Raw genomic sequence first — 72,089 nt, 5'->3', positions numbered from 1 at the left:
ACCAGCTGAAGATACATATAGCCCACCTGGACACCGTAAAACTTATGACCAAATTCCTATCTTAAATTCAGATGCATTATTTATCCATCTTTCTTTCCATCTATTCATCCATTCATCTAATTATTCATCAAACATGTATTAAAAGCCTAGTAGGAACACAGAGTTATGAACATGGTAGACAGGGCTCTTGTTCTTTCACACCTAAGTCTTACTGGTAAAGAACAAAATAACTACAAGTAAATAAGTAAAGTAGGTTGATTTCATGATTTCAAGTTGAGGTAGGCCTGATTATATATGGATATTTGTCTGGATATATGACTGGGGTCCATGCTAGAAAGACAGTCAGGGAAGTCTATTTGTGGAGAGAATACCCAGGCTCAGATCCAAATGTTGAAAATGAGCTCTCTTTTTAAAAGCTTTTGGGGAAATATTATAGGCGAAGGAAACAATATGTATAAAGGTGTTGAGGGAAAAATAATAGAAATAGCTAGAAGGCTCATTCACTCAACAAATAGCCAGTATATGCTTAGTATATGCCGGGCACCTGATAGAGTAATGTTGGGGTACTCTACACTTTGCCAATAACATTATAATTGTGTCTTTTCCTAACAAAAGTAGATAAAAAATGTAGGCTCTAAAATCATTCTGCTTGAATTAAAATTCTTATTCTGCCAATTTTTATATGAATGACTTTGCAGAAATCATTAAACCTATCTATGTCTCCATTTTTCATCTATAAAATGGCTTTTTTTCTATTACATAGGATATTTGCAGGGTTAGATGGATTAATTTTTACATAGACACTAGAATAGTACCTGGCATATAGTATACTCAAAATGAGACTCTTGAAATGAGATACATGAAAGCTATTGACATTAGTATTTTAGTGAACCTTACTGATCTAGTTTATTTTTTAAGTGCTCATGAATTTTCTGTGTAATCAATTGGTTTAATTTTCTTCCAGGAATTTTGTTTGGAAATTTGTCTTTTTTTTTTCCTTTGGAAACAATCAGAACATTGGCATACATTTGGTTCATTCACCATTCTCTATATTTCCCTGAACAGCACCAGTGACCTGCCCTATAACCACATTTGGAAAATGATTCACCTGTAGTTGAAAAATCAAACCACTTCATCTTTCCGGATTTCCAGTTAATTTTTGTATTAACTGTTTTCTCTCTAATTCTATAAGAGAATTGACAGGGAGTTGAATATTACTTCAATTTAGTTTTGATTCCTCAGTGAATCATGCCATCTCCACATTACCATTTTTGAGTGGTAAAGAGCTAATGAGATAATAGCATACAATTTTCCGACACTTAGAAAACATGTTAGCTATTGCTATTTTGTGTCAATAGTGCTTCCTTTTCCTTCTTATTCTTATTTTGACCTCAAGCATTTCTATTTAATTTGCAAAAATTGTTTGTTTAGATTTTGTAACAACATTTTGAGTATTTTCCTCAGTGATTTGTTTAAGCCTGTTTTTGTTATATTGCTTTTGCTATTGTTGTCCTTGGGCTCATATATTTAACCATATTCTGGAGAGAAGTAGAGGATACATCTATTTTGAGTGAGTGAATAAATGAATATATGAATGACTGGAAATTTGGTATCTTATTGTTAAAACCGAATTTATTAGTGAGACCTTTATATAACATTAATCTGCTGCTTTTTCCTCTGTAATTATTTCTCCTGCGTCTAGAATAGAGTTGGTGAATAGTGCTTGTTCAATAATATTTATTGCATAAATTAATTAGTATGTTATGGCATTTTCAGAATTTAGTTTTGAATGACTTGGTTCCATTTGTGAACTTATAAGATAAAATAAATAAAATATTTCAACTTCTAAATTTCTATTTATTTACAAAGTGTGAATTTAATGGAGTAACAGAAAATAATGGATCTATTAAAGATATATCTTCTGATATATATATATTTTGATATAGATATCTTCTGATATATATATATTTTGATATAGATATCTTCTGATATATATATATTTTGATATAGATATCTTCTGATATATATATTTTGATATAGATATCTTCTGATATATATATATTTTGATATAGATATCTTCTGATATATATATATTGATGCAGATATCTTCTGATATATATATATATTTTGATGTAGATATCTTCTGATATATATATAGATGTAGATATCTTCTGATTATATATATTGATGTAGATATCTTCTGATATATATATATATTTTGATGTAGATATCTTCTGATATATATATATTTTGATGTAGATATCTTCTGATATATATATATTTTGATGTAGATATCTTCTGATATATATATATTTTGATGTAGATATCTTCTGATTGATATATATATATTTTGATGTAGATATCTTCTGATATATATATATATTTTGATGTAGATATCTTCTGATATATATATATTTTGATGTAGATATCTTCCGATAATATATATTTTGATGTAGATATCTTCCGATATATATATATTTTGATGTAGATATCTTCCTATATATATATATTTTGATGTAGATATCTTCCGATATATATATATATTTTGATGTAGATATCTTCCGATATATATATATATTTTGATGTAGATATCTTCCGATATATATATATTTTTTGATGTAGATATCTTCCGATATATATATATATTTTGATGTAGATATCTTCCGATATATATATATATTTTGATGTAGATATCTTCCGATATATATATATATTTTGATGTAGCTATCTTCCGATATATATATATTTTGATGTAGCTATCTTCCGATATATATATATTTTGATGTAGCTATCTTCCGATATATATATATTTTGATGTAGATATCTTCTGATATATATATTTTGATGTAGATATCTTCTGATATATATATATTTTGATATATAATCTTCTGATATATATATGTTGATATATATATCTTCTCATATATATATGTTGATATATATGTCTTCTGATATATATATCTAACTTAGTGAGTTAATATTTTACTCTCTCAATAACTCTTTACTACTGAAAAACAGTAATGTGGGCATGGTATGATTCCTACATGATGAAGTAGGAATATTCAACTCCCTGTCAGTTCTTTTATAGAATTAGAGAGAAAACAGTTAATATAAAAAGAGAGAGATAAGAGGGGATTTATTATGGGAATTAGGAATTGTTCTACATGATTATGGAGTTAAGAAGTCTCACGATAATGCTTTCTGCAAGCTGGAGGCCCAGGAAAACTGGTGGTGTAATTCAATATGCGCCCAAAGGCCTTAGAACCAGGAGAGCTGATTGTGTAACTCCTAGTCTCAGGCCCAAGACCAGAGGACTGGATGGGCTTCTGGTGCAAGTTCCAGAGTTCAAAGACCCAAGACCCTGGAGCTCTGATGTTGGAAGAAAGGAGAGGATGATTGTCTCTGTTCCAGAAGAGAGGTTAAATTTTCCCTCACCCAACCTATTTGTTTATATAGGCCTTCAACGAATTGGATTAACTCAGCTTACCTTGGTAATGGTGGATTTTCTTTATTTGATCCACTGATCCTAATGCCAATCTCCTCTGAAAACACCCTCAAATAAACAGTCTCAAATTATGTTTTACCAGCTATCTGGGCACCTCTTAACCCAGTCGAATTGACAAATAAAATTGACTATAACCTATGGCTTACGTTCCTCTTACATACAGATGCTTTTTAAAGAAAGCAGAGCAATGTTATATCTTCAATGATTTTACAAAGCAATCCAGTAGGAGAATTAGCCTTTTCATGCTTAATAAACTACCCAATTAAGAAGAGTAAATGTATTAAGTTTTAGTCAACAAAGATTTGTTTAATGGGACTCTTAAAGCAAAATAATCCACCTTTAAATTCTGGTTTTGACCTTCACTGTCTGCATAACCTTAAGTAAGAGTGTTCTATGACTGCTACTATTTCTGTTATTATGGTCTACCAAGCACTGTCCTAGGTGCTGAATCCAGGAGCTACTTGGCAGTTTTGCAGGCAAAATTTTCTGCAAGAGGCAGAAAGAAAGTTGTGCTTTGATGATCAAATGTCCTCTTGAAGCTGAGAAAGAAGAAGCACAATTCTTTTGTGGCTCTGCTTCTTTCTCCTAGGTGGGAAAAATCAAACAAGACAATCTTCCTGAGCCTTATGAGCTATTTTCAATTCCTGCAGTCATATGTTGGCTTTTGTAGATGATGAAAAGAATTGAATGTTCCTATTTATCTGAAATTCAGATCCTTTTTCATTGGAGTGTTAAAATATTTTGAAACCATCTCAAATTTACAGGAAAGGACAAATTACTTTTTATTCCTGTAACATTTCAGAGGGCTAACCTGATGCCCCTTCACCACCTAATACTTTAGTGTGTACTTACTGCATTTTTTTTGTGTAATGAATTACTTTAGAATGTTTCTTATTTTACCTGTGGTTTTGAAATTTATCTTTTATTCTTTTGAAACAACAGAACATTGGTTTACCTGAAAAATATACCCCATTATTTTATATCATCACAGCAAACTGTCAAAATCAGGAAATTAACATAGACATATTACCATCATAAATACACTAATCCTATTCTAGTTACACCAGTTATCCCAGTATTTTTTTATAGCCAGAAATCCAGTTCAGAGTATTTCACTGCATTTACTTGTCATGAACCTTTACTCTCTTACATTTTGGAACAATTTCTCCTCAGATTTTTCTTGACTTTCATGGCCTTGACACTTTTGAAGATGAGGCTAGTTATTTTTTCGAATGTCCTTCAATTTGTATCTGTTTTTTGCTTACTCATGACTATATTAAATTCTGAATTTTTATCAGGAATGCTGCAGAAGTGATGGTGTGTCCTTCTCCCTGTACCCTATCAGGTGACATATAAATTTGATCTGCTGAACTACTAATGTTGTTCACTTTGGCTTCTGATTAAGTTGGTGTCTTCGAGCCACTATTTTCTCTTTTGTAATTAATATATATTTTGTGGGGCCTTACTTTTAATCTATCCCATTCTTCACCAAATTATAGACTCATGGCTTTCTATTTTTCCCAATGCTTTCTAAGTCATTACTTTGCTTATTTTGATAGCCAAATTGCTTCAGATTTGGCCAAAAGGAGCCCCTTCAAGCTTTCCCCATGTCCCTTTGACATGGCCTAGTCATTCCTTTAATACTGGCTTGCTTTCTAGCACAAAACATGTCCCAGGCTCCTCTTTTACTTTCACTGCCTCAGTTTTGGAAGCAGTCATTTTTATAACAAGTCTGAGTGCCTTTTGGTGGAGATGAGTATTAAAAAAACCGGGAGCTGAGCTGTAGGTATGCTTGTTGTTAGGGGTGTTTTTGGTTCTAGGCCATGTCGGTGAATGCAATAAGTATATGCACACTTACATGCATATGCACTTACCTCCACATTTATTTCTATATCTATTGTTATATATTGAAAACCATAAATTCACATATATTTCCAATTTCACTCTGTCACCTCAGGGAACATACTAGACATCATTTTTGCCTATTTATACCACAGTTCTATGACATAAGACTGTCTCCTCTTATTCTTTTATGTGTACTTATTTGGCCAATTCCCTGTACATAACCAATCTCCTATTGCTATTGCCATCCCTCCTCTGTGTTGATGCCCTCTTCATTCTGGTCATCTCTGACTTCCCACTCCTGGATGCCTGCTCACACTATACAGCCACCTCCTCACCCTGCTGGGCTCACATCGTGCTGGACCACACTCTTACGGGGATGTTTGCCTCATCCTTTTCAGGCTGTGCCAGAAGCATCTGGCTACATTGATCCTCGCTCTCCCCACCATGGATGCCCTTCTTATCCTGGTGGGCTCTGGCACTTCATACTACCCTTCTTCGGGTTTGTCCCCCATACCCCATTCGGGCTCTAATATTCTGCTCGGAGCTTCCCATTTGTGGAAACACGTTAGGCTACTCCTCTTCAGGCCACCACATTTCCCCTCTGCCAATGCATAAAAACTTACTTGCTTTAGTCTACTTAATAGGTTTGGGACTGAATTATTAAGAACTCTGCTGAATAACTCTGTGTATATGCTAAAACCCACTGAATGGTACACTTTGAAAGAGTGAATTTTATGTGAATTACATCTCAGTAAAACTGCCATTTAAGTCCTCCATAATGAGAGAGTTGTGGTATAACATGGCAGGGGGTGGACACTAAAACAAGTTTTCAGAAGACAAAAGGTAACAAATTCTGCAGAAGATGTGGAGAAAGGGGAACTCATACACTGTGGGTGGGAATATAAATTAGCACAGCCATTGCAGACAATAATATGGAGGTTTCTCAAAAATTAAAAATAAAACTACTATGTGATTCAACAATCCCACTGCTGGGTGTATATCCAGAGGAAATTAAACCAGTATGTCAAAAATATATCTTCACTCCCACATTTATCGCAATGCTATTCACAATAGCCAAGATAATGAATCAACCTAATGTTCACAGATTGATCCATGGATTTTTGAAAATATGGTACGCCTACATAATGAAATACTATTCAGCCAAAAAAAAAAACAAAATCCTGTCATTTGTGACAACATGGATGAACCTAGAGAACATTATGTTAAGTGAAATAAGCTAAGCACAGTAGGACCTATGACAGATGATCTCACTCATACATGGAATGTTTAAAAAGACTACACATTGTGTGCAGTGTCCACTGCATGGGTGATGGGTACACCAAAAATGTTACAGTTAGGAATAATAAATTCTGGCATTCTGTTGCACAGTAGGGTGACTATAGTCAACAACAATGTATTGTATACTTCCAAATAGCTAGAAGGGAGACTTTTGAATGTTCTCACAACAAAAAAATGGCAACCATTTGAGGTGATGGATACACTAATTACCCTGATTGGATCATTACATCATGTATACATGCATGAAAATATCACACTGTACCCCATAAATATGTACAATTATTGTGTGTCAATCAAAATCCAAATAAAACTAAAACAACAATGACAAAACAATGGGAGGAAGACACATTCCTGGCTGACCTGATGAAACTGAGCAGCCCCAGCCATCTGGACCACTCACCTCTGGCCTCTGGTTTCAGAAATATATTAATTGTACCTTTAAAAAAGTTACGTAAGCAGCTTTGTTGTTCTTGTGGGTCTCAAACCACATGCAAATGTTAAAATGTTTTAAATGAAAACTTATACAGTAAAAATGATTATATAAAATTTGTATCACAAATTCAAAGTTACCTTATCAAATGAAGCAGTGGGTGGGGGGAGTTTGGGTTTTTCGAGAAATGTGTCAAATTATCTGTTAAATAAGGGGACTCAAAAGATAAGGTTTCACTTTTGACCCTGACAATTAGAAACATTGGATCAAATATCATGTTAGTAGAAAAACAAAAGCAGCCATAATTAGAATGGAAAAGGGTAGTAAGACTGCTGAAATTCTGGAAAAAATAGAACCAATAGTAATGTAGTTCAGTGGCCAAAAAGACCAATAAAAGCAAGAAACATTAGCATTTCTTGTAATAGTGAATATTTGAAGCAGTCTACATGTTTAATTTTAGAGCAATTGATTAGATCAGTTGTGGTTCATCAAATACTGAAAGACTAAGCAGCCATTAGGGACTAAAAAATGTTTCATTGACATGGGAGAGAACTTCTAACATTAACATATTTTGAGAAGAAATAGTTTATATATTATAAACTAGATGAAATAGTGTGTGTGCTATAATCCCAATTTAATTTTTCAAATAATGTTGATGTTTGAAATAAAATAGAATGTTGATAGCATTTTTCTGGAGTGGTGAGATTATGTGTAATTTTTAAAATTTATGGTCGTAAATGCTTTCCAAGTAATATCCACATAAAATGGCTTTTATGCTCAGACAAATAAAAGTAAATTTTATTTGGAAAAAGTGGTTTTCCTATGGGCAGATGTAGATAATACTAAAATAAAATACAAACTGAAGTGCTTCATTTATCAACAAGAATTTAAAGTGATCTTGCTATTTCCTTTTATGTATAACAGACTTGTCAACTTGATTGTGTACGATTATGCATCCATTAACCAATATTTGGTATTCTTAGCCCTTTTCTTCTGAACACTAGTGGTATAGTCTGCTTATATACACAAATACTTACCATTGTGTTATAATTGCCTACAGTTTTCAATACAGTAACATACTGTAAAGATTTGTAGCCTAGGAATGAAAAGCTGTATCTACAGCCTAGGTGTGTAGTAGGCTACAGCATCAAGGTTTATGTAAGTAACTCTATGATGTTCACACAGCAATTAAATCACCTAATGACACATTTCTTAGAACATATCCCCATTGTTAAGTGATGCATGACTGTATATGTTTTTATTCTGCTATGATTTTAAAAACAGTCCTTTGTTCCCTAATTGATTTTTGAAGAAAATCAGTAGTAATAAGACTGCAATTCTAACTCTTGAAATGTGTAAATTTGAGATGTGGAGGTTAGTTAGGGCATAATGTTTGACTTAGATTTATCTAGGTAAGTTTGGTACTATTGATCTGAATTTGTGTACTTTAATGTTATTTATGGGAAGAAAGCAAATGCTGGAAAGGTTGAAATTCAATGATTAAGTTTATTTTAATATTAATTGCCTAGAAAGGATTTCTCTTTATCTTAAAATAAAAATTTCTCTAAAATACTTAAAGCAAAATATCTGCTCAAATTAATTAGTTCCTGTTACATTGTTCTTCTAGGTAAGAGAACAAATGTTAATATTTGAGCTTTTCACTTTCCATCGGAAGTTTTTATTTTTTAAAAGAAATTGGACTTTCCTTTGATTACAGCATTGCCTTCAGCTGTTGACAACCCATGAGTACATCTAAATGCCATACAAAACCTCAACTCTCTTTACAGGAACGGAATGAATCTCAGTGTAGACTGTTTGAATATACAAAAAAAAAAAAAAAAAATCTCTCCCAGTCTGAGCCTTGTCTTTTCACTGTCTCAGCAATGTCTTTAACAGAATAACTTTTAATTTTAATGATGTCTAATTTGTCAATTTTTTTTTTAGGGATTATGCTTTGGGTGATATACCTAAAAACTTATCACCAATCCCAAGGCACACAGATTTTTTCCCTTGATAATTGATTTTAGGAATGCAAATAAATTTTTAGTACAGAAAGCTCCTATGATTTGCACAATAAATGATTTTTAAAATTGTCACATTCAAATTTCTTTTTTATTTGTAAGAAAGTTGATGACAGTTTTGTACAAGAGACTGTCATAAAAAACTGCTTATACGTGTACAGAAATTAAGTCAATGTCATTTAAAGTCATTTGCAAAATACTTCTAACTGCAATGCCAGCCAATTAAGGATTAACTTTCTTTCATTATTATTAGAACTGCACAGATAATAGGTCAATTTCCCCCTCATTGTGTGTAGATAATTCCCATTATCGTTATTTGGAGTTATATATATAAGAAGAAAGGAAAGCATTTCAACTTTATGGGGAAAAACCATTACTAGCTATCTACAAGACCAAATTCTCTCAACCAGTAGATGTCATTCTCTCTCTATTTTAATGTGAATTTCTAATCTCTGCCTTTAGTTTATCTGTTCTTAAGACAAGTTATGAAAACCAGGTTCATTTCAGCCTGCATTTCTCCTGGTCATTTTTCCAAGTTGGTATCTTTTCCATTCCATAATAGGAAGAGTGCCAGAGTGTGAAATTGGGGCACTTTGACAGCTGTGACAGTCGATAAGCTCCTGTCTTTCATTCACTTAGCCCTTAGTGTGGGTTATTTGTCTACTTGTTCGTTCAATTTACAGTAAAACATTGATTAACTTGAAATGGAGAGGCTTTCTGCTCTCACCTGTCTTTCAGATTGGGACAGGAAAAATCTCTTTATAGTTTTGGTAAGGTACCAAGAAACTCAAGCCCTCAGGAAGCACTGATCAAGTTTCTCCGTAAATATATACAGCCCTCTACATGTAGATGGTATAGCTATCACTTCCCGCTTGAAATGACCATGGCTCACCAAGAGCCAGTTCTCTGGCTCCCCTTTGTGCTCTCTTTACATTCTGTGCCTACTACAGTGCTAGGATTAAACTTCTGCAGTACTTATGCCTGTAGTACCGACTCATTAAAGAATAAAAGTTTGGGAAGTGGGAACACCACCCACATTAACTGGCATTAATTCAACGAATAACGATGGAGATCTGATTGTTTTAGGATTTAGGGAGTGTGAACACCATGGTGAATGATACAGCAATTGCATATAGGTCACTAAAGGGGGGCAGGATGTACTGGGAATTCAGACAAGAACACAGCCAGTGACCATCCAGGATGAAAATATCACAAAAAGCTAAATAGAGTATCATGAAAGCACATGGATAGGATATTTTCTAGTCTTGGGAGATCAATAAAGGGTTTCTAGAGAATATAATTCCTGAGCAGGATTCTAAAATCTTAGTAAGAAATATCTGGAAGAAAGAGGCTAGGTATGGCTAGGAAAAGACAAAATAGAATTTCAGGAAGGTACATGCTTTCTTCATCATTTTATTCCCAGAATGTAGAACAATAAATTATAGATACATTTTTATTGAATGAGTAGACGGGAAAATTATTTTAAAAATTCAAGGCCAAATTGGAGAGACTAAACTCTGCTAAATATAGAACAATTAGTGTGCCTGCTATTTTTAATAGCCACTTACTCATATTGCCAACAGAGGAGAAGTATTATAAAATAAAATACTATTTTCTTCATGATATGGTTCAGCTCTGTTTCCCAACCCAAATCTCATCTTGGATTGCACTCCCATAATTCCCACGTGTTATGGGAGGGACCTGGTGGGAGATAATTTGAATAATGGGGGCAATTTCCCTCATATTGTTTTCATGGTAGTGAATAATTCTCACAAGATTTGACGGTTTTATCATGGGTTTCCGCTTTTGCATACTTCTCATTTTCTGTTGCTGCCACCATGTAAGAAGTGCCTTTCACCTCCCTCCATGATACTGAGGCCTCCCCAGCCATGTGGAACTATAAGTCCAACTAAACCTCTTTTTCTTCTCAGTCTCGGGTATGTCTTTATCAGCAGCCTGAAAATGGACTAATACAGTAAAGTGGTTCCAGTAGAGTTGGGTGCTGTTGAAAAGATACCCAAAAATATGGACTCGACTTTGGAACTGGGTAACAGGCAGAGGTTGCAACAGTTTGGAGGGCTCAGAAGAAGATAAGAAAAGGTGGAAAGTTTGAAACTTCCTAGAGATTTGTTGAAAGGCTTTGCCCAAAATGCTGATAGTGATATCGACAATAAGGTCCAGGCTGAAGTTGTCTCAGATGGAGATGAGGAATTTGTTGGGAACTGGAGCAAAGGTGACTCTTGTTATGTTTTAGCAAAGAGACTGGCAGCATTTTGCCCCTGCCGCAGAGATCTGTGGAACTCTGAACTTCAGAGAGATGATTTAGGGTGTCTGGTAGAAGAAATTTCTAAGCAGCAAAGCATTCAAGATGTGAACTTGGGTGCTGTGAAAGGCATTCAGTTTTATAAGGGAAGCAGAGCACCAAAGTTTGGAGAATTTGCAGCTTGACAATGTGACAGAAAAACCCTTTTTCTGAGGAGAAATTCAAGCTGCTGCAGAAATATGCATAAGTAACGAGGAGCCAAATGTTAATTCCCAAGACAATGGGGAAAATGTCACCAGGGCATGTCAGAGGTCTTCACAGCCCCCCTCTCATCATAGGCCTGGAGATCTAGGAAAAAACGGTGGGCCGGGCCCAAGGTCCCCATGCTGTGTGCAGTCTAGGGACATGGGGCTCTGTGTCCCAGCCACTCTAGCCATGACTAAAAGGGGCCAAAGTACAGCTTGGGCTGTTCCTTCAGGGGGTGGAAGCCCCAAGCCTTGGCAGCTTCCATGTGGTGTTGAGCCTGTGGGTACACAGAAGTCAGGAATTGAGGTTTGGGAACCTCCACCTAGATTTCAGAAGATGTATGGAAACTCCTGGATACCCAGGCAAAAGTTTGCTACAGGGGCAGGGCCCTCATGGAGCACCTCTGTTAGGGCAGTGTGGAAGGGAAATGTGAGGCCAGAGTCCCCACACACAGTCCCTACTGGGGCATTGCCGTAGTGGAGCTGTGAGAAGGGGGCCACGGTCCTCCAGACCCTAGAATGGTAGATCCACTGACAGCTTGCACTGTGCACCTGGAAAAGCTGCAGACACTCAATGCAACCCGGTGAAAGCAGCCAAGAGGGGGGCTATACCCTGCAAAGCCACAGGGATGGAGCTGCCCAAGACCATGGGAACCTACCCCTTGCATCAGCATGACCTGGATGTGAGACCTGGAGTCAAAGATCATTTTGGAGCTTTAAGATTTTACTGCTCCTCTGGATTTTGGACTTGCTTGGGCCCTGTAACCCCTGTGTTGGCCAATTTCTCCTCTTTGGAATGGGTGTATTTACCCAATACCTGTACCTCCATTGTGTCTAGGAAGTAACTAGCTTGCTTTTGATTTTACAGGCTCATAGGTGGAAGGGACTTGTCTTGTGGCAGGTGAGACTTTGGACCGTGGACTTTTGGATTAATGCTGAAATGAGTTAAGACTTTGGGGTACTGTTGGGAAGGCATGATTGGTTTTGAAATGTAAGGACATGGAATTTGGAGGGGCCAGGGGTGGAATGATATGGTTTGGCTCTGTGTTCCCACCCAAATCTCATCTTGAATTGTACTCCCATAATTCCCATGTGTTGTGGGAGGGACCTAGTGGGAGACAATTTGAATCATGGGGGCAGTTTCCCCCATATTGTTCCATGGTAGTGAATAAGTCTTGTGAGATCTGATGGTTTTATCAGGAGTTTCTGCTTTTGCATCCTTCTCATTTTCTCTTGCTATTAACATGTAAGAAGTGCCTTTTGCCTCCCACCATGATTCTGAGGCCTCCCCAGCCATGTGGAACTGTAAGTCCATTTAACCTCTTTTTCTTCCCAGTCTTGGGTATATCTTTATCAGCAGCATAAAAATGGACTAATATACTTCAATTAGTAGATTCTTCAGAAGACCTCATCGCTTTAGAGAATACATTTTCAAAATGTTGTTCTCAATGACCGGCCATAATAATATAGTATTAAATATGTATTTCCAGGGTGCTGCAGGTGCTTTTTAAAATTTGAGAAAATATAGAGTCTAAATAGATGAACTTTGAAATAGGATTATGCATTTTAAATCTAAATCGTGCCATTTGTTAAGCTTTTAAGCTCCTAATCACTATTCACGTAATTTTCTCTTCATGGCTTTTAAAAACAGGAAAAAATGATTATTTAGACTAAGTAGGTCTTTTCACAATTCCATTGATCATAAATGTCATGACTTGTCTATCAGTGTGGATAGGCATTCAGCACAGTTCACCCCTTTTTGTGGTGTCTCTCCCAATTAGCTAACCAAATTGACTACTAAATATCATTAGTGATGTTAATGTGGTTTCATAAATATATGTTAAAACCATCAGATTTATCAAGTTTAAAGGACTTTTGCACCATTGAAAAGTTAGAAAGATAAGAACAAAGAACATAGAACTTCTCTAAGAACTAGAAAAAAGTGTTTAGATATTAATGTATTTTGAGCTGTTTTTGTAGTAGAACGTTTTAAAGTATAAACACTAATTTTTTTTAAAGAGGGAGATCAGACACCAACACATACATTGGAATGCTTGTAATAACCAGTAACTTTAAAATCTCTTACAGCTCTTCCACAAGTGGTCCAATTAAAGAGACAATTTTAACCACTACCAACCCTCATGCATTTTACTCCTTGATCTGGGCATCCAACAATCTTCTCTAATAAGAGGAGTCAGAATTCCTTGAGAGATGAGTGCTGGAAGGAAAAAAGGAGCTAACTTAAGGGGTTTGCATTGATTAAGAAATCTGAGGACAACATCAGTAAAAATAATGACAATAACAACAACAATCAAAGCTATTATGATTTATTAAAATAATTTTAGTTTGTTAAGGGTCACATGTTCTTGAAAATTAGAAAATATAGAGTGTAAAAAAGCTTAATATTCAATAGGCATTCATTGTTGTGGATGTACCAGTGGATGTTTACTGCTAGTATCCATTCTTTATGAGGTGGCATCTGTTTTGATGAATTGGCATTTGAACTCTCCTAGTTGTTAAATATTTTAAATAGTACTCCTTGTTTTGAATTTATTTTTCCTAAGTAGAGGTATATAGATAGATAATATGCATATGTATATATGTGTGTGTGTGTACATGCATGTTTTAAAAAATATTTATAGGTTGGGTACAGTGGCTCACGCCTGTAATCCCAGCATTTTGGGAGGCTGAGGTGGGCAGATCACCTGAGGTCAAGAGTTTGAGACCAGCCTGGCCAACATGGCAAAATCCTGTCTCTACTAAAAATACAAAAAATTAACAGGGCATGGTGGCCTGTGCCTGTAATCCCATCTACTCTGGAGGCTGAGGCAGGAGAATCGCTTGAACCTGGGAGGCAGAGGTTGCAGTGAGCTCAGGCCCCTGCCCTCCAGCCTGGGTGGCAGAGTGAGATTCCATCTCAAAAAAAAAAAAAAAAGTTTATGGTATTCATTAGGAATCTGCCTATAGAATATATTTATATCCAGATAAACAGTAAAGAATAAACACAGATAGCTGTAAGTTCACAAATAATAGTCCTTGAAATCTGAGAACTCTATTATATCAGAAGGAAGAATAAGTTTGTATATAATTATCAATGTCCCTGGATAACAAATTAGGCATATTTCTCAAAAAAACACATTTAACTGCATAGACTCAATCCCTTATTTTCTAGGAGATAAAACCTCTAGATGGCCCTGCTAATTGTAATGCTATGTTAAAAAGGAATGCATCAACTTTTAAAGAATTCTAAGAGAACAGGTCAATATGTCAAACTGACAGAACTGGGAGACAGAACAAGATGCTGTCTCAAAAAAAAAAAATTATTGAAATCAGGTAGTGTAAGGTCTCCAACTTTTTCTTTTACAAAATTGCTTTCGGCTATTCTGGGTCCATTGCATTTCCACATACATTTTATAATTAGCTTATCAATTTCTACTAAAAAGCCTGCTGGGATTTGATTAGATTTCATTGAACCCACAGATGAATTTAGAGAAAAGTTACAGCTTAATATTGAGTCTTCTCATCCATGAACACATTTTTCCATTTATTTAGATCTTACTTTTTCTCACCAATATTTCATAGTTTTGTTATTACTGGTTTTTCATAGACAAGGTCTCACTCTGTCCTCCAGCCTGGAGTGCAGAGGCACAATCATAGCTCACTGTAGCCTCATACTCCTGGGCTCAAGCAATCCTCCTGCCTTATCCTCCCTGAGTAGCTGGGATTACAGGTGCACACCACCTTGTCCAGGTTGTTTCATAGTTTTCGGTGTGTAGTTTCACACTGAAAACAATGTATGTGTAAGAGTTTTTAAAAAATATATTATTTGTGTTCACAGAAAAAAAAAAACCAAAAAAAAAAAACCAAAAAAAAAAACAATGAGTTATGTAACGCGAACTAAGCAGGGCTTTACAAATCTATCACTTTGGCAGGAGATCCCAACTTGAGAGAACTGAAATCTATTCTAGAAGCACGGACCTTAAAGAAAAAGTCTTATTGATGTAACAAGTACAATTTATCTATAAAAAGGGCAAGGTTGGCCTCAGTGCCAGTGACTTTAATTTGAATCACCTTGGAAGAAGTCAGGGAAATCCTGAGCCCTGATCAAGAATCAATTGATCAGTGACTCAGATTCCGTTACCTTAGCTAGTCTAAGAAAGAATTCTCTTTCTTAGTAGAATTATTGCATTTACCAAAAGGTTTCATAGTAATTTTTCTGATACCCTAAAAGGATCTTGAACTAAGCCTCTCATTATTTTAAGATGGCATAAAACTAGTTTAAAATAAAGACAAACTTCTTAAAACACTGATGTTATTTTTAGAATAAATTTGTGTAAGTATAGAACATTTTGTCATGCTTGTATTTGTGTGGTTTTGTCTACTTTTAAAGGTGTTTGAAGCATCCAAATGAATCGGGTGCATCATGGTAGGCAGAATAATTCTCTCATTCCCCCTTCAGATGTTCACTTCCAAATCCTCATAACCTGTGAATATGGTGTGTTACATGGCAAAAGGGACTCTGCAGATGTGATTAAGGAAAGGACTCTAGATCAAAGAATATGCTTGATTATCCAGGAGGGCTCAAACTAATCGTGAGTCCTTCAGATTGGAGAACATTTTTCTGCAGCACTCAGGAATATATGACTTTATAAGAAGGATCAGAAAGATTCAATGTTGCTGGTTCTGAAGATGGCCATGGGCCAAGAAATATGAGTATCCTCTTATAAGCTGGAAAATTGCACAGAAACAGATTCTCCCTGATAGCCTCCAGAAAGGAACATAGCATTGCTAACACCTTGATTTTAGTTCAAGAAAACCTATGTCAGACTTACAGTCAAAACTGTAAGAGAATACATTTGTGTTGTTTCATTTGGTTGTGGAAATTTGTTATAGCCATAATAAAAACATCAAATACAGTTTAAATTGTTTAATAGACTTTACTTAATTATGATTATATCCAATGATAAAATGTTTAAATAAAATTTACTTCTAAAGTTTTATTTGTTAGGTAGGATATACAATATACATTTTTGATATTTAGAATAGTTACAAGTATATTGTAGACATTTAATGAATACTTTTAATATTAATAAAATTTATATGAAATTTTTATTCATTGATCACAAAATACAGTATAAATAGTTGTGTGTCTTCCTTTACATGAACAGAAATCTATTATTAAATGGCACATCAACAAGTATAAAATAACAGCTTCTTCAGACAAGGTTGCTAAGATACAAAATATGTTATAATTTTAGAATTTTAACAAAATTGTAGAAATAAGGATGACTTGAATATTTGATTAGATTTAAAGTTATTTATTTCATTTGATATTACTTTATTTATTTATTTATTTATTTAGGAGACGAGATCTTGCTCTTGTCCAGGCTTGAGTACAGTGGCTCAGTCTCAACTAACTGCAACCTCCCCCTCCTGAGTTCAAATGATCCTCCTGCCTCAGCCTCCCGAGTAGCTGGGAGCCAGGCACCACCACCCTTGCTAATTTTTGTATTTTTAGTAGAGAACGGGGTTTTGCCATGTTGGCCAGGCTGGTCTCAAACTCCTGGCCTCATGTTATCTGCCTGCCTCGAACTCCCGAAGTGCCAGAATTACAGGTGTGAGCCACTGTACCCAGCCTGATATTACTTTAATATTTGATAGGAAAGTCACCTGTTGGGCAGTCTTCAAATTGTTTATCCAGGAGCTGCCATCTCCTGTGAATTGTGACCTCTAGCTTACTGATCCATGTGATTTCCACAGGAACAGCCATGTCAAACCTCATCCCTAGCCCCTGTTAATTATTTATTGTTTTAAGGGGGTCAGAGGTTTCGTCTCAAAATCTAGTCTTACTGGTTAGCTCTCTAAGAAATAGTTCGCGGCTGGGCACGGTGGCTTACACCTGTAATCCCAGCAGTTTGGGAAGCTGAGGCAGGCAGATCACCAGGTCAAGAGATCGAGACCATCCTGGCCAACATGGTGAAACCTCATCTCTACTGAAAATACAAAAATTAGCTGGGCGTGGTGGCGCACCCTTGTAGTCCCAGCTACTCGGGAGGCTGAGGCAGGAGAATCACTTGAACCCAGGAGATGGAGGTTGCAGTGAGCTGAGATTGTGCCACTGCACTCCAGCCTGGGTGACAGAGCAAGACTCTGTCTCAAAAAAAAAAAAAAAAAAAAAAAAGAGAAAAAAGAAACATTTGGGTACTGTGTTTACTGTGTTAGGTGCTTTCTTTTCTTTTTCTTTTTTTTTTGAGACAGAGTCTTACTCTGTCACCCAGGCTGGAGTGCAGTGGTGCGGTCTCAGCTCACTGCAACCTCTGCCGCCCAGGTTCAAGTGATTCTCCTGCCTCAGCCTCCCAAGTAGCTGGGATTACAGGCACCTGCCACCGCGCCTGGCTAATTTTTGTATTTTTAGTAGAGATGGGGTTTCGCCATATTGGTCAGGCTGATCTTGAACTCCTGACCTCATGATCCACCTGCCTTGGCCTCCCAAAGGGCACTTTCTTAATTTCAGCTAATGAATGATTCTTTCCCTAGGATTTTGGTACATGGATCTAAAAGAGAACAGGAACTTTTACACTATGGACTGAGCTTCAAATGTAAAAATCAGGCATTTATGGAAAACACTCTTTATACCTTGAGGAGAAGGTTAGCTTCTAGCAATAGAAAAAATGAGGTTGATACATAAAGAGACACAAAGACAGAACATGCAGGAACTTCGAATGCCAAGTTGTAGCTGGGCCTGAAACCCAGCTGCACTTTACCTTGTCCTATTTGGTAAGATTTCAGTTTAAAATGCCAGTAGCTTAACATAATGAAATCCCCGGGAGTCATCTGGCTTTAGGCACAACATAATCAAGGACTCATATACAATAATGTAATCTCAACTATTTTGTTATTTTTCAAGTTCAGATATACCTTCCACTTAACTGGATCATCTTGGACAAACTAATGATCTCAAATCATCCACAGACCTTTCAGAAGCCCAAATGCTAAATTCAAGTGAAGAGAGATAGAGACAAAAAGAGAGAGAAAGAAAGTGCTTTAAGAACTAGTGTATGATTTTTGACATTGTGTTTTCCCAGCCTGTGTAAGCACCTAAGGCATCTGTCAAGTAAGAGCCTTCATCAGCCTGGCCCCTGATAGCCTACAATATGCAGACCCTCTTTGCTCACCCATGATGAGCATGCAGAATGGGTGAAAAAATAAGCATTTGTGCTTTAATTTGCAAATATTTAGGGGTTGATTATTACAGTGGTATAATGGAGCCTATCCTGACTACTATAAAAATAGGCACTGAAATGAGATGTTATGAAACAGAAAAGCTAATATATGTGGCATTGACTTCAGGGCCTGCTGGAAAGTGGTGAGAAAAATGTTTGGGGTGGAAAAATCGTGATTCATCTATGAAGTGGTGAAAGATTTAGCAAAATTGTCTACAATAACTTTGCAGATATATAATGTGCCTAATGATTTTGAATTCTAGGTGAAAATATTAGAAAATAGAATGTTATTAGTGTGTTTGCTTATTTTTATTGGCCTCCAATAAGAAATCTGTGAGCAACAGTTACACTCATGAAATTATTGGCCACTGTGCAAGCATGAATAAAAGGGGCAGGAGAATGTTTAGAAATACAGGAAATTTCAAGGTTGGAAGAGGCCTGTTGATTCTTATGTCTAATGGGTAAAAGATAACACTGAGAAGGGCTCTGCATTACAAATTCAATTAGAACTCACACTTGAAGCAAGGATTCAGTAGAAAGTAAAGCCAACTTTTCCTTTACCATTAAAGTGGTATCCAGTAAATCCTTTCAGTTGGATAAAAACGGCCCAGGATAAAGAGAGTAATGGGATGAGAGACTAAGCTGATCCATGGGGGCAGACAGACTCACCATCCTCACAATTAAATAGAAAGACAGTCATGTCTCCAAAAGACTTGTAGGTGTGGCTATGGCACAAGTGAAAACCAGACTCAGATACCTATGAAACTCACTAAATTTTGAAAGTGGTGAATTGCCACAAGAAGAAATAGGCTGTGGCTGTTTGAGACTGAAAATGACTTTGTGTTTCCAAAGTTCTGTTGGGCAGAAGCAGTGTTAGTCTCCAAGGCAGGCATACATATTCAACTTGCTCTCTTCAGATTTAATGATGTCAGATGCTGGAAAAGGAAGTTTTCCCCAAAAGTTACAGCCAAGAGCCAAGGAAGATAAAGACTGAAGAATGATCAGAATTAGAACCTAACCAAAGAAACTTCCAAAACTCCCAGAGTAAAATGCCTCACAATGTTATTCTGAAGTGTTCAAGGTCAGTGTTTTCCATGTGGCTCCATGATTCACCTCTCTGTATAAAAGTATTTATTATAGAGATCCTATTTCCTTTTCACTATTACATATTGAGTGTATGTTTCTTTGTTAGTTTGAGTCTCTGTATCAAGCAGACCAGATAAAGATGAGAACAGAAATTTCAAACTTGAGGCTTAAAGCCATATTTAGATGGGATTTTGGAGCTGACGGGAAGGTGGTGAGTATGTTGCGGGGTGCGGGGAGGGGGGAGGGATAGCATTAGGAGATATACCTGATGCTAAATGATGAGTTAATGGGTGCAGCACACCAACATGGCACATGTATACATATGTAACAAACCTGCACGTTGTGCACATGTACCCTAAAACTTAAAGTATAATAATAATAAAAGTTAAAAAGAAAAAGCAAACAGAATATTATGAATATAGGAACAGACCATGAGAATCATTTGGGCTACTCATAAATGTTTAATAACATTCTGGCTCATGGTAGAATTATCCCTCTCTGATAATTTGAACTCAAGCATGGCCTCATGATTTCTTTTGGCCAATATATTTAGAGAGAAAGGGGTGTTTACAGTTTGCCAAATTCTCTCTTCTGTTGCTCAGTGGTCATGGAAGCCTGTGTCAATATTAAGCCTCTATCAGCCTGAGACCTTGAGTGCCTGCAATGGGCAGATACCCCTTGCCAACATACAGCATGGTCTACTGTATCCTGATAGAGTCCACTTTCCTAACAGTTTAGAAAGAACTCTCAGAAGTGAGTTTTGATGGTTATAATTGTTAAAACATAGACCACAATTCCATCCTTGAACAAATCACTGGTAGCAAAGAATAAAGTATGCTCAGTAGTTTCAGAATGGGCCACGTGACCTTCTTGGAGATAATGATAGTGTTGATATCATCAGAACAAGTTTCGGATAAGGAAAAAAATGGTTTTCACAGATCTGGCATTTAATGGATGTTCTGTTTATAGAAGTGGTTGAATGGATGTGGAACAATAAAATCAATACCTATCTGATCCACCAATAATTCTACATTGTCTGGATCATATGCATCTAACTCCTTGATAGTTCTACTCTTCTGTGCATTTTATGAGATATACTGGCATTACTTTAACATTTTCTTTCCTTGAGAAAGACTGAGCTGACTTAGTTATTGTCAAAGTGACAAGCTAACCTAAATCAGAACTCTGAATTTTTAAAATAAAAGTCATCCAATTAGATGAATATGCTATCATGATAAATGCTGGGATGCTGGGGTTTACCACCATTTCCTAAGCTCTAAGACATAGAAGAATCCCAGAGGATGACTGTATCACATAAGCACAGATTACCCGCAAAGACAGAATTTCCACTGGGCTTCCTATAGAATTTCTAAACATCCCAAATATGGTATTTCAAAAAGTCAGTTTTTCCCTATCTCTCGGTTCACACTAACTCTGAAAACTCTTTAGTTTGTAGACTATAACTGTGAAGAATACTATCCTTGGAATTGCTTTTCTTATTCACTATAATATTGACACTCATTGTATACTCAGACTTCACAACTCTACACACACACACACATTAAAATAACTGCATACATGCACTTCCAGATCTACTTTAGCACAACTCTGAAATGATTTGGATCTGGGATTGACCTCTGAGCTATTACAATAAAAATTTCAATATGACTTTAAAACAAACAAAGGCCATCCATACAATTGATTTTGTTGCATTGGTTTGAGCAATGAACGGTATAATTTGTTTTTCTGCCAACAATATTTTATTTGGTTAGGCTTGCCAGGGGAAGGACCAAGTAAAATCCTTTCTTGAGTAGAGGAATCTTTAAAAGATTTTGAGGCTTCCTTAACACCTAACCTTAGATGTGGCTTTCATCTTTAACCTATATCACCTATATGGCCAAGCTCCACAATTATCTTGTCCTTATAATCCAGTGAGGCGAAGGGATTTTAACAGCTTTGTTCCAATGCCTTGGCTGATAGAAAAGGAGTCTAAGTGATCCTGAATTATAGTTGCTCCCCAAACTGGATGGACAACTGTGTCTACACATGGTTTGAAAATGAATGTAGTAGGCTTAAAGTTTGCACTAAGCCTTCTTACTATCTAGGTCTTTAATTCTCCCCTACTTAGCTCCATTCTCCACATCACAGCTAAAACTAGACTGACATTGTCACATTTCTGCTTAAAATGTTTTGATGGTTCCTTATTGGCTATGGAATAAAGTTATAGATCTTTTAGTCCTCCATGATCCAGTCTCTACTCTTCAGCTTCTTTGTACTGAAATAACAATATATTATTTTAACTTATTTGCATACTCTGTGTAGTTCACTCCTTTAAATATTTGCTCAAGTTACTCCTTCTGCCTGGAATGCCCCCTTACTATAGTTTTCATCAGTCTCATTCTAACTCTTCCTTCTTTCAGGTCAGGTGACATGACCTCCGTGTAGCTTCCTGTGAGGCGTCATATTACAAAATGCCCTTTCTTTGTGTTCTTATAGCAAAAGACAAGTACTAATTCCATTTTATTGAGACTATTTGTTTGTATCTCTCCCCTAACTCCTTTGAAGAACATGACTATTGTGAATACATCTTCATGACCAAGTAACTTCTTACCACCGTCCACCCCTGCCCCATGCCCTACCCCCCACCCCCCACCCCCCACATCTACTTATTTCCTAGCATTAGGCTTGGCATAGTGGGGCGTGGTGGTGGGCTCCTGTAGTCCCAACTACTTGGGAGGCTGAGATGGAGAACGGCGTGAACCCGGGGGGCGGAGCTTGCAGTGAGCCGAGATTGCACCACTGAACTCCAGCCTGGGTGACAGAGCGAGACTCTGCCTCAAAAAAAAAAAAAAAAAAAAAAAAAGTATTCTATAAATATTTGTTTAGCTGAGTGAAATAGATTTATCCTAAAACACCCTGGAAGAGTACACAAAGCACTGAATTAAAGCACTGATGTTTTAGTTTAAAAAGAAATGCCAGAGTGGTGCTAATGAAGTTAGATTCATAAATTTGATGCTTATCAAAATCCATTTTCTGACTATGTCTGACTTTCTGACTATGTCTGACTGAATTTGAAAATATTGTATTACTGGTCTGGATTGTTTTTTCTACTTTTCTATAATGGACAAGTTTCTGTTCTTTTACTTCTCAGTTTAAGTATTATCCCTTCTGGGAAATCTCACATCCTCTAGATATCTTTTCATACTTCTCTCTTACTCTTAAAGCTCACTGTGAATAAATAACCCTAATATAATACTTATCACGTTATGTTATAATTACTTATTCAGGTATCTCTCTGCACGTTCTTAAGTTCAATACTCCTTGAGGGGAGGACTTTTTTTCTTCATTTTTTCCCCCTCTCGCTTTTTAACCATTGTTTAATACAATGCTCAAAGTTGGATATTGGATATACCATTTAGGTTCTTCACTTGCTGGTCTCCACCATTGTCTCAGAAACGTGTTCCATGGATGATAAGTAGGATTAAGATTTAGAGAACAACTCACAAATTATCACCAACGAGAGGAACAAAAGCTCAAAGTACGTGATGGCTTCAAGGGCAGCAAACATTGGAGTCCCAAACCAATTTCTATGCCAGCACATCTGCTATGGAGCCTAGAGACCTGGCTTTAAATCTTGGCTTGTCATGTATTTTGGTGTCTTTGAGTAATATATGTGACACATCAGAGTTTAACTTTTCTAATCTGTAAAATGGAATTAATTAATAAAATGTTGGTTGTAAGTAATAGAAATCCAAATCCAACTACATTGACCAGAAAGGGAAGCTGATTGACTGTAATCCAAGGGGCATTTTGGCTTTAGGCATAGTTTAGTGCAGAGGTTCAAAAGATGTTTCTGGGTCAGTGTTACTCTTTTTGTCTGTCAGCCTTCTTATCCTCTGCTCAGCTTCACTCTCAAACTCTTCCAGTATTGGAAAAGAAGGCCTCTGTCACCCCCAGACTTATATCCCCACAATGAATATGCCCAGAAGAACTTTCCATTCCAGCCACCTAGGCAATTACCTGATTGGCCTTGCTGGGGTTATTACTGTGGCCAGGAGATTGATGGTGCTCTCAATGGCCAGTCTAGGGTTTGCCCTTCCTCCCTTTGGTTGGAGAAGGTAGGTTTTCTTAACTGAAAACATCTTGGAACCAACCCATATGTCCATCAATGATAGACTGGATTAAGAAAATGTGGCACATATACACCATGGAATACTATGCAGCCATAAAAAGATGAGTTCATGTCCTTTGTAGGGACATGGGTGAAGCTGGAAACCATCATTCTCAGCAAGCTATCGCAAGGAAAGAAAACCAAACACCACATGTTCTCGCTCATAGGTAGGAATTGAACAATGAGAACACTTGGATACAGGGTGGGGAACATCACACATGGGGGCCTGTCATGGGGTGGGGGGAGGGGGGAGAGATAGCATTAGGAGATATACCTAATGTAAATGACGAGTTAATGGGTGCAGCACACCAACATGGCACATGTATACATATGTAACAAACCTGCACGTTGTGCACATGTACCCTAGAACTTAAAGTATTAAAAAAAAGAAAAAACAACAACAACAGCAACAACAACAAAGAAACATCCAGGAGACCACACAGGGTATGGTATAATGTCCCAACAGAAGCCAAAGAAAGGAGAGGGACATTTCAGACAGACAAAAACCTCTGTCTCCCAGGGTCTATTACATTGAGTTGCTCTAACAAATATTTATTGAGATCATCTCTTAAAGAGTTGTTGCAGAGATTAAAGCTAATTCATGTAAAGTGCTTAACTCACAATTTAGTATATGCCCAAGACTCCAAAAAAGGTAATGGTTAGTGTCATTGATCAATTTAAACCAAAGGGAATACATTCCATATGGAACCCATACCTGGTATTCATTTACATTAAAAAGTAGTTTCTGAAGGGATTATTGATTCAAAGATTGAGTTTTAAAATGGTGACATATAGGCACTATAACTCTTTTACATTACCTTTTACCATTCAGTTTTATTTCTTTGAGAGCATTAAAACAACGATAACATCCAAATTTCAAAGCCTATTGGAAAAGTCTTGTTACAGTAAAATAGTGAGTCCTCTAAGTATTTGGTATAAAAATGATTCTCATTATGAAACCCTACTGCCTTTGAAGCAACCTCTCCCTGTAGTATCCTCAAATGGATTTAATTTTCTATGACTCTCTAGAAGGGTCATATGGCTGAAAGTCAAGATGTCACTCAGTTGTGTCCCAGCATGATGAGGAGGCATTCCTCTGAAGGAGCTTTTGTATTTATCTCATTGCTGGCTTTAATTTGATTGGGAATCAATGCTTCAGAGATAAGCAAGAATCTAAAAGACTTGCTGGCCTCAGTGAAATGTAAATTCTTGGAGGAAGGTAGAGATCTAGGACCTGGTGCAGAAAGCTAGGGCCATCTGCCTAGAAAAGAAACAACTACCAATCAGGAGAGGATGTTTTTAAAACAGGCTATGGCTTCCATCTGTGGTTTTGAGCTAAATACTTAATATCTCTGGTTGTTAATGTCCATATTTCTAAAATGGAGCAACTTACTTGCTAGAGTTGAAAGATATATGCTTTAAAATATACACTCTGATCTTTCTTTAGAGGCTTTCAGATAACTCAGGGCACAATCTCTCAAGTAAAATTATTAATTAAGCAAATAAAAAATACAATAATGCTTAATTCTTTTTGCTTGATAGGGTTAGATCTCATAATGCAGAAGTTCTCATACAATGGTAATATTGGTTAATTACAAGGAACTTCCTGCCAGGACATTACAACTTTATCTATTTTAATCCACTGTTAACTTTGTGAGTTGTTTTAATAAGTCACAGAGCAGGCATTTGAACCCTGACCTTCTCTCAACTTTATTTTTCCCATGTGCTATGCTGCCTGCTCTATCTTCAATAAGAAAACAAATCAGCTGGGTGCGGTGGCTCACATCTGTAATCCCAGCACTTTGGGGGGCCGAGGAGGGTGGATCACAAGGTCAGGAGTTTGAGACCAGCCTGACCAACATGGTGAAACCCTGTCTCTACTAAAAATACAAAACAATTAGCCGCGCATGATGGCGGGTGCCTGTAGTCCCAGATACTCAGGAGGCTGAGGCAGGAGAATCACTTGAACCCGGCGGGTGGAGGTTGCAGTGAGCTGAGATCGTGCCACTGCACTCCAGCCTGGGTGACAGAATGAGACACTATCTCAAAAAACAAAACAAAACAAAAAACAAATCATAAAAAAAAGACACAGTAAGACACAGTAAGATAGGATGAGAATAACAGTTAGAAATTAGGCTATGTTATAAATGGATCAAAAGGATGTAAGCCCTTGGGAGCCAATGAAAGTATCAAATGTTTCCCCACTGTTCATAGAATGGATCCACCTCATCTGGATATTACAAATGGGACACCCAAAGGCCAGAGGGCTTTGAAATATCTTGGGTATGCATAGTTTTTCAATGACTGATATATGTATGTAAATGAAATTCCATTTCTACTCACTTTTTATGTTTCCTTTAATGATTTCTAGGCAACTGTTCTTTGCATTACTTGAAGGGCCTGGAACTATTGCTACAATTTCTTAGAACCTGAGCTTCCTCTCTAGATTTGAGCACTATGATTTGGCACCATGGGTGTGGGTCTTGCTGGACCACGCTGGCAGAATATGAGCATTCTAAGGCCCTACACCAAATAAAGGTGCCTAATTGGAAGGATGATACTTCCATTTTATTTTAGCATTATAAAGGATTACAGCTGGAGGGAGGAAAATCAGCCCAAGCAATCTTGTCTTTTGCCTCCTCTCAGGCATGATTCTTACACTCACTTCCTTTCTTTCTTTTTTTTTTCTACTTCTGGTTTCTGCTGTTCAGTTTGTTATTCTGATAAGCACATACTCAAGAGGGAACAAAATTGCAGGGCTGCCATCCTTGATGCATATTAAAACTTTCTCTGTGTTAAGGAGCTAGAGGCATGGTGTTACCAAAAAATAGAAAATCACATTGCACAACTTACTAAGTCTACCAAAATCATAATGTGTCTCCATGGTAAGCTATTGATTGCTTGCTTTGAGATGAAGCTATGCTGAATCTGTAGTTCAGTGTGTGACATTGACTAAAAACAAAACTCTGCAAAGGACTGAACACTGTTTGTTCCAATTGCCATTTTCTCTGTATTTTTAAATGCAAAAACACGACCAGACCTAGTTTGCATTTGTGCCTTGGAACCACTGTTCATAATTTGAGTGACTCAACACAAATCATTGAAGCTGAATGTGTCATGTCATGCGGCAAAATTAAAATATACCTTATTGCTTTGTGGGGACATGCAGTTCCCCCAAAATTTGGGATATAAAAGACCATTTTGTGTTTTAAACAATGAAATGCTTATTAAGTAACTGCTGCATGCGAATAAAACACATTAGTTCAAGGACCAATGAAAAGCAGATGGTGCTGTCAGGTCTTCAGCACATTTTGATGGTCTCAATGCATATGTAGTTAAAGAGGAGTTTATTAATATTGCCTTACTTTTAGTATAAGTGGTCATATAATCCCATTGAAAATATCTGTAAAGCCCACTTTACAACATAAACCTCTAGGGGACCGGATATCTTTGTTATTCATTTGGAGACAAATCTTCATCTATTTCTATAGCCTTCAAATTAGAGATGTCAGGGATTCAGTTTAATAAATAAATTCAAATTTCACTTTTCTCCTTCCCTTTTTCTGCAGCTATTTTCCTTAGGACCTTTAGAGTTTTTTGTATCTAGGAGCATTTGGTCATGTGCTAACATGGAATCCTGTATCTAAGATGTTCTCTGTTAAGATTTCTGACTAGTTGAGGGTGGGTTTTTGGCTTGATGCTTTTATTTGTTTAGCTCTTCTACAATCTTTCTTTATAAAATCTGTTATCTGTAACACATGATTGTTTACTCCTCCCTAGGGCTGTATATGATCTCTCTTGGTATCTTTAATAATATCCTATTACTGATAGTACGAAAAGTGGTACCTGATTTGCTGCCTATTATGTGGAGAGCAGTCTGGTAGGCACTGGAATGTAATAATGAATGATTGAGTGATCAAGGTGAGGTATTTTATTTCAAAGATCTTAAAATCTAGCTTGCCTCCCATTTGAAGGATAAAGAAAATAAGGCTCAAAGTTAATTACACACCCAAATTAACACAGGGAATAATTTCTAGAACCAAGAGTCATAAGCAGATCTATCTGACTCTAAAGCCCATACTATTTGCTCTCTGTTATACCTATTAAATTTTTTTCACACTTAATAATGGAGATCAAATGTCTCAGATTAAATACTGGAAAAGGAAAGACTGAAAAGATAATCTGTTTTATCCAGATATGATTTAGATGCCCTTCTGCAGTGTATATTCAAATGTTGTCCAATTTAAAAATAGATCAACATGCTAAGCAAATATAGAGAATGTGTAGACAAATCAAGTGATAATGGCACGTCATATGAAAGGTGCCTAGTCTGGATGAGCAATCAGAAAGGGGCATAAAAGCATATGTCAGATCTGTTTAAGAAGTTTTATGGTTCAAGAATGAAGAAAATGTTATAGGGACTTGGAAACAAGATTTATGATATTTGAATATGACAGTATTTGCCTTGGTTTTGGGTAGGTTGAGGTAACCTATAAAATTAAAAATGATATGAAAAAGAGTAATAATGATACTCATTATTTTTTATTTAACATTTATTTTGTACCATGAACTCTGCTGTCCTTTTTACATAGTAATTAATTGCTAAGAATCCATATGAACAGATGCTATTAATTCCACTGTAGAGAAGAGGAAACTGAATCAGAGAGTTTATTTGACTCTCCCAAGCTAACACAGCTAGAAATACACACAGCCTTAATTTAAATCAGGTCTGTCTGACATTTTTGTGATATTCTGCCTCTTCAGTGGAATGAAATAGCATAAAATAGCACAACTGTTGACCACAGATCCAAAAATTGAATTTGTATTTCTTCTTTATAATGCTCTGCCAATATTTTGATTCTTTCCACTTTAAAATTGTGTGTGCTGTTTTCCTTATTTATTTACATTGATTTTGAATGATTGGTTTTTGGAACCTATACTATAAACACTGTGCCTTTGAAATTTTGTTGTCAGTGAAGCTGAATTTTATTTTTGTTGATCTGTGATGGAGATGACTAAGTGGCAGTCAAAATGCTTTTTTCTTTTCTGTAGCAATAGAGACATGGTTGTATGATGGCTTCCAAGACCAAGACTACCGTTCTGGCCCCTTTCACATCTATACATGGCCATGAACCTCGTTTTTATTAATGAAATATGAGTGGAATATCTATGTACTTCTTCTGGCTTATGGCCTCTAAAAAGTGGGTGTGCTCTTTATCCTCTTCATCTGCCAGATCATAGGCATTGGCAGGGACCTACGTAAGGCAGAAGAGAAGTAGGAGCTCTATATCACTGTGAAGAAAAGAGCCACCTGCCAACACCACCTGCTTTACACCGAGAAAGAAGTGAGCAGGTATTGTGTTTGAGCTATTTGAGTTTTGTATATTTTTAGAGGACTTTAGCCTAATATAACTAACATCTCTACTATCAATAAAATAGGTCTTGTTTTCTAATAGTAACAATGGAACATTATTCTATGTTTTATCTTCTATAGAACATCTTAAAATGATGCCTTTGCAAGCTACCTAGTAACTATTTTAATTTCTTTATGACATGAATTTAGAATTGGGTTGTAAACTGTGGCCTGAATACTTAAGTCAGATTTTTTGTGCTGCAAAGTGAAGAATAAATTTTGATCATGCTTTTAACAATCATATCATGCTCTAGGGCATAATGAATAAATGTTTATTGAAGTCTTATATGTGTCCAATCACAGAGCCTTAGATGTACTTTGCAGTGAATCCATCTTCAGGAAAAGACATTTCTTTTTACAAATGTACCTGAATATTATGCAACTTGTTTCGTATTTTCTTCACAACCAGATAATTTTGTTCTTTCTAAATTGTTATTGTTCTTTAAAAATTTAATTTCTCATCTGAGTAAAAGTTATCTGACCATTGTAGATGGCTTTGAGAGAGAAGCTTACGGTTAGGCAAATCCTGAGAGGCATTGTAGATGAAGACTTAGGTTAGGAGCACTGCCACCTTCAGAATCTTTAAGTAATATCCAATCCCTTCTACTTTGTGTACACTGGAAGAGTGGCCTCTCATGCAGGCATTTTGAATACATGCTAAAAGTAATTATTTTCAAGCAAGTTCTCTCGTGGTCAGGAAGAACAAAGGACAACATTCTCTCAATTCAGCTTTTATTTGAATTTAATCATTTATTCCTGTTTTTTGGTCAATAAGACTCCCCAGTACTGATTTGGTGGCCAGAGCCTACATTTATTGCCTTTCCTGAGTAACCGTGCCATGTAGTGCTTGGAGAATGATCGGTGAAGGTTTAAAAAATTAACTTACCTAAGGGCTGGAGCAGAACACTTTTGCTAGAGAACAACTTCTCACTTTGAAACCCAATTAACAAATTCTCAGAGCAGAGAAGAAGGAAAACGCAGAAAAGCAGAGCAGGCAAAAAAAGGAAAAAAAAAGACTGTTGTATAAGTAAACTTTCCCACCTTCTCTTGAGCCTCCAAAGATTTTCTCACGGATTTCTTTGTCATGGCCTTGGAAGGCAGTCTCATTAGCAGATTGAACCTGGGAAGATCTGACCTATGTTCATATTAGTATGTTTGTAGTGTTTTCTTTTTCTCCGAAAGGTTTTTAAAGTAATCACTTGAGTTACACTAAATTGGGTTCAAATTCCAGTCCTCAGGCTTTCTAGCACTGTGGTTCTAGTCTCAGTTAGCTGCCTGCAAATTACAGGTGATAATATTTATCACAAATACAGTTGTTGTGAGAAGCAAATAAGTTACTGCCTTAAAGGGCTCTGCTCAGTTTTTCTTTCTTTTTTTTTTAATTATACTTTAAGTTTTAGGATACATGTGCACAACGTGCAGGTTAGTTACATATGTATACATGCGCCATGTTGGTGTGCTGCACCCATTAACTAGTCATTTAACATTAGGTATATCTTCTAATGCTATCCCTCCTCCCTCCACCCCACAACAGGCCCCGCATGTTCTCACTCATAGGTGGGAATTGAACAATGAGAACACATGGACACAGGAAGGGGAACATCAAGTTTTATTTTTTTTAATAGTAAATGCTAAATAAATGTCAGCCCTTCTTCTGTTGTTGTTGGTATTGGTTGTTTATAGCACAAGTATGTCGTTGTAAATTCTGTTTTCCCTTCAGATTAACGCCTTCTTCTTCTTTAGTAGTTGTAATGCATTTAATCCTGTTTGTAGCATTAAGATAATTTTATATCTTTAACATGACTCTCCTCTTTTCCTTGATACCTTCCATTTCATAGTTGGTTAGTGATTCTATTTCCTCTATGTCCAAACACTTTAGAAGAAAGCATTATTACAACACACATTTAATTGAAAATTTTAGATGGTTCCTAAATGGTAGCAATTGAATGCTTTTTTCTTCTAATTTTTATGGTGTTTACCACCTTAAAAGTGGTAAGAAAAATCCAATTAAATAAAAATTCTGGTGTATATATTGTGAGCTAATTTAAAGTCTGACATTATTGAGAGATATTATAGTGTGATTATCTAGATTGCGGACCTGGAGCCAGACTATTGGGATTTGAATCTTGTCTTTGACTCTTAATGGTTGTGTGTCTTTTTAAGATCACTTCAACTCTCTGAGCCTCAGCTCTTCATCTGTAAAATGGGCACAAAGATAGTGTTCACTTCGTAGGGCTGCCATGAGTATGAAATTAGCTAATGTATGTAGAACACTTAGAATAGTACCTACTTAATAATAAACCTTCTATGTTTTGGCTTTGTTGTTGTTAGTATTATTATTATAGATCTCACTTGTTTTATAGCTTGATGATGAGTTTGCTATTGTGCTTTGTATATGATTTGCTTATTATATAAACTTTAAGTATTGTGTGTTTCACAAAGCACTGAGGAACCGTTTAAATTTTTAAAGGTATAGTGTGTAATGAGATCAGTGATCCCCATTGTAAACATATATCACTTGACTTACCTCTGGCTTACCTGCTGGAGTGGGCCAGAACGGATTCAGGTGGACCCACTGCCACACTACTGTCATAACTCCTAACTAGCTATAAGAAGAAGGCAGTATGCTAGGCTAGAACTGATAAATATTAAAAAAATGGACAGAATTGAGAGGTATTTAAGATTCATGTAAATCACTAACTTTACATATTTTATGATTAACTGGATATGAAGGTAAGATGTAAATTTTAAGAGGGACACATGTTTCCCACTTGCACAACAAGATAGATCAAAGATCAAATTACAGTAACAAAGAAAGGGACAAAAAGTAGGTTGGAAGATGAAATGACCTAAAGTTTTATTTTGGACATGTGGAGCTTCAGGTCCTTTAGGATCTTTGAAAGGAAATGTCAACTCGTCAGTTGGACACACGTGGTTAGTTGAAGCTCCAAGGAGAGATCTAAGAGACAAGCATACATTTTGTGAGCCATCATCATATATGCACCTATAAAGCTAGGGGATGAGTGAGATCACTGAGTCAGAGAAACTTGAGTAATAGAAGAATAATTAGGAATTAGCTTTGAGAAATGCCACAATTTTATAGCCAGGCAGTGGAGTCTAAGAGAGAGAGAAAGGAGAGAGCAGAACAGAGAGAGAGAGAGAGATAAAGAGAGGTTAGAGAAGAGAGTCAGAAAAGAGGTAGAGAAAGAGGTAGAGAGATAGTGAGTGAGAGAGAGGGGAAGAGAAAAGGAAGGAGAGGAAGGGAGAGGGAGGGAGAAGAAAAGAGAAAGTAAGAGAGGGGAGGAGAAAAGGAGAGGGAAGTAGAAGGAGGCAAGAAACTTCCAGAGAGAAAGGAAAATCAGAAACTTGTACACAGGACCCAAGGAAAGAGAGAAAGAGAAGGATAAGCCAATTTAAGATGGGGATAAGAAGAGAAAGGAAAGCGGGCAAATGAACACAAGTATAGATGGCTTTTCCAGCAAATTTATCTAGGAAGGGGGGAAGAGTGACAGGACAGAGGTTAATACAAACATTAGGGTCAGGAGAATATTTAAATTAATTAATCACCATTCTTAAAAGGGAGTTTCTTGTGTATTTAAAGCCAATGGAAATAAACAATTGAAGAGAATTTAAAGATTCTAGAGAGAAAAGTTATTATAGACAGGTTATATATGCCATATTGCAAAGGTGGCAGGGAGGGTACAAGCAACAGGTGCAGAAGGGAGTCACTAGAACAGTGGTTCCCAGCTGGGAGTGATTTTGCCTCTTCTCTTCCCTTAGCACTTTTGGGTAATTCTGGAGATACTTTTTTTTTTTTTTTTTTTTTTTTTTATTGAGATGGAGTCTCGCTCTGTTGCCCAGGCTGGAGTGCAGTGGTGCAATCTCACTGTAACCTCCGCCTCCCAGGTTCAAGCGATTCTCCTGTCTCAGCCTCCTGAGTAGCTGGGACTACAGTCTCCCACCACCATGCCTGGCTAATTTTCATGTTTTTAGTAGAGGCATGGTTTCACCATGTTAGCCAGGCTGGTCTCGAACTCCTGACCTCAAATGATCCACCCACCTCAGCCTCCCAAATTGCTGGGGTTACAGCCATGAGCGACTGCACCCAGCCTGGAGCTACTTTGGTTGTCACAACTGTGGACAGTGCTGCTACTGGCATTTAGTGGGTTGATGCCAGAGAGTGCTAAACATCCTACAATGCATAGGACTGCCCCCTGTGACAAAGAATCCAAAATGTCAGTAAGGTCAATGATGAGAAGCCATGTATATAAGGACAGAAAACAACTTCAATGTAGGAGAAAGGGAGAATAGGATGGGGAGAGAAGTAAGTATATTTTTAAGTTCAATATTAAGCACATCATGATTACTCAATAAATATTAGCCATGATTTTTGTCATGTGGTTAGATTTTGTAAATACAAAAATAAATACAAAAATATTTCTCATTATGTTGTTACTTCCTAGTAACACCTAAGTAATAAGAATTTTTTTAAAAAGGCTCTCAGTTGATTTTTTAGAGTTATTATAATTTATGTTTAAGCATGAATTTGAATATTATAGGTGCTCTTGGCCTCGCCCATAATGAATTTTACCCTCTTTTATTTGAAAAGTTATTGACATCTTCTGTACCTAAGTCACCTGAATTAAATTTGACATACCTAAGAATAAACTAGATTTATTTTTCTTAAATAATATACAAAGTGTCTGGTGGTTTTTGTAGAATTATGGCATAGTGGAAAAAACCTTGGGTCCAATGAGCCTTTCTTTAACCCCCAGTTTTAAGCATTTGCTAGCTAAATAAGGTATGTTACTTAATCACTGTAGGCGTTCATGTGTTTATCCTATAACATGGAAATAGGGCCATTCTTCTCACAAGTGACTATATGCATTAGAGACTGATATCTGCAAAGCATCCAGCTCTAGGTCTGGAATATCCTGAAACCTGAGAAAATGCTAGCAATTGGTGCTTCTGCTGTTGGTGATAATAATAAGGATTTCTTTTAGGCCTACTAAGCACATTATAAAATATTCATTGGTCAAAATGCCCACTGTGGCATATTGGGGATGTACAACTGTTTTTAGTTGTTCATGGTAAATACAGAAATAATTCTTGAATCCTTATTTTCACATCAAGTTTAAAAGTTTATGTATCTAAAAATCAGAAATTATTTGCCCCTGAGTTTTATAAAATGAATTTTTCTTGTTTGATACTATTTCTGTTATAATGAACTCATAGACCCATAGGTACTGATGCTCAGAAGTTATTAGCAGTAAGTTATTAGGTTTTTTTTTTTTTACAAAACTAAGATAAAAACAAACAAAACCACACCAGTTTTTAGGCTGGTCTTTGGTAGTTTCATGTCTGTCCTGTGATATAAAAGTATAAAACAGCAAGAGTTCCCAGGTACAGGCCTGGTCCCAAATCAGAAGTGTTGAAAATACACTTTTGGTCAGAAACCAAGGCTAGGGTAAGATGGAGACAAATCAAGAGGCCTGGACAAGAGCCTGTGTTGATGTTCTTGGCCTCTGTTGGAATCTGTGTTCTCAATCTTGCATTGATCAATGACAAAAAATATAGAGGACAGGACAGTGTAGTGCATACTTAATTTCTTCCCCCTCCCACGTGATAACAGCACCTCCTTTTCCTTTTGGAAATTACCTTTCCTCTGTGCAGTTTTGTTGAAATAACCAAAGTATTCTGGCTTGTCTTAGCATAGTGTCCCAAATTAAGCCACACATGTTCCTGTGGGAATTTGACTATTGAGCAGAGTTTCCCTAATTCTTGTTCTTTCCTGAATCTGGCTCACTAGTATTATCTTTGAATCTGTGTTATATGACAACCTTCCATAAAATTCCTTACCTTTTGTGTTTATTTAACGTTGGTTTATATTGATTACAACGAACAAAATCCTAATGGACACATGAAGTACTAATACTAGAGACTAGATAAATAGTAACAGTTAGTCATGGGACTGGGGAATGACTGGAGAAGTATAATTGTTTAGTAGCTAAGGGCCAATGGGAAATATCTGCCTATCATTTTCATACTCAACAAGACTATCTAACTATGTCTTTAAAAAATCCCAGGGAGAGGGTGGTTTCATCTCCATTAAGATATGAATATCTCACTGACTTCCTTGCAAATCGTTTCCATTTTTCTAAGACTCTTTTGCTTGGATCACAGTATTATTCAATCAAACAAGACGCATTTTTTTTGAATGAACACATTTATTCTGATGCTTTGAGTTTGCAGTTGCCAAAAAGGAAATCAAACCAATTCATTCATAAAAATAGATTGGGTTGCATGTGCTCATCTTTCATCATTGTGTTCAAGGTAGAGCTATGCTTCTATTTTAAGAATGAAAAACAAATTTCTAGAAGAGATAAATTGGCATTGAAGAATCCCTATGTAATCGGAAGACTTAGAGGCAAATAATAATTGTAATTTGGACCCAGAGATTGAAGCCACTTCAATAATGATTTTTTGTTTCTCTCCTCTGGCCTATATAGGAGTAACAAATGCTTAATGTCCTGATGGACATAACCATCGTAAACATGATGATTATTCCTGGTATGATGTCATCCTTGCAGATCACTGGATTGAAGGCTCCAATTGCTTGCCATGTCTCATCTAAGCAAAAATGAATGTTTCTGAAGATGCAGTAACATATGTTTAGGCTGTGGAAAAAAAAGTGGGATGATAGTCTATCTATAAATGACTTACTAGCCAGAAAATATTTATTATTCTTTGGTTTTTTTCTAACAGAGTTTTTGTTATTAATAGCAGACTGTGAAGATCCATGCCAGGCCAGTCATACATGGGATTTCAAGATTGTTTATTGTTCTCCCCAAGGAAAATTGTATGCAAATGTAGCAGAACTGGGTATACACAGAGTATGGCAGGCTCAATTTTCATTATCAACTAAGTCAGCATCTCAGAATGTATTCCAGTTTTGGATTTTTTTAATTTACAAAGTAGTACAGCATTTTCACCAAGATTTAGAGGGGTACCTGCTAAATATGTTTACAAGATTTTTTCACTATGTTTTAACTCACACAGTAGTCTTTTGTTAATAGAAAAAGCAAAAAGAATAGGGAATTAGTATTAGACAAGACATCAATGCACAAAGAAACACAATCTTTATATACATGAAAATATTTTAAAGGTCAGAATCATAGGCTCTGGATTTCAGTAATAGAGTCAAACACATAACTTAAAAGTGTCATGCAACCAAAACACAGCACATGTAGAATCTAGATCTGACTTTGCCATAATTTACTGTATGACCTCGAAAAAGCCACGTATTTAACTCAACATCCATATAGATAGTATCGGGGGAAATTCAGCCAGATGTCGGGGGAAATTCAGCCAGATGTCGGGGGAAATTTAGCCAGATATCGGGCAAAATTCACCCCCGATATTTCACATAGGTTCTTTTCTATTTTCCCTAAGCATCAGCTGATTTGAGAAATAAAGGGACAGAGTACAAAAGAGAGAAATTTTAAAGCTGGGCATCCGGGGGAGACATCACATGTCGGTAGGTTCTGTGATGTCCCCTGAGCCGTAAAACCAGCAAGTTTTTATTGGGGATTTTCGAAAGGGGAGGGAGTATATGAATAGGGCGTGGGTCACAGAGATCACGTGCTTCACAAGGTAATAAGATATCACAAGGCAAATGGAGGCAGGGCGAGATCACAGGACCACAGGACTGGGGCAAAATTAAAATTGCTAATGAAGTTTCGGGCACGCATTGTCATTGATAACATCTTATCAGGAGACAGGGTTTGAGGGCAGGCAACCCCTCTGACAAAAAATTTATGAGGCGGGAATTTCCTTGTCCTAATAAGCCTGGGAGCGCTATGGGAGACTGGTGCTTATTTCATCCCTACAGCTCGACCATAAAAGACGGCCGCACCCAAGGGGGCCATTTTAGAGGCCCACCCTCAGGGACCCATTCTCTTTCTCAGGGATGTTCCTTGCTGAGAAAAATAATTCAGTGATATTTCTCCCATTTGCTTTTGAAAGAAGAGAAACATGGCTCTGTTCCACCCAGCTCACTGGCGGTCACAGTTTAAGGTTATCTCTCTTGTTCCCTGAACATTGCTGTTATCCTTTTCTTTTTTCAAGGTGCCCTGATTTCATATTGTTCAAACACACATGCTGTACAAACAATTTGTGCAGTTAACACAATCATTACAGGGTCCTGAGGCGACATACATCCTCCTCAGTTTACGAAAATGATGGGATTAAGAGTTTTTTTTAATTATTATTATACTTTAAGTTTTAAGGTACATGTGCACAATGTACAGGTTAGTTACATATGTATACATGTGCCATGCTGGTGCACTGCACCCACTAACTCATCATCTAGCATTTGGTATATCTCCCAGTGCTATCCCTCCCCCCTTCCCCCACCCCACAACAGTCCCCAGAGTGTGATGTTCCCCTTCCTGTGTCCATGTGTTCTCATTGTTCAATTCCCACCTATGAGTGAGAATATGCGGTGTTTGGTTTTTTGTCCTTGCGATAGTTTACTGAGAATGATGATTTCCAATTTAATCCATGTCCATGCAAAGGACATGAATTCATCATTTTTTAGGGCTGCATAGTATTCCGTGGTGTATATGTGCCACATTGTCTTAATCCAGTCTATCATTGTTGGACATTTGGGTTGGTTCCAAGTCTTTGCTATAGTGAATAATGCTGCCATAAACATACCTGTGCATGTGTCTTCATAGCAGCATGATTTATAGTCCTTTGGGTATATACCCAGTAATGGGGTTGCTGGGTCAAATGGTATCTCTAGTTCTAGATCCCTGAGGAATGGCCACACTGACTTCCACAATGGTTGAACTAGTTTACAGTCCCACCAACAGTGTAAAAGTGTTCCTATTTCTCCACATCGTCTCCAGCACCTGTTGTTTCCTGACTTTTTAATGATTGCCATTGTAACTGGTGTGAGAGGGTATCTCATTGTGGTTTTGATTTGCATTTCTCTGATGGCCAGTGATGATGAGCATTTTTTCATGTGTTTTTTGGCTGCATAAATGTCTTCTTTTGAGAAGTGTCTGTTCATGTCCTTTGCCCACTTTTTGATGGGGTTGTTTGTTTTTTTCTTGTAAATTTGTTTGAGTTCATTGTAGATTCTGGATATTAGCCCTTTGTCAGATGAGTAGGTTGCGAAAATTTTCTCCCATTTTGTAGGTTGCCTGTTCACTCTGATGGTAGTTTCTTTTGCTGTGCAGAAGCTCTTTAGTTTAATTAGATCCCATTTGTGAATTTTGGCTTTTGTTGCCATTGCTTTTGGTGTTTTAGACATGAAGTCCTTGCCCATGCCTATGTCCTGAATGGTATTGCCTAGGTTTTCTCCTAGGGTTTTTATGGTTTTTGGTCTAACATTTAAGTCTTTAATCCATCTTGAATTGATTTTTGTATAAGGTGTAAGGAAGGGATCCAGTTTCAGCTTTCTACATATGGCTAGCCAGTTTTCCCAGCACCATTTATTAAATAGAGAATCCTTTCCCCATTTCTTGTTTTTCTCAGGTTTGTCAAAGATCAGATAGTTGTAGATATGCAGCGTTATTTCTGAGGCCTCTGTTCTGTTCCATTGATCTATATCTCTGTTTTGATACCAGTACCATGCTGTTTTGGTTACTGTAGCCTTGTAGTATAGTTTGAAGTCAGGTAGCATGATGCCTCCAGCTTTGTTCTTTTGGCTTAGGATTGACTTGGTGATGCGGGCTCTTTTTTGGTTCCATATGAACTTTAAAGTAGTTTTTTCCAATTCTGTGAAGAAAGTCATTGGTAGCTTGATAGGGATGGCATTGAATCTGTAAATTACCTTGGGCAGTATGGCCATTTTCACGATATTGATTCTTCCTACCCATGAGCATGGAATGTTCTTCCATTTGTTTGTATCCTCTTTTATTTCCTTGAGCAGTGGTTTGTAGTTCTCCTTGAAGAGGTCCTTCACATCCCTTGTAAGTTGGATACCTAGGTATTTTATTCTCTTTGAAGCAATTGTGAATGGGAGTTCACTCATGATTTGGCTCTCTGTTTGTCTGTTGTTGGTGTATAAGAATGCTTGTGATTTTTGTACATTGATTTTGTATCCTGAGACTTTGCTGAAGTTGCTTATCAGCTTAAGGAGATTTTGTCCTGAGACAATGGGGTTTTCTAGATATACAATCATGTCATCTGCAAACAGGGACAACTCGACTTTCTCTTTTTCTAATTGAATACCCATTATTTCCTTCTCCTGCCTAATTGCCCTGGCCAGAACTTCCAACACTATGTTGAATAGGAGTGGTGAGAGAGGGCATCCCTGTCTTGTGCCAGTTTTCAAAGGGAATGCTTCCAGTTTTTGCCCATTCTGTATGATATTGGCTGTGGGTTTGTCATAGATAGCTCTTATTATTTTGAGATACGTCCCATCAATACCTAATTTAATGAGAGTTTTTAGCATGAAGGGTTGTTGAATTTTGTCAAAGGCCTTTTCTGCATCTATTGAGATAATCATGTGGTTTTTGTCTTTGGTTCTGTTTATATGCTGGATTACATTTATTGATTTGCGTATATTGAACCAGCCTTGCATCCCAGGGATGCAGCCCACTTGATCATGGTGGATAAGCTTTTTGATGTGCTGCTGGATTAGGTTTGCCAGTATTTTATTGAGGATTTTTGCATCAATGTTCATCAAGGATATTGGTCTAAAATTCTCTTTTTTTGGTTGTGTCTCTGCCAGGCTTTGGTATCAGGATGATGTTGGCCTCATAAAATGAGTTAGGGAGGATTCCCTCTTTTTCTATTGATTGGAATAGTTTCAGAAGGAATGGTACCAGTTCTTCCTTGTACCTCTGGTAGAATTCGGCTGTGAATCCATCTGGTCCTGGACTTTTTTTGGTTGGTAAGCTATTGATTATTGCCACAATTTCAGCTCCTGTTATTGGTCTATTCAGAGATTCAACTTCTTCCTGGTTTAGTCTTGGGAGAGTGTATGTGTGGAGGAATTTATCCATTTCTTCTAGATTTTCTAGTTTATTTGCATAGAGGTGTTTGTAGTATTCTCTGATGGTAGTTTGTATTTCTGTGGGATCGGTGGTGATATCCCCTTTATCATTTTTTATTGCATCTATTTGATTCTTCTCTCTTTTTCTCTTTATAAGTCTTGCTAGCGGTCTATCAATTTTGTTGATCTTTTCAAAAAACCAGCTCCTGGATTCATTAATTTTTTGAAGGGTTTTTTGTGTCTCTATTTCCTTCAGTTCTGCTCTGATTTTAGTTACTTCTTGCCTTCTGCTAGCTTTTGAATGTGTTTGCTCTTGCTTTTCTAGTTCTTTTAATTGTGAGGTTAGGGTGTTGATTTTGGATCTTTCCTGCTTTCTCTTATGGGCATTTAGTGCTATAAATTTCCCTCTACACACTGCTTTGAATGCGTCCCAGAGATTCTGGTATGTTGTGTCTTTGTTCTCATTGGTTTCAAAGAACATCTTTATTTCTGCCTTCATTTCGTTATGTACCCAGTAGTCATTCAGGAGCAGGTTGTTCAGTTTCCATGCAGTTGAGCGGTTTTGAGTGAGATTCTTAATCCTGAGTTCTAGTTTGATTGCACTGTGATCTGAGAGATAGTTTTTATAATTTCTGTTCTTCTACATTTGCTGAGGAGAGCTTTACTTCCAACTATGTGGTCAATTTTGGAATAGGTGTGGTGTGGTGCTGAAAAAAATGTATATTCTGTTGATTTGGGGTGGAGGGTTCTGTAGATGTCTATTAGGTCCGCTTGGTGCAGAGCTGAGTTCAATTCCTGGGTATCCTTGTTGACTTTCTGTCTCGTTGATCTGTCTAATGTTGACAGTGGGGTGTTAAAGTCTCCCATTATTATTGTGTGGGAGTCTAAGTCTCTTTGTAGGTCACTCAGGACGTGCTTTATGAATCTGGGTGCTCCTGTATTGGGTGCATATATATTTAGGATAGTTAGTTCTTGTTGAATTGATCCCTTTACCATTATGTAATGGCATTCTTTGTCTCTTTTGATCTTTGTTGGTTTAAAGTCTGTTTTATCAGAGACTAGGATTGCAACCCCTGCCTTTTTTTGCTTTCCATTTGCTTGGTAGATCTTCCTCCATCCTTTTATTTTGAGCTTATGTGTGTCTCTGCACATGAGATGGGTTTCCTGAATACAGCACACTGATGAGTCTTGACTCTTTATCCAATTTGCCAGTCTGTGTCTTTCAATTGGAGCATTTAGTCCATTTACATTTAAAGTTAATATTGTTATGTATTGATTTGATCCTGTCATTATGATGTTAGCTTGTTATTTTGCTTGTTAGTTGATGCAGTTTCTTCCTAGTCTCCATGGTCTTTACATTTTGGCATGATTTCGCAATGGCTGGTACTGGTTTTGCCTTTCCATGTTTAGCACTTCCTTCAGGAGCTCTTGTAGGGCAGGCCTGGTGGTGACAAAGTCTCTCAGCATTTGCTTGTCTGTAAAGTATTTTATTTCTCCTTCACTTATGAAGCTTGGTTTGGCTGGATATGAAATTCTGGGTTGAAAATTCTTTTCTTTAAGAATGTTGAATATTGGCCCCCACTCTCTTCTGGCTTGTAGAGTTTCTGCCGAGAGATCCACTGTTAGTCTGATGGGCTTTCCTTTGTGGGTGACCCGACCTTTGTCTCTGGCTGCCCTTAACATTTTTTCCTTCATTTCAACTTTGGTGAATCTGACAATGATGTGTCTTGGAGTTGCTCTTCTCGAGGAGTATCTTTGTGGTGTTCTCTGTATTTCCTGAATCTGAATGTTGGCCTGCCTTGCTAGATTGGGGAAGTTCTCCTGGATAATGTCCTACAGAGCGTTTTCCAACTTGGTTCCATTCTCCCCATCACTTTCAGGTACACCAATCAAACATAGATTTGGTCTTTTCACATAGTCCCATATTTCTTGGAGGCTTTGCTCATTTCTTTTTATTCTTTTTTCTCTAAACTTCCCTTCTCACTTCATGTCATTCATTTCATCTTCCATCGCTGATACCCTTTCTTCCAGTTGATCGCATTGGCTCCTGAGGCTTCTGCATTCTTCACATACTTCTCGATCCTTTGTTTTCAGCTCCATTAGCTCCTTTAAGCACTTCTCTGTATTGGTTATTCTAGTTATACATTCTTCTAAATTTTTTTCAGTTTTCAACTTCTTTGCCTTTGGTTTGAATATTCTCCCGTAGCTCAGAGTAATTTGATCGTCTGAAGCCTTCTTCTCTCAGCTCGTCAAAGTCATTCTCCGTCCAGCTTTGTTCCGTTGCTGGTGAGGAACTGCGTTCCTTTGGAGGAAGAGAGGCACTCTGCTTTTTAGAGTTTCCAGTTTTTCTGCTCTGTTTTTTCCCCATCTTTGTGGTTTTATCTACTTTTGGTCTTTGATGATGGTGATGTACAGATGGGTTTTTGGTGTGGATGTCCTTTCTGTTTGTCAGTTTTCCTTCTAACAGACAGGATCCTCAGCTGCAGGTCTGTTGGGGTACCCGCCGTGTGAGGTGTCAGTCTGCCCCTGCTGGGGGGGTGCCTCCCAGTTAGGCTGCTCGGGGGTCAGGGGTCAGGGACCCTCTTGAGGAGGCAGTCTGCCCGTTCTCAGATCTCCACCTGCGTGCTGGGAGAACCACTGCTCTCTTCAAAGCAGTCAGACAGGGACATTTAAGTCTGCATGGGTTACTGCTGTCTTTTTGCATGTCTGTGCCCTGCCCCCAGAGGTGGAGCCTACAGAGGCAGGCAGGCCTCCTTCAGCTGTGGTGGGCTCCACCCAGTTGGAGCTTCCAGGCTGCTTTGTTTACCTAAGCAAGCCTGGGCAATGGTGGGCGCCCCTCCCCCAGCCTCACTGCTGCCTTGCAGTTGATCTCAGACTGCTGTGCTAGGAATCAGCGAGACTCCGTGGGCGTAGGACCCTCTGAGCCAGGTGCGGGATATAATCTCCTGGTGCTCCATTTTTTAAGCCCATCGGAAAAGCACAGTATTTGGGTGGGAGTGGCCCGATTTTCCAGGTGCCGTCTGTCACCCCTTTCTTTGACTAGGAAAGGGAACTCCCTGACCCCTTGTGCTTCCCGAGTGAGGCAATGCCTCGCCCTTCTTCGGCTCACGCACGATGCACGCACCCACTGACCTGCGCCCACGGTCTGGCACTCCCTAGTGAGAGATGAACCCAGTACCTCAGATGGAAATGCAGAATTCACCCATCTTCTGTGTCGCTCACGCTGGGAGCTGTAGACCGGAGCTGTTCCTATTTGGCCATCTTGGCTCCCAACCAAAAAAGGGATTAAGATATTAAAGTAAAGACAGGCACAGGAAATCACAAGGGTATTGACTGGGGAAGTGATAAGTGTCCATGAAATCTTCACAATTTATGTTCAGAGATTGCAGTAAAGACAGGTGTAAGAAATTATAAAAGTATTAATTTGGGGAACTAATAAATCTCCATGAAATCGTCACAATTTATGTTCTTCCACCATGGCTTCAGCTGGTCCCTCCATTTGGGGTCCCTGACTTCCCGCAACAAGATAGTATTGGTTTACTATCTATAAAATAAAATAAAATGGCTGAACATTAGGTCAGGATTTTATCTTCTCGACTCTGAGTTAGATCTAGGTCACAGAAATGTTTTATTTGATCACCATATAATTTTTAGAAATTGAGGCTGATGCATTTCGTCAGGGGATTATCTGTCATTTTCTACAAGCTCTATCACTGTCTGATGTCTTTTATCTTTTCATTACCTTACTGGTCCCTGATGACAATTGATTCTATGACTCCTTTCAGGAGATAGTATGTGTGGACAATTATGGTCTCAAAATCTTATTCTGAGTATCTGGATTTAGAATGAGCCAGCTAATCCTGTTTGAGCTTACTCAATGCACTTGAATAGCAGAAAGAATAAGGAGACAAATTATGTAATTAATTTGATTGTGTAGTCAGTTATGATTTTAGAGTAAATTTCTAATTTTCCCAGGTATGTATACAAAATCTAGGAAAGTTTTGGTATTTATTTGATTATGTATAACCTCAGAGAAATATGTGCATCCTGTATAAACCAAGAAGTTTTCAAATTGCACAGCTCATGGAAAATTCTTTATTTAAATGTATGCAAATGGTCTGAAATGGGATAGTGAGCTTTACATTAAAAAAAAACAAGTCATTTTCAATTGGGCTGTAGCTTATTTCACGGAACAGTTTTCATTTTTACAATATATCTCAATATTGTATTTCTAGGATTACCTTCTAATAAAATCCATTTTTCTCATTTCAAGTAATTTCTGTGAAGATAAGTTTTAAAAAGTTTATTTTCAAAATAGAAGCAATTCTTGCCTTCATTAATAGGAATGATAGACAAATTGCATGTTCACATTGCAAAGTGTTTGTTTTTAATCATGCACTTGGCAGTAGCATCCAAGCCACAAGCGCTCACTGTGAAAATGGTGTTGTGAACAGGAAGTAATTGTTCCTTTTGTCTCCTTTTACCATCCAGAAGCATCGTCCTCAGAATAATGGCATGTTAGCATATTACTCAAAGATTTTTATACTGGAGAAATCTATTTCTACAGGATGACAAAGTCTTTCCTTTGTCCAATACAATTAGTTTAAAAATTACTGTTACAGCCTCAATTTTAAAATTGTCTGGTTGTAAGAGTCTTTGGAGTATACCTAGGATATCTTCTCTAGAGCACTCTGTCAGTTGATTGATTATCTAGCCTATGCCTGAACCTTTGTAATGACAGAAAGTTCATTACTTTGTTGCATCATCTTTTTACTTGTGGAGAGCTATAATTGCTAGGCATTTTTTTTTTTGAGACGGAGTCTCACTCTCTCACCCAGGCTGGAGTACAGTGGTGTGATCTCGGCTCACTGCAAGCTCCACCTCCTGGGTTCACTCCATTCTCCTGCCTCAGCCTCCCCAGTAGCTGGGACTACAGGTGCCTGCCACCATGCCTGGCTAATTTTTTGTATTTTTAGTAGAGATGGGGTTTCACCTTGTTAGGCAGGATGGTCTTGATCTCCTGACCTCGTGATCTGTCTTGCTAGGCATATTTTAATTCACATTTCTTTTGCTAATGTGCTTTTCTAATGACAATACTAAAACTTTACTTGTCCTGGGTAATCATCCTTGATGGCTTCAAAGTTTGTTCCTGTGGCACAGTTTCCAAATACTTCACCTATCCCTTCTTAAAGGCTCTCAAAGTTCTGAGCGGTGTCTCCTTGATGTGACCTGTACAGAATATTGTGCCCTGTTGTGTCCGTTGAGCTAGACAATAGTTTTATTTTTGTAGTCTCAGATTTTATTGGCTTTTTAGCACCTGTTCATTAAAATGTCCATGAGAGATTATAATCTTTTTTATAGTATAGTTTTAAGTATATTCTCATATCCTATATTTAGACAATTGACTTATTTTGTTTTCTTGTTGTTTTTGCTTTATTGATTTGATACATTGCAAGATCTTCATAGACAGTTGACTTATTTTGAACAATTGAATTTTTGACTTTAAATGCATAACTTCACATTTACCTACTATCTAATTTTATTATTGCAATAAGTTTTAAAGATATGGAGGAAATATGTTACTTCCATTTTTATTGATAAAATAGTGATTTACAAAGAAACTTGGACTTATATAACAAATTAGTAGCAACATTAAATATCAGAACCAACCAATGCATTTTTGATTTGATGGGATAATGTCCAGCATTGACTAATAATTTAGAAATGCTTTAACGTGGTAACCTCTGTTGGTAACAAATAGTTGGGATAAGAAACAAAACTGCTGATTATTTAATCCATTCCCCTCTTTTTACTTGATTACTGTCAAAATTTTTTTCATATTTCTATATAACTCCTTAATATTGGAAGACTTTTTCTTTATCCAGTTATGCAAATCAGTCATGCAACAGAGAAGATCTACATTTGATATTGCTTTATGCTATGGAGCTGTAGGGCATTATGTTTTAGAGCTACATGGTTCTTTCCAGATCTACAGCTATAACAGGCATTTATCTTACCAAACTGAATATTTGCTCAGTTTGAGTCTCAGGTTTGGCTGTTTATATCCAGTGTTTAAATGAAAATTCTCTGGTGACAAAGCTGGAAATTACTGCACGTTTTAGCTTTTACCTAACAGGAACAATTAGAAAATGAGAAATTAGAGTTTCAGTGACTTGTAGATTAGCATCTTCCTTATTTTCCAAAAGATTCCTTAAATGTTCTGCTTAGTTGTCTTTTCTGCAGATATTTCTGCACTGAATAGTACCTTCCTCTGAGTTGGAATAGAGTACATATTTATCAGCCTCAAACCAACAGTGCAGAGTCTCTTTAAATACATGAAATAGCTGGGAAATGCTTACCTGAAAACAAGTTTTTTCTTTACACAGTCATGTGTAACCCTTATGTGATGGCTTATCCCATCCCCGTATATAGATTGGTGTGGGCAGGTGCTACTGACAAACCTTTCAATTCTAGCTCAGAGCTACAAAATTCCTTGTCCAAGGGCACAGAATCCACTCACTTAGTATTAATGTTCAAAAAATGCCAAAGACGGTTCTGTTCTCTCAAGCATTCCATTTGGTCTAATTGAGCTTCACTAACCTTTTCTCTTTGACAGAACAACTTTGAATGCATGTCAGGAGGAAGCTTTATAAATATTTATTGAATAAAATAGCTTATTTGGATACGAAATGAGTTTAGAGATGGGAATTAAGGCCAGTGAAACTCTAACTTTCTGATGTAGAAAGCGTGTGCTGGGAGAATGCCCAACATCAAATTTTAAATAATAACTGATTTTGTTTTCAGTATTAAATCTAATATACTGCTATATTAGAACTAGGGAACTTGCATTTGTCAGTGGCTTATGAAAACTTATGGAAGGAATAGAAATCATCAGTTGGTATATCATTCATTTGTCTAATTATTCATTCCTCAAATTTTTCTAGGAATGACTTAAGGTCATTTACAAAAATACATGTTTTAATTATATAAGGAAAATCTAAACAAAGCAACAAAATATAATAAATCCGGGGATGGTGCGTGTAACAAAATTGTGTTATTCGCTCTGTTCCAGTAAATAATGTAGGTGCTGGCCTCTGAAAATTTGAAGAGGTTTTACAATTTGTTGTCCTGTTTAATATGGATCAGAATGAGTCACCATGAATTAATCTTTTTAGGCTACAGAAATGTTGAAAGACATAGACTTCCCAAAAGTATATAAAGATTAAAACACCAAGTCAGAACTTGCTTGTTATATTCATATGGGTATTATTAAGAGATGAGGGATTGTGGAGAGAGAGGCATAATTGTCTGGGGGTTTAGAGTTGTGGATTTCTGGACTTGTCCCTTCTAAACATCGCTCATTCGTTTCATAGGCCCAAACTGTGATGGATTTTGGGTGCAGAAGATTTCACAGTTGAATAGAATATGGTCTCTTCTTTCAAAACTTTACAGTGCTGTGGCACAGAAAACACTGAGGCAAGTTCTAAAATTAGAAAGTGTACAACTCTACAGGGACAGAATTCTGTGAGATGGAATGCTAAAGCCCTCATCATGTGATCTGAGTATTAAAGATTGACAATTCGGAAATCACAAAGTAAAGAAAGAGGAAAAAATACAGAATAGGGAAAACAAATTTCAAAGAGATATTGAACAGCATACCTATCTTAAATCTGGTGCTGGAAGAAAGGTTGTGAATATATTTTTGAAAGTAGTACAACTTACTTAACAATGATACTGGGTTTCCATGAGTTGTATTTTCCGTACTACCCAAAATAAGCATCTCTGATAAGCAAGACTTAGTGCTTTAATTAACATTACAGGTTTAAAATAAAAAAATAAGAAATATACTTTTTTTAAGTTAAATAAGTTTTTCTCTACAATTCTCATTCTTTTGCTTTATATAATCGTGATAATTATTGCTGATCTCTCTGTTGCTATCAAATACCACCCCTGGAAAGTTTAGGATTGTTCCTTAAAATGTACGGTTAATAAAATCTGAATAAATCTACTTTGGTTAGAATACACACGTGAAGAATGGGCTGAGTGAGTAAGCTGTAGCAGGAAGAAATGGTTTTCTGGAAATAGAAGCAGAGGAAGCTTTTGTGATTAAACATAAATCCTTTGAGTATTCTATTAGTTAGGGGGCCATTTTTGTAAATAATGCTCTCTTTTGAAGATGCAAAGCTAAGAAAACTTTTTTTTTTTTTTATTATTCTTTAAGTTTTAGGGTACATGTACACAACGTGCAGGTTAGTTACATATGTATACATGTGCCATGTTGGTGTGCTGCACCCATTAACTCGTCATTTAACATTAGGTATATCTCCTAATGCTATCCCTCCCCCCTCACCCCACCCCATAACAGGCCCCAGTGTTTGATGTTCCCCTTCCTGTGTCCATGTGTTCTCATTGTTCAATTCCAGAAAACTTTTCTTTTATGGGAGAGCAGTTAAAATAATTGTTCTTAAAGTGAAAAAAATGAGTCATATTCTGTCTTTAACATATACTAGTTTAATGTGAGGGAAAATGCTCATTTTCTCCAACACTGTTTTTGTTGTTGTTGTTGTTTTTGTTTTTTTGTTTGTTCCCCAAAAGGGAGATAATCCAATCTGATTCTTCAGACCATGGAACAGTGGTTGGGCTATTGCTGCTAGTGGTCAGGGCCACTGTGCATCTTTTCTTTCTACTTTCTTTTCCTTGTTTCTAGGACTTGTAAGGGGACTAAGTTGAACTTGTATATGGGAGGGTCAGTTCCCCATCTTATACCTCTCTGCTTCCTCTTAGAACATTCCCTAAACCTTAGGAAATCATCCTGATTGGATTGCATCTGGTAAGATAGAGAAGCCCTCTTAGGGCTTGAGTCTAAAGTGATGTGTTTGATCCAGGTTACAAGAAAGTCTTGAATTTGGGTATTCCTACTATCCCACTAAGAATTAAAGCAACTATCAAATTTTTATCCAGGAATTAAAGGCAGTATACTATAACATTTCTTCACTATCAAATGTTTTATCTCTTTCTAAATCCATTCAACAAATGAGACTCTTTCAGCAGAGATGTTTTAGATATTAAAGCATCCCAGTAATTTCTTTTTGCATAAGGTGGTGGGTTTCTTCAGATATAATAAAACTAGCATCTTCAAACTTCAAAAAAAAAAGCAACATTTTGGGTTTCTGTTTCATAGTAATGTATGTACTTAGCTTCCTCAGCAATCATACAAGAAATATTTGATGAAAGGGGAATGTGGGGTCCTAGACTTTTAATCAAATTTTATGAAATTGTGCCTCAAATACCATCGCAATAACTAATATTTGCTTTTGAAGATTAGATATCCAGAGACTTTAAAAAATGACACTATCTGAGCTTGGGCTTGTTAAAGAATTTATCACATCTTTAAAATGGTATTAACCCTAGCTCAAAGGGTTTAAAGAATAAAATGAGATACTATACATTGCACATTGCCTATTGGCATATAGTCAAACCCTAAGTATTTGAGGGCAGGAAATTGGTTTATTCACTATTGTTTCTTCAACACTCAGTATATTGTGTACACACACACACACTCTCTCTCTCTCTTCCTAAATGAATGAAATGAAAGAAGGGAATGTTAAAACTTTTTCAGAGTGCAGAATAATCAATCATCTGTTTGGCTTTCTGGAATATTATTTCTAATTGGTATGGGAAGGAAAACAGAAGAGACCTTTTGCAAAGTAAAATAAAAAGACCTCGTGTTTTTGTTAAATTTGACAGTTTCCCAGCAGCAGAGGACAATGGTTATCTGAAGAATTTGAGAAGAAGCAAGAGATAAGATACTCATTTATGATGCAGTTTTAAAGCTAATTTTTAATGTTTTCATTCAAAACATACTGTGTGCTTACGTGTGTATACATATGTGTATATTATACAGCTATGTATATAAGTTGTACATTAGTTATCAAATAATGACAAATTATATTAAAATTATTTTCCCAAATCAGAATGCAGTTGGATTTATTTAAACTAGACTATATAATTGGGTGATATGTCCTGCATACTACATAAAATGCAAGCTATACATTTATTTTAACTTGATATTTTATGGACAAATCACAGTCATAAATGGGGTTTCTCCTGTCAGAATATTTAATCTGTGGCTTTTTCAGGAAAACGCTAAACTTTTGCAAACTTTCTTTTCCATCTGCTTATGAATTGGTTGCTTGAGCTATTTAAGTTTTCTTTTCCTAAAAGAAAGACAAAGGAAGTAAAACAATCGAATACAGAAGAAAAAAATCATACATACTTCTATTTTTATAACTCTCATTCTGTTTTTTTCTTGTCATATCATCATTCCAATAAAGAAAATGGTGCTTCAAACATGTGATTGTGAATAAGTAATCCCAAAGATTTTGGAATATTTCCTTATGTACAACTTGATTTAAATATACATTATTTTCTTACTCTTCAAAATGGTCAATAATATCACTCAGCTCTCTACTTCATCTTTTAAATGTAATTTTTAGGGCTTTTAAAATTACTTTTCTGTGCATGGTTTCCTGAGGAACCACTTAATAAAATATTTATGTTTCTAAATAGGGGATTGTTATTTGAAAATTTATTAATCATGTTTATCATTCTGTTGTCAAGAGCTTTGTAGTAGCTACTTTTTTGAGATTTCTGCTATGGACCTAGACAACTGTGTATATACCCCTCTCCTCAAATGACCATCAACAGTTGGTCATAAATTACCCAAATTATTTTGATTATTTCTCAAAGTAATTTCAAATTAAAGTATGGTGAGATAACATATTAATTTGGATGCTGCGGGGCTGCCATGTGAACTTGGAAGCAGAGAAACCAGTCTCTAGGGAAAGAAACATAAAGCAGATACACAAAGAAAAGAAGAGATGAGAGACTGTGTGAACATGAACAAGAGGGTGAAAGAGAGAGGGAGAGAGAGGAGAAGCAAAGACAGACACTGATGCATATTAAGGAACCTTCATCTGAAACCAATAATTAGAGAATATACATTCATTCTTTTATTTGTTTAATACATTTTTGCTATTATGTGTCAGGTACTGTTAAAGATTCTCATGATAAAAGTGGTAAATGTGAGACTTAAGCCTCTTTCTCATGGAGATTTTATTCTAGTGAGACAAGTTCTCAGTGAATAAACAAAGATATATTATAATTGAGGATAATGATGAGTCATGTGATGCATCAAGAGTAGAATAAAGGGTTAACTTGTGAGTGGAGAGGAGAGAAAAAGCTGTGATGAGGTAACATTTTCAGAGCCTATACTAGGCAACTAACACTACTAATTTTCTGTTTTACAATTATTTCCCTGGAGTTGCTAGCTCAGTAATTATATGATCATAAGTTGCTGTAGGTAATGGCATAATCACATGTTTTCTTTCTGTATACGAAGGATTAATACATTTACAACCTCCACTATCCCTTTCTTGGCTGTCCTGACATTTGACTCCTGAGCAGACACCACATATTTTTGTTTTCATTTTTGTTAGAGAAGTCCCCGCCCATTCCTGGTACTGATCTTGTTATTTTTTAGAGTAATTACTGCTAGCTGCTACAAAACACAAATCCCATAATCTCAGTGGCTTGACCCAATATAAGTGCATTTCTTATCTCACAGTCCAAAGCAGTTTGGGAAGCTCTCCAAAGTGGCCCTCCTCCAAATGGTGAGTCAAGAATCCCAGCATCTTCAATCTTCTAGCTATGCCATCTGGAACATGCGGCCTTTAAGGTCACTACAGCTGAGGAAGAGGGAGATAGAGGATGCCCACCATTTCCTAATTGCCTTGGAGATAGTCACTGTTGCCATTCAAATTTCTTTGAATTAATCTCATGGCTCCAACCCAACTATATGGGGATTAGGAAATGTGCAAAAGAATGGGGATGTTTGTTGAACATTAACAATGACTTCTACAAGGGATATATTTTGAAACCAGAGCCACAGGTTTTGGTGGTGGATGGAATGTAAGGATGGGAGAAAAAGTGGAAAAGCAGAGGTGATTCCTAAGTTTTGGCTTGTGTAATTGGGAGAATGGTTGCAAAACGTCATGGGTATAAGTACAAACCTGGCTTTGACAGTATTCAGAGGTGGGCTTTACTATATAGCTGCAGCCATAGCTGTTATTTCTTGGTACCATTATAATTGATTTAGAGATATGATTATATACCTTATTTTATAAAATTCTTTTTAGTTCATAAAGATGGGGTGCTTATTTTCTCTAAATTTGATATTCAGCTCCATATTCAGCTTTTATGGCATGTAGAATTTTGTTACATTTATTTATTCAACATATCATTCCAGAACACATATTGAATGCTTATTATGTACTAGATACTAAAGATTTAAAAATAAATAAGATATAATTCTTTATCTCAAGGAGCTCAAAAGTAAGTACAAATTTTAAAACAGTGATAAGCCTAAGTTTGTGACATTTTTATCTCATATGAAGACAGGGGAATATATCAAGTGACCTTTTAATATTTCTTCCGAATCTGTCTGTGGTTTGATGAGTCTAGGAATATTTGCAGCACTTTCCACCATCTAAATTTATTTTAACTGTCTGGTTTGAGCTCTAAGCTGACTGAATCTGGCATTGATTCTGCTAAGATTGTCCCTTATGGGCTTGGTAGCAAATATAAAGCAGATGTTCATAAAATATTTTAGGATAGCATACTTTGGCTATTAAAAGCAGTATGTAAAAACGAATTTCCTTCTAGCATGTTATGTGTAGCCAAATAAAATAACTTGATGAGGTGGAAAAATCTCCAAAATGCTCATCGCCTGTTGGGTTCATCTCAGCTTTGGAGGAGTCATAGGTCACTGAATTAATAAATTAATTAAGCAAATTGTTAAACAACAAAAAAGGTGCTGCTCTAGGTACGTGGGATAGAACAGTGACCTACGTGGACAGAAATCCTCTCTCAGGGAGAATATATTTGAGAGGAGGAAGTATAATAGGCAGAATAATGGTCTCAAAGGATGCCTACATACCAGTCTCTGGAACCTGTGACTGTGTTACCTTATATGGCAAAAGGGACTTTGCAAATATGATTAAGTTAAGAATTTTGAGATGGTAAGATTATCATAGATTATCAGGCTGCCCATTATAATTACAAGGATTCTCACGTGAAAAAGTGGAAAGCAGAAGAGTTAGCTCAGAGAAGGAGATGTGACCACAGAAGTAGAGGCCCGAGTACTGGGACTGTTAGCTTTACAAAAGGAGAAATGGGGCCACGAGCCAAGGGATGCCAGCAATCTCCAGAGGCTGGAGGGTGCAAAGAAATGGATTCTCTTCTATAGCCTCTAGAAGAAACAAAGCCCTGCTGACGCCTTGGATTTTAGCTCGGTAATTTCCATCTTGAACTTCTGACCTCCTGAACTGTAAGATTATAAATTTGTGTTATTTTAAGACGGAGTGTGTAGTAACTTGTTACAATGGCAATAGGAACCTAGTATAGGAAGCTAAGAAATAACAAATAAGTAAAACGCCTATAATGACATATAATAAATGCTTGGAAAATTAAAAGTTTTGAAGAAGGAGGGGGTGGGGTGATACTTTCAAATAGATAAGTTGGAAAATGATTAATGGGTCAGTGAAATTTGGCAAAGATCTGAGGCTGGTGAAGGAGTGAACCATCAGATACGTGAGGGAAAGCGTCCCAAGCAGAGAAAACAGTAAGCTCAGAGTCCAGAGTGTTGCTTGGTGTGTTTAAAAAATGAGAAAGGGTCCAGTGAGCCTGAAGCTCAGTGAGATATGGCCAGGTGCTAGGAGAGGAGATCAGAGAGAACAAGGAGTTAGAGTTCTAAGGCAGTGCTTCTTAAATCTAGAGATGCCTGTCAGATGCTCTTATTAAGAGCTGCACAATTAGTGAGGACCACATATCACCTCCAGATATTCTTATTTAATTCATTTGTGCTGAGTTTCAGGCTGGAGTAGTGGTTAAAGATCTCCAGGTGATTCTAATGTACATCCAGGGTTGAGAACCACTGGTATCAGGTCTTGCAGACTATTCTAACAAACAAAACAAAACAAAGAACTGGGTTAGACTCTGATTGGGATAAGAAGATGTGGAATGGTTTTCAGGAAAGAAATGAAATAACTTGGTATTTTAACATGACTGTTTTGGCTGCTGTATTGAAAACAGATTGCATGGTATTTAAAGCAACAAAACTAGCTAATATCAGCAAGAGAATGTGGGGAGAATTTTTTAAAAACGGAAAAGGACTAGGAAGTGATTTTGGGGGCATGATGAATTGGGAAAATAACTTACAAACAAGAAGAAATAGTGTCCAGGGAAATAGAAAAAAATGAAAACAGATGACTATGGTGTCTATAATCTAAGTAAATAATGTGTTTCAAGGAGTACAAGAAATAAAATGCATGTCACAACTGGATGGATTCTCAGTCAAGCAGACTCTGAAACCAATTGTAGCATATGCAGTTTTCATTAGGGGCTACCAGTGGGAGTTAAATCTGTGGAAGGAAGTGGAAGGAAGCAAGTCAGGCTAGTGAGAGAGGTAGAGCTGAAATGCTGGTATGATGACAGCCTAGGTTGATCCCACAGAATTAAAATGGCCCATCAAAATTGTCCCTTTCTGGGCAGAACTGTCTGGGCTTTCACCCCCCACTCCCACCACAACTAGTCTTTGAATGTGTGCTTCCTTGGGAAGGGTGTATCCTTGAACTCAGTGACTCTCTACCACTGAGGAAATCCCTTACGGGTCTAACCGCTGAAGGATGCTTAGTTGCAGTCACTCCTAGTAGCTGAGGCCACAAATCTTCTTGAGGGGCATATCATTGTGCCTACTAAAATTCATCTCTGGCACTCAGATTCTTTTCATTATACATATTCAAAGAGCAGTTCCCCCAAGATTCCAATGGGCCCCTCTGCCTGGGGTAAACCACTTCTCACCAAGTATCAGCCTGTAGGAAGAGTCAGAGGCCTATGGAGTACACACCCACTCCTTTTAAAGGCAGCATCCAGACATTGTACATTTAATTTTTTTTTCACTTCCCAATGGCCAAAACTTTATCACGTGGCCAAGCACAGATGCAAGGTTTGCTGGGGAATGTGGTAAAGCTGTGTGGTTACATGCCCATCCAAATCTCTATGAGGGGTAGGGAACTGAATGTTAGGGGACAAGCTAAATTCAGCCATACCTGTACTATGCACAGTAATTTCCATATCGAAATTTACATTCAACCTACCACGTGATTTTATCTAAATTTAACTGTAAGATTAGCTCAAAGTAAAATTTTTCATGTGTGATGGACTTCACATTCGCACTAATCAGTCTAATCCCAGAGCTTAGATTAACTACTATGGTGTACTGCTATTCTATAATAACATTGACAGCAGGAAAGGAGTTTGTTTTTCCAAGTTTTCTTTATCTGCTACCCTTAGTATATGTATTTCTGATTTATCTCAGGGTATTTTCTTCTAAGTCACTCCTTCATTTCTCCGGATTTCATTGTAGGGCTTTTGACAGAGTAAATGGTTAAGCAATATTAACTGACAGATGTATCAACTGAGACTTTATATTACAGGTCAGCTACCACTTTGTGTTTTTATTGAGTTGAAATTCAAGTCCCTGAAAAGTCAAAAGCAAAGAACATCTACGTGTAAATTTGGCATAGGATTATTGCTCACAGAACAAAAGATGGGGAATAATAGCCATAATAATTCCTGATGGTTGTGTTTGAAATCTTTTAAAAAATGTTTTTGGAGAGTCTTAGTTTCTCCTCAGTTTTTACTATTATAAACTATGTTGATATAAAATTTTTGTGCTTCTTTTGTGTTTACTCAGTGTTTGTGATATGACATTTTTCTAAGTGCATTTTTCTTCTTCATATTTTTCCTTTTGAATTCTGAGACTAAATTGGTGCCAAAATTGGTGAAAATAATCGGAGTGGTCCTGTAAGATATTTTGGCAAAATATATCAGGAGCTTTATACTATTTATTCCTTGATTTATTAATTTACATTTGGAGGAAGTGCAACTCAAAAAAAAAACCACTAAACATGAAAAAATCATGCACAAAAATATTTATATCAAATAAATAATAGTTTCTAATAGTAAAAACTGAAACTAAATATCCAACTATAAAAGAATTGTTGAATAAACTTACAGTCATTCAATACAAAATAGGTAGTCATTAAAAATAACAAAATATTCATAATCATAAGTAAAAACAAGATACTGATAGCCAGCATGTACTCAGTGTTTACTATATGACACTTTTCTAAGTGCATTACATTTTTAACCTCATTGAATTCTGGTAACAACTCTGTAAAGGAAGTAGTGATATCATTCCTGTTATGCACATAAGGAAGTCTAGGAACAGAACATTTGTAGTATTTTGACAAAGGTCATAAAGAAAATAATTGACAAGGGTTTTATTTCAACCAAGACATTGAGGCTTCAGAACCCATGCTCTTAATTGCCAAATGATGTTGCCTCGTCTTTATAGTAACTAGATTTGGTGAGGCAAAATTTTATTTCCTTAAGGACAGCAACGATTTTTGCAACTGGAAGTTTGTCTTGAAATTAATGAGCTCATTTACATAAGGTACCCCGGAACATTTTCAGAGAGATAGGATCAAGACCCAACTCTTTTCTCCTAAGATAGTTGGACTGAGGTAGCCCTGAGTGAGGCCCTGGGATCAGGTCAAAGCAATGTGACCTAAGAAGTGAAATGTCAATAAAAGTAGAAAGGCACAGCATGATTGAATAGGCTCTTTCCTGCTCTAAAACTACAGGTCAAAGGAAATGGTATTGTTCTCTTATGGGTGACATGGGGATATACTCTATGCAAGCAAGGCTTGTGCTTCAGCAAAATGGCTTTTGTGACTGAATCCAAATAGTTATAATATTGGAATCCAAGGCCAGTGATGGTGTAAAACATCCTTAGATCCTATATCACTGATGGAAAGATTGCCTGCCTCCCATCTTAAAGAAATTCTGTGACCTGCCTGGAAAGGCATTAACTTCTTCTAAAGAAGGTTCAGGCCCAAGCATTAGCATTGGAACTGTACAAGATGCTGCTATGTTTCAGCATTGACAGGGGCAATTGCCTTTTTTTCAGGTTTCATTTCAACCCCATGTTTTGGGAACTGTTTGGACCAGACTAACCAGCTCTAAATTCTGGAATCTTCCACCTTCTTTATCTTCAAAGGGATGGGCACATATTCTGGCTAAGGTAAGAAAACTAGAGCAAATAGTACTTGTCCTTTGGATGAGAGAATGATGGGTGAAGCGTGTGTGTGCATGTGTGTGTGTGTGTGTGTGTGTGTGTAAAGAACATGACATTCAGATTTAAATACTGTACATTGGACCCAAACTGTAAAGATAAACAGCATGGTTTCAATAGATGATTGATGCTTTGAAAAACAAAACAGATCATACTTGAGGAAGAGAAATGGGAGGAAATACACTAACACATTAACGTTGTTTTATGCTAGTGGCTCTTGGGATAGTAAAAATGTTCTTTATATTTAACCTTTTCTTTAAGGCATAGGCATTACCTTTCTGATAAAAAATAAAGGTAATATTAACTTTGTAATAACTATTATTGGGGAATGAGTTGTGTTTCTTCGTGATTTTTAAGTTATTAAACATATCAATTTTCTTACTCTATTATTTAAATAAATTTCCTTATTCACTGGACCAGTTGAAGAAGAATCAGTATTTAAAAAAAATTGTGTTCAATATCTCCATAGACCGGACATGATTCAGCATTTTACTTATATAGTACGCTGCCTTCTAAACAGACAACAGAAGGACCTTAGGGAAACACCAAAGATGTGTATTTTTGATCTATGCTCACTGTAAATCTCAAGGAAATGAGATCAGCCCTTTACTCAATTCATCTCAAAATGCCCAAATCGGCCATGCATTAAAATTTAGTGGTTCAGGAAAATGCTCTCCAATGTCATCTTCATAACCTCTTACAGGGAGCAAGGGTAATTCTATAAAGTTGTTCCCTGCATTTTAACATCCTTTTAGTCTGCACCTTTGGCGTGTGAAAATTAAATTAAGAGAAACAAATTAAATTACCAAATGTTATCATATGCTGGCTTTTTGCATTCCTCTAAATCTAAAATGATTTAGGTTTGTTTTTGAAGGTTGCATGGGGTTGCTAACCTGGAGAAAATCACCAAAACAGATTTATTCACCTAGTGAGCAGTCCCTGATTTCACTGGTTTCTTTTCAGAGAGGTAACTTGAAGTAAATGCTGTCAGTAAAGGCTTTGCTTTTCTTAATGCTGATTTTATGGTCCTGGGAAAAGATAATAGAATGCAAGATATATGGTTAGTCCCAGTAAGCAAATCAGGGCGCATATAACCTTTGAGAGTTCAAATACTTAATAGTAGACCTCTTTTACATTTTGGAGTGGTGATCCAATCAGGGTCACTGTGTACTGCTGTTTGTGTAGTGCGCTGCAGGATTCCACGGAGTGATATTCACTGTACTATCTGGTGAATGCGATAAATCAGGAGAAATTATTAAGTGTTATGGTGGTGTACTAGAAAGAACATTGCTCTGAGAACTAGAAAAATGTGATTCCTTCCCTGACTTTGCTAAGGTTGAGCCATGATTTTGATGGAAATTGTAAAGAATAAATACATAATCTGGGTTATCTTCATGATTACTTTATATCAGGAATGGCCATTCTATTTTCGTGCCTGTTTTTTCATTTCATTTACCATGATATTGACAAGAAATTTAAAATGGAAGCAATTGGCATTTTAGAAATAACAGCTTTATTGAGATGGACTCACATAGCATACAATTCATCTGTTTAAAGTATACAGTTTTTCATATATTCACAAAATTGTGCAATCATCGTCACAATTTTAGAACAATTTCACCACTCCAAAAAGAAGCCTCATTCCCACACCCCCTGCAAACAAGAATCATACCACTTGACTAACGAGCCACCTAGAAGCCTTATTCCAATTAGCAGTCAGGTCCCATTTCCCTCCAACTTCTCAGAAACCCTAGGGAAACACTTATCTTTCTGTATCTATACATTTGCCTTTTCTGGACATTTCATACAGATGGAATCATGCAATAGGTTGTCTTTTGTGACTGACTTCTTTCATTTAGCATAATGTTTCAATGTTTGTCCATGTTGCTGCATAAATCAGAACTTCATTCCTTTTTATTGTTAAATATATTTCATTGTGTGGATATACTACATTTACTCATCAATTCATCACTTGATTGATGCTTGAGTTGTTCTCACTTTTTGGCTATTATGAAGAATGCTGCTATGAATGTGTGTTAACAAGTTTTTATATGAACATGTTTTTTATTTCCTTGGGATATATACTTAGGAGTAGAATTTTTGGGTAAATGGTGAATATGTTTAATATTTTGTGGCATGTCTAGATTGTAAAATGCTGTAGCATTTTACAGTTCTACAAGCAGTGTGTGATGGATCCATTTTCTCCTCAAGAACAGTTGTTATTACCTGTCCTTTTCATTATAGCCAACCTAATGCATACAAAGTAGTAACTCAATGTGCTTTTGGTTTGCATTTCCCTGGTGGCTAATGATGTGCTTATTGGCCATTTGTATACCTTCTTTGGAAAACTGTTTATTCAGCAATCAATTTTTAATTGAGTGTTTCTCAAACAGCAATACTTTTATAGAACCTTGAAAGATTCAAATTCATAGTAGGTTTGAGAATATTTGATGTTTTTCATTCTAGCTTTAATATTCCATCATTTTATATGATATGTGTGATGTGAAGGGGTTATATAGCCCACAGTATCCCTCCCCACCAGGCTGTAAGCTCCAAGAAGACAAAGATGGTCTCTTCCAGTAATTGTTGTTTGTAGCAACTAGTAGAGTGCTTCTAATATGATAGATACTAAAACAATATTTGATGGATGAATAAACTGAGACACTTCTGTTCAAAGACACTGATTCTATATTTCTGGAGCTGATTATATTATCTTTTCTACACCCCCTCCCCCTAGAATATATGTATTTTGAAATCCTTAAAAGTTATATAAATCTTAATCATTTGCAACTTAAACAAAAAATTACTACTTTGATCTGAGAGAAATGCCATACCTGTCAGGAAAAAAAGATGACTCAGATCTTAACTTTCAGATTTTTAGAAGTATTTTCTTATTTCTGTCACTGGTCCGTATTCACCAAGGGCCTGGCACAAAACATCTAGGTTAATGCCGTAATATAATAATCAGAGGCTATTGTTTTTCTGGTGAAGTAATATTCTATATATCCTGGCCCTGGTTATTCTAAGCAGTCTCTTTTATCGATTTTGCAAATGGAAGATGAACCCCAAAATGCCTCCCGGCAGCCTGCTCATTGGTAAGTCTGGGGGAGTGAAATGTTGTCCCTCCTATCCTCAGCAAGCAGCTATAAAAGAAGCCAGGGGTTATGTGCTAAATTGTGTTCCCATAAATTTGAATCATTGAAGTCTTAATTTCCCATTATCTCTGAATTTGACTGTATTTGGAGAAAGGATCTGTAGAGAGGTAATTAAATTAAAATTAGGTCTTAAGAGTGGTCGCTAATCCAATATGACTTGTGTTTTTCTGAGAGGAGGTTAGTAAACAGACACACACACAGCAGAGACTATGAGAAGCTACAGGGAGAATAAGGCTATCTGCAAAACAAGCAGGGAGGCCTTGGAGGAAACCAACTCTACTGACACCTTGATCTCAGACTTCTAGCCTCCAGGATTGTGGGGAAAATAAAATTTCTGTTGTTTAAGCCACCAGTCTCCGGTACTAATCTGCCCAAATGAGATCTGCCCAAATCTCATGTGGAGTTGTACCCTCCAGTGTTGGAGGTGGGACCTGGTGGGAGGTGACTGCATCATGGGGGTATGTGTCTCATGAATGGTTTAGCACCATCCCCCCTTGGTGCTGTATAGTGAGTGAGTTCTCATGAGATCTGGTTGTTTTACAAGTGTGAAGCACCTCCCCGCTGCCCCAAACTTCCTCCTGCTCCAGCCATGTAAAACCCAGCTTGCATCCCCTTTGCCTTCTGCCATGACTGTGTTTCCTGAGGCCTCCCCAGAAGCAGATGCTGCCATGCTTCCTGTACAGCCTGCAGAACCATGAGTCAATTATTCTTTTCTTTATAAATTACCCAGTCTCAGGTATTTCCTTATAGCAGTGTGAGAACAAACTAATACAGAGGGTTTATCTTGAATTTACTGTGGCAGCATTCTTGGCTTTCTACTAGGGGAATAGAGAGAACTGGGAAGATGAGATGATATGTGTCTACCCAAAAGCAGAAGAATCTAGAACAAAAGCATTCATATCCTTTATCCTTTCATTAAACATTTCCTCAATATTGCTCTGAGCTGAGAGCCGGGACTACTTTTCTAGTTTCAAAGGCCACATTTTAAATAAAAAAGAGCATGGTAGGCATTCAAAATAACAAATGAAAACTTTCTGTGTTTAGCATTTGAGCTTAAATGATGGACTGCTACAATGTGGCTATGGTTTTCTTTTCTCTTTCTTTTGTTTTTAATTTTTGTTCCCTTAATATTTTCCTATGTCATTAGGAGTTATTAGAACACTAAAACCACAAATATCCTGATGTTAACTTTTTCCTTGGGGTAAGATATAAATAACAAAATTTATTATATTAACTGTTTTTAAAGGTACAGCTCCATGGCATTAAGAATATTCAGGTTGTTGTGCAGTCACCACCATCCATCTTCCAAACTTTTAAAAAAAATCTTCCCCAACTCTGGTGATATCTTTTAAAATAAGTGTTTCCATTGAAACCGTACCCCTTTCTTACACCTTGTAGAAAAATTAACTCAAGATGGATTAAAGACTTAGATATAAAACCCAAAACTATAAAAACCCTAGAAGAAAATCTAGGCAATACCACTCATGACACAGGCACGGGCAAAGATTTCAATTTCAACAAAAGCAAAAATTGGCAAATGGGATCTAATTAAACTAAAAAGCATCTTCACAACAAAAGAAACTAACATCAGAACAAACAGGCAACCTACAGAATGGGAGAAAAATTTTGCAATCTATCCAACTGACAAAGGTCTAATATCCAGAATCTATAAGGAACTTAAGTGAATTTACAAGAAAAAAACAAACAACCCCATTAAAAAGTGGGCAAAGGACATGAATGGACACTTCTCAAAAGAAGACATTTATGTGGCCAACAAACATATTTAAAAAAGCTCAACACAACTGATCATTACAGAAATGCAAATCAAAACCACAATGAGATACCATCTCACTCCAGTGGGAATGGCAATTATTAAAAAGTCAAGAAACAACAGATGCTGGCGAGGCTGTGGAGAAATAGAAGCTCTTTTACACTGTTGGTGGGAATGTAAATTAATTCAACCATTGTGGAAGACAGTGTGGCGATTTTTTAAAGATCTAGAACCAGAAATACCATTTGACCCAGCAATCCCATTGCTGGGTATATAAAGGAATATAAATCATTCTAATGATATATACATATCATTTAGATATATATATATATAAATATATAAATATAGTTATATATATAAATCATTATAATGATACACACATGCGTATGTTCATTGCAGCACTATTCACAGTAGCAAAGACATGGAATCAACCCAAGTGCCCATCAATGATAGACTGGATAAAAGAAATGTGGTACATATACACCATGGAATACTATGCAGACACAAAAAGGAATGAGATAATGTTCTTTGCAGGGACGTGGATGGAGCTGGAAATCATTATCCTCAGCAAACTAATGCAGGAACAGAAAACCAAACAGCACATGTTCTCACTTGTAAGTGGGAGCTGAACAATGAGAACACATGGACACACGGAGGGGGAAAAACACACATTGGGACCTATGCGGGGATGGGGAAGGGGAGGGAGAGCATCGGGATAAGTAGCTAATGCATGTGGGGCTTAATACCTAGGTGATGGGTTGATAGGTGCAGTAAAACACAATGGCACGTGTTTATCTATGTAACAAACCTGCATATCTTACACATGTATTCTGGAACTTAAACAAAATTTTTTTTAAAAAATAAATTTTTCCTTTTAATTTGTAGCTGGATGAGTAATTCTTACTGCTTTTGTTTTAGTTTTTGCTTTTGAGACCGTCTCCTCTGTCACTCAGGCTGGAGTATAGTGGTGTGATCATGGGTCACAGCAGCCTCAAACTCATGGGCTTAAGTGATCCTCCTGCCTTGGCCTTCCAGAGTGCTGGAATTACAGCCAGGAGCCACTGTACCTGGACTGTGTGAATAATTCTAATAAGCATGGGAGGAAGTTTCCAGTGAAGTCCTATAGGATTTCTCTCTCCTTCCCAAGCTCTCTTCTTCCTCCCTTTCTTCCTGTCTCTCTCCACTTTTTCCCATCCAATGTCCTTCATAAATAAGACCCTTTATAAGTGTGACTACAGAATGATTTCTTTGTTTTCTTTCATAATATCTTTTGTGAATGCTGTCATTGTTTATATTTAGCATAACAATGGATATAATAGATTTTCTTTCTTCTGGATAATATATGTCTACTGTTTATATTACATTATTGTTTACCTTTTGCCATTTTATTTTTACTGGTGGGGACAAGCTGCTATTTTGGAGTTTTATTGTATATTCCATTGCTCTAATGACCTCATACCTTTGTCATAGTAAAATACATTTATCTGCTATATGAAAGTAATTTATAAATAATTTCTCCTTATAATAAACTCTATTTTTCTGTTTCCTTATTGTCCAAAAAGAGATATTGAGAATAGTCTACCTCTACATCCTATTCGTTTTTTAATGATCTATTCATTTGTTTATTTTTTTCTGAGATATCTTAGTACTTCTAGCACCAGACTATTATGATGTTTTCACTAACAGTATGTATTTTCTATGCCAACAAGCCTCACTGGGTGCTTAAATTATGTATTTGCAGCCACTGTATCATTATCCATTTAAATTGAACTGTGTGCTCTGCAAAGTTAATTGCTTGCCCTTATTCAGTTTCTTCTCTTATAATGATGTCTCCATCCTAACATTTGTATTTCCGGTTACAGTTCTTTCCTAAATTTTTTTCTCAGAAAAATTTTAAAAATTTATTTAATCACGGTTTTTCTATGTTCATGTGTTGCTTTTTCTTTCTGGATTACCTATTATTTGTGGTTAGTACTCTTGGATTTATCCTCCAACTCTCTAATGTTTTCTTATTATTTCCCTTCTTCTTTATTATTATTTTTGCATTATCTTATGGCAAAATCTTAATCTTTTTTTTAATGGCATCTTATGTGGAATTCTTCAGTGGTTTTAATCTCTTAATTTTTCAGGTTACTAATTTGGATTTCAACAATGCCCATTCAATTAATTCCTGAACTTTATAGCTGTATACTTTCAATTTCAATTTCTGACTCTTAATGCTCAAGTTGAGCTATAAGATAGATATCTAAACTTAGTATTATTGGAAAGAATAAAGCTAGAAATCATCTGTATCAGTGATCTCAGAAAATATGTTAGCATCGACAATCAACACTTATCTGCTCAGTATGATTGTTTCATGGCCAAAAGCCCAGGTTATATTTCACTGATAGTTCACACTTCTTTAGAGCTTCCTCTATATGTCATACAAATTAAATATGTAAAACAATAATGCAATCTATATAGGAGATGAAGAGATTCTCAAAAGCATTTAAATATTACTTAATATTTATGAGATATTTCATAAAATTTTAGACCATCTCTTATACTGCCGATTGCTGATTTCACAATTTTCTATCTTCCCCTAACAAGGTTTCTTAAGAACAAGCTTTGTAATGACTAAATGGGAATATAATTGAATTGTCAAGTACATTAATGAAGTTAATTCAGAGAAATATTTTCTAACCTTCTGTTTTTAAAGCAGCAAAACACTTAAAAATGGTATCTTATGTGGAATTATTTTGTGATTTTAAGATACGTCTACAAATTTTTCAATGCCCCTTCCTCCAGCAGGTGGAGTCTAATTCTTCTTGCTTTGAGTGTGGGCTAGACTTAGGGACTCATCTCTAATAGACAGAATATGGCAGAAATGGCAGGGAGCAACTAGGTCAAGAAGGACACTGCTCGCTCTCTTGAGTCACTCACTCTGAAAGAGGCCAACTGCCATGTCATGAGCACCAGCCATATGAAGAAGCCCATGTGGAAAGGAACCAAGGCCTCTAGCTAACAGCCATGTTAATTAGTCATCCTGGAGCCAGATGGTGCAGCACTGGCCAACATCTTAATTGCAACCTCATGCGTGTCCCTGAATCATAACAACACATCTCAGCTGCTCCCAGATTGCTGACTCTCAAAACTGTGTAAGAAAATAAATAATAAATTTTAAGTGGTTAAGCTTAGGAATAATTTGTTACACAGTAATAGCTAGCTAATGCTAGTGCCAATATATAAAATAGTGTTAAGTAGAACTGCTATTTTCACAGAGGATGAGGGAGAAACCAGAAGAAATTCAACTCTCTGGGCCTCTCCTTCATCCCCAGCTGTGATCTGAGAAACACCTCAGCATGGCCATAATAACTTACAGAAAATGGATTGTGATACATTTGTGTAAAATCCACTTTGTAGTCTTGAAATGATGATTCAACTTGATATTATTTGCTGAGTCAGAAATATCTTCCTGTAAGGAAAGGAAAGAAGATCCTTGCTCTACCACATCCTAACTTTCCCTGACTTGTTCTTTAATAGCCAAGACAAGAGATTACCTACAAACCGAAGTGATGTATCATTTCTTTCCCAGTTTTTGAACATGGAGAGAAGCTCTTTGGTATTCCATATGCTGTGTGTGTATACATTGGATGCATGTATATGCGTGCATGTGGATATTCTGAAATTATATTTATTGTTAAAGCTCTTCTTTGGGATCTATGAAAGCTGTTTTGGTGTAACAAGACCAAAATTCAATCCTTGGCATATCACCTTCCTGTAATGGGAACTTTGAAAAACTATTCATCTTTTGGAAGCTCAGTTTTCTTAACTGTAAAATGAGAATAATATTTATAGCTCAAAGAATTTTCAAAATGACATGAGGTCTTTTTGGCAATATATATGTTTGTATGTCTTTACACAATTTCTATCACAAAGTAGGCACTTAATAAATGTTTTTTATTTTTCTCTTTACCACTGCTTTTCACTTTTTCCTTGTTGCAAAAATATTAACTGAAATAATAATTCACATTCTTCTCTCTCTCATTCTTTCGTCTTGTCTCAAAAATAAAGCAGCTTAAACCTAATATAAATTAAAATCAACTATGTATAGAAACCCCATTCGCTGGATTTTTTGCTTCGTCCATGTTTTCTTTTTTTAGTTTATTATTTCTATTTCCATTCTAAAGAGATTTATTGTATGTATGGTGCTTTTTTTGTTGAATAAGCTGATTCAAATCCTTTCTTTTTTTAATTTTATTTTATTATTATTATACTTTAAGTTTTAGGGTACATGTGCACAATGTGCAAGTTAGTTACATATGTATACATGTGCCATGCTGGTGTGCTGCACCAATTAACTCGTCATTTAGCATTAGGTATATCTCCTAAAGCTGTCCCTCCCCCCTCCCCCCACCCAACAACAGTCCCCTGAGTGTGATGTTCCCCTTCCTGTGTCCATGTGTTCTCATTTTTCAATTCCCACCTATGAGTGAGAATATGCGGTGTTTGGTTTTTTGTTCTTGAGATAGTTTACTGAGAATGATGATTTCCAATTTCATCCATGTCCCTACAAAGGACATGAACTCATCCTTTTTTATGGCTGCATAGTATTCCATGGTGTATATGTGCCACATTTTCTTAATCCAGTCTATCATTGTTGGACATTTGGGTTGGTTCCAAGTCTTTGCTATTGTGAATAGTGCCGCAATAAACATACGTGTGCATGTGTCTTTACAGCAGCATGATTTATAGTCCTTTGGGTATATACCCAGTAATGGGATGGCTGGGTCAAATGGTATTTCTAATTCTAGATCCCTGAGGAATCACCACACTGATTTCCACAATGGTTGAACTAGTTTACAGTCCCACCAACACTGTAAAAGTGTTCCTATTTCTCCACATCCTCTCCAGCACCTGTTGTTTCCTGACTTTTTAATGATTGCCATTCTAACTGGTGTGAGATGGTATCTCATTGTGGTTTTGATTTGCATTTCTCTGATGGCCAGTGATGGTGAGCATTTTTTCATGTGTTTTTTGGCTGCATAAATGTCTTCTTTTGAGAAGTGTCTGTTCATGTCCTTTGCCCACTTTTTGATGGCATTGTTTGTTTTTTTCTTGTAAATTTGTTTGAGTTCATTGTAGATTCTGGATATTAGCCCTTTGTCAGATGAGTAGGTTGCGAAAATTTTCTCCCATTTTGTAGGTTGCCTGTTCACTCTGATGGTAGTTTCTTTTGCTGTGCAGAAGCTCTTTAGTTTCATTAGATCCCATTTGTCAATTTTGGCTTTTGTTGCCATTGCTTTTGGTGTTTTAGATGTGAAGTCCTTACCCATGCCTATGTGCAGAATGGTAATGCCTGGGTTTTCTTCTAGGGTTTTTATGGTTTTAGGTCTAACGTTTAAGTCTTTAATCCATCTTGAATTGATTTTTGTATAAGGTGTAAGGAAGGGATCCAGTTTCAGCTTTCTCCGTATGGCTAGCCAGTTTTCCCAATACCATTTATTAAATAGGGAATCCTTTCCCCATTGCTTGTTTTTCTCAGGTTTGTCAAAGATCAGATAGTTGTAGATATGCAGCGTTATTTCTGAGGGCTCTGTTCTGTTCCATTGATCTATATCTCTGTTTTGGTACCAGTACCATGCTGTTTTGGTTACTGTAGCCTTGTAGTATAGTTTGAAGTCAGGTAGCGTGATGCCTCCAGCTTTGTTCTTTTGGCTTAGGATTGACTTGGCAATGCGGGCTCTTTTTTGGTTCCATATGAACTTTAAAGTAGTTTTCTCCAATTCTGTGAAGAAAGTCATTGGTAGCTTGATGGGATGTCATTGAATCTGTAAATTACCTTGGGCAGTATGGCCATTTTCACGATACTGATTCTTTCTAACCATGAGCATGGAATGTTCTTCCATTTGTTTGTATCCTCTTTTATTTCATTGAGCAGTGGTTTGTAGTTCTCCTTGAAGAGGTCCTTCATGTCCCTTGTAAGTTGGATTCCTAGGTATTTTATTTTCTTTGAAGCAATTGTGAATGGGAGTTCACTCATGATTTGGCTCTCTGTTTGTCTGTTGTTGGTGTATAAGAATGCTTGTGATTTTTGTACATTGATTTTGTATCCTGAGACTTTGCTGAAGTTGCTTATCAGCTTAAGGAGATTTTGGACTGAGACTATGGGGTTTTCTAGATATACAATCATGTCATCTGCAAACAGGGACAATTTGACTTCCTCTTTTCCTAATCGAATACCCTTTATTTCCTTCTCCTGCCTAATTGCCCTGGCCAGAACTTCCAACACTATGTTGAATAGGAGTGGTGAGAAAGGGCATCCCTGTCTTGTGCCAGTTTTCAAAGGGAATGCTTCCAGTTTTTGCCCATTCAGTATGATATTGGCTGTGAGTTTGTCATAAATAGCTCTTATTATTTTGAGATATGTCCCATCAATACCTAATTTATTGAGAGTTTTTAGCATGAAGCGTTGTTGAATTTTGTCAAAGGCCTTTTCTGCATCTATTGAGATAATCATGTGGTTTTTGTCTCTGGTTCTGTTTATATGCTGGATTACATTTATTGATTTGTGTACTTTGAGCCAGCCTTGCATTCCAGGGATGAAGCCCACTTGATCATGGTGGATAAACTTTTTGATGTGCTGCTGGATTCAGTTTGCCAGTATTTTATTGAGGATTTTTGCATCAATGTTCATCAAGGATATTGGTCTAAAATTCTCTTTTTTGGTTGTGTCTCTGCCTGGCTTTGGTATCAGGATGATGCTGGCCTCATAAAATGAGTTAGGGAGGATTCCCTCTTTTTCTATTGATTGGAATAGTTTCAGAAGGAATGGTACCAGTTCCTCCTTGTACCTCTGGTAGAATTCGGGTGTGAATCCATCTGGTCCTGGACTCTTTTTGGTTGGTAAGCTATTGATTATTGCCACAATTTCAGCTCCTGTTATTGGTCTATTCAGAGATTCAACTTCTTCCTGGTTTAGTCTTGGGAGGGTGTATGTGTCGAGGAATTCATCCATTTCTTCTAGATTTTCTAGTTTATTTGTGTAGAGGTGTTTGTAGTATTCTCTGATGGTAGTTTGTATTTCTGTGGGATTGGTGGTGATATCCCCTTTATCATTTTTTATTGCATCTATTTGATTCTTCTCTCTTTTCTTCTTTATTAGTCTTGCTAGCAGTCTATCAATTTTGTTGCTCTTTTCAAAAAACCAGCTCTTGGATTCATTAATTTTTTGAGGGGTTTTTTGTGTCTCTATTTCCTTCAGTTCTGCTCTGATTTTAGTTATTTCTTGCCTTCTGCTAGCTTTTGAATGTGTTTACTCTTGCTTTTCTGGTTCTTTTAATTGTGATGTTAGGGTGTCGATTTTGGATCTTTCCTGCTTTCTCTTATGGGCATTTAGTGCTATAAATTTCCCTCTACACACTGCTTTGAATGTGTCCCAGAGATTCTGGTATGTTGTGTCTTTGTTCTCGTTGGTTGCAAAGAACATCTTTATTTCTGCCTTCATTTCGTTATGTACCCAGTAGTCATTCAGGAGCAGGTTGTTCAGTTTCCATGTAGTTGAGCGGTTTTGAGTGAGATTCTTAATCCTGAGTTCTAGTTTGATTGCACTGTGGTCTGAGAGACAGTTTGTTATAATTTCTGATCTTTTACATTTGCTGAGGAGTGCTTTACTTCCAACTATGTGGTCAATTTTGGAATAGGTGTGGTGTGGTGCTGAGAAGAATGTATATTCTGTTGATTTGGGGTGGAGAGTTCTGTAGATGTCTATTAGGTCCGCTTGGTGCAGAGGTGGGTTCAATTCCTGGGTGTCCTTGTTAACTTTCTGTCTCATTGATCTGTCTAATGTTGACAGTGGGGTGTTAAAGTCTCCCATTATTATTGTGTGGGAGTCTCTCCTTTCTAAAAGTAGGGAAGGTTTATATTTATAAATTAAACAGATATGCAAACAAACAAACAAACATACTTTGGTTTCCTAAACGGAAAGATATTTAGATTAATAGAAAATAAATTGAAACTCTTGAACACTGGACATTCAATATCCTTTAAGCTGTGACATATTTGTTTTTAATCCTCATAATGGTTGAGAATGACAGCTATAAATGACTTCCATGGACTCTCATAGGCTTAAGAATAATGCATTTATGTAACACTTTTTCTTATTCTTAGTATTGAGAACTATAAGAAACTTTCTGTTACTTTTTTTGATTGAAGACTATTCATAAGTTAATATTGTATTGACCTGGGGCCTCAGCCAGATGCTTAAGATGAATCAATACAAATTTTAGTAAAGTGAGGTGTAGAAAAATTCCTGAATGTCTGTCCTCTATTCTCCCCTTAGGATTTAATATTCTTTTTTCAAATCAAAATACCTGATGCTTATTTAATACATTTTCTATCATTCCTTTTGTTGCCAGCTATGTATATCAGAATGCATTTGCTAGTTATCTTTGCATAGATTCAGTTACAGCCCCACAAGAAAAGGAATATATAGATAGGAATGTGAAGATTTTAGATTGCCCTATTTTATGCATACAATTAAGGTCATTTCTGTTATACAATGTGGATTATTGCCAAGTCCCATGTGGTAGGGTTCTGAATGATTGCATATTAGATATAACACAAGCTCTAGCCTTTGTTATGCTATCAGTGGTGTAGAAGAGGCTGAGAATAAGAGACTGAAGAACACATGGTTTTGTTAGAGTTTACACATTTCTAACTTAACATATCTAACCGGGAACTAAAGGTTATCTCTCTCCATTTTATAAATCACATTTAAATGGCAGGAAAACATTTTAAATATCAAAAATATTAACACAGGTTCTGCTTAAATCAGTACTCCATCTGTAAAAACAAAACATTCTCTATAAAAATCTAACTAGAAGCCAGTTTCTTATTTTATTTTATTTAGAGATAGAGTCTTACTATATTGCCCAGGATGGAGTGCAGTGGCTATTCACAGGTGTGATCCTACTACTAATCAGCATGGGAGTTTTTTTTTTTTTTTAAGTTGCAAGATTTTTTAAAATTTTATGTGTTGTGTGTTTTATTTGTATGTTATTGTATTGTACTGTATTTTTTTAAGTTCCAGGATACATGTGCAGGATGTGCAGATTTGTTACGTAGGTAAACGTGTGCCATGGTCATTTGCTGCTCCTATCAACCCATCACCTAGGTATTAATCCTAGCATGCATTAGCTCTTTTCCCTAATGTTCTCCCCCACTGACCCCTGCCCTTCCGCAGCAGGCCCAGTGTGTGTTGTTCCCCTCCCTGCGTCCATGTGTTCTCATTGTTCAGCTCCCACTTATAAGTGAGAACAAAGCGTGGGAGTTTTGACCTGCTCTGTTTCTGACCCGGGCCAGTTCACCTCTCCTTAGGCAATGTGGGTGGGGGTCTCCTGCTCCAGAGAGGTTATCA

Source organism: Pongo pygmaeus, chromosome 4 (assembly GCF_028885625.2).
Source record: "Pongo pygmaeus isolate AG05252 chromosome 4, NHGRI_mPonPyg2-v2.0_pri, whole genome shotgun sequence".
NCBI classification, from domain to species: domain Eukaryota; kingdom Metazoa; phylum Chordata; class Mammalia; order Primates; family Hominidae; genus Pongo; species Pongo pygmaeus.
Note: the sequence above shows the minus strand (reverse complement) of the source record.